The sequence below is a fragment of the Aotus nancymaae genome, unplaced genomic scaffold (assembly GCF_030222135.1).
Source record: "Aotus nancymaae isolate 86718 unplaced genomic scaffold, 86718_ANA_hifiasm-v0.15.2.pri h1tg000022l_1, whole genome shotgun sequence".
Classification (NCBI taxonomy): Eukaryota; Metazoa; Chordata; class Mammalia; order Primates; family Aotidae; genus Aotus; species Aotus nancymaae.
In genome coordinates, this window is record NW_026988435.1 from 14,881,608 (window position 1) to 14,953,696 (window position 72,089).

Sequence of the window (72,089 nt, forward strand, 5' to 3'; positions counted from 1 at the left end):
ATATATTTTACAAAAATATACATAATCTTATTTAAATACAAATCTTATTTAAATACATATATATCATTTTCTTAAGGATTAGTTTGTGTGAGACTATACACACCAAAAATATCATCTTGCAATTCTGTATCTCATTTTAGCCATTTTGCAAGTAAAATATCTATTTATTTATATAAAACAACATTATTTAATTTTTGGAAGGCAAATAGCATATAATATATAAACAGACAATTAAAGGAACATAGTAAGTTGTTCAACAAGTGTTTATTAAATGAATAAATGAATGCATTCAGTATATATTAGTAAATGTGTAGCCCATGAAGATCAATTAATACATTAGTTCTGCTTATGGTTGCTATGATTTTATATGAATACTTTTAGGTAATGATACATGTCAAAAACGGTTTTCTAACTGTTATTCCTTTGCTATAGATAAAGATGTCAAAGTGTTTCAGATCTGATCACAAAATGTATTACATCTATTAATTTACATAGCTAACATAAGAATTTGATACTATATTTTTAATAATTTATCAGCCTAAGGCATTTTTTTTCACTGAAATTTTGTTCCTCCTTTTATGTTGCAATTTTCCAAACTATCTCTGGGATAGTTTTATGGTTTATAGTCATTAAATAAACAATGTATCAGTGAAGTCTCTCTCAGACTTTATTTTGAATATGTGGCAGGTAATGCATAATCCACAATCAGAATCTGAAAAAAATTACAGTAAATTATTCTCAAAAATTATGTCATTATCTAAAATACCCTACAATCAAGAAATTATGGCTGATGGATCTGACTCAGACATTAAAAATTTATATTTTGTTATACCTATATATTTTCTTGTACATATATTGTGCATACGTAGATCATGAAAAATTTAATTTACTTGTTAAAGAGCTTTAAAGGAAAAAGCATATTCTAGTGAGAAATGAAGAATACACTTTATTGAGTGTTTTGTCCACAGAGGTTGCTAGTTAAATCAATACAGCCTCCTTTAAATGCATTTTTTTCTGACAAACTCATAAAGATTTATTTCTTTGTTTATTTGTTTTTCGTTTTCTATAGGAAAACAATCCTACCCTTGATTTTGGTTAAGTATAATTGTTGTTACCTAATATCGCTGCAGTTATTTTATGAATTAGACCTGTTTATGTTTTTAATTATGCAATTTATTCTGTTACTTTGTGCTTTCCAGTCTCAATTATTCTATTTTTACAGCAAGTGTAGTTAATGGTCACATTTAATGAGTGTTGCCTGGTGTTTAACTAACCCCTAAGATAGTGAAAAGCTAAAATTAAATATGTTTATCACTTATAAGGGAAGAGATTGCCTTTCAAGCTATTGCCCCAAAGTTTATTGGCTCTAAATCACCATTACCTACATGTCATAAACAAGCCTTTGTCTGCAGTAGGATGAGTTGAGACTTTTCATTCAAAATAGGAATAGCAGATGGGTGGCGAGCTAAGAATTATTGAGCATTACTGAGTGCTCAGCACTCTGGCATGTGTTTACCATATATTATCTATTTTGTCCTTGAAACAACTACATAAGAGAGATATTTTATGCATGAAAAATCTTTAGTGAATAACTCATGCAAGCCACTAGCAATTTGAAAACAGACACAGGCAAAGCCAATGGTAAGTTATTGCAAGAAAAAATGTAAAAAGAATTTATAATTATGAAACCTAAGGTAAATTCTAGATAAGAAAATAATTTATGGAGGGGTTTTAGTAGATAAAAGTGTTGGGGTGACTGTAAATATCATTAGCAAAAGATATAAACTAAAATAAATGAATAAACATAAATATGTATTTACATAGGCATTTCATTTTGTAAATACTTGTGGAGTGCTAGGAACTGTTTGAACACTAATGACTATTAACTCCTCTAATCTTCAGAACAACCCTATATAGTAGGCACTTTTGTAATCATTGTCCATGTTATAGAAAAAAAAAAAAACCGTAGACACACATGGGATAATTAAGTAAATAGTCCAAGCTCATATAGATAGTCAGTGGTTCACATTCTGTTAGTTTGGTTACAGGGTCCAAACTTTCAAGCAGTAGAGTATAAGCAGCAGAATTTTATTTTTAATTCAACTGGAGATTATAGGACACAATGTAGAATAGAGAAAGCATATTTACATTCCAGTGTTCAAACTGATTGAGATTTAGGGGTAGGATAATCATTCTATGGAGGAATTAGGTAGCAAAAGAAGATTTGAGCAATAGGGTGAGATAGTACAAAAATGCAAGGGCTTAACTCCCTTTTTGAAAAAAATTTATTTATCATACTTTAAGTTCTAGGGTACATGTACAGATCCTGCAGGTTTGTTACATAGGTATACACGTGCCATAGTGGTGGTTTGCTGCATCCGTCGCCCTGTAATCTACATTAGGTATTTCTCCCTAAAGAACCATGGTAAAACATCATGAACCTCAGAATGAAATCCTCATACACCAAGGGAAGAGAAGAATCAGTAGTAGTTCTGGCTCAGAAATGAACTTAGGAGTCTACTTTAAAGGACATGCAACAAAAGAAAAAACTGTCCAGAAATCAGTGAAGTCTTTGCCAGCAGACCATGACAAAGGACGACCACCTAACAGACCATAGTAAATCGAGCCCAGTGATTTTCCAGTTTTTTCTAATACAATAATCTTAACAACTTCTTACATATTTGACCTTTCTTTAGAAAAATCAATTGAATATCATACAATTTTATATTTATGACAAAATTTTCTAGACATAGAAAATAGATATATCCTTCATTTGAATGTGTGTGGAATTTGTGATCACTATATTACAAAAGGAGCAAATCCCAAGAAAATTCTCATGGGATTTTAACATATGTGTTCCGTGTGAAATCATCCAGTTGTAGATCCCTGGATAAGACTGAATCAGAGGCTACTGCACAAATTGTATGTCATTAGATTATCAAAATGGTTTCATTATTTTCCAGCATGCATGTGACTTCATACAAATATTGCCAAGAATATGAATCAAAATGTCAAGGAAGTGCAGGTGAAGCCAAATAAACAAGTTGTAGATTCAGTTCATACATCATTGATCAATGAATGTTATCAATTTTCACACAGCCCAGGATCCTGATAACTTTCCTGTTGAGTGAGTAGCATAAATTTTAAATGACCTGGAGCTCACCATGAGGAGAATTGCTAAAAAGCATCATCAATGCTCTAAAAATATTCTGAATCACTAGTCCACATAAAGGAAAACAACTTATACTGCAGTTCTCAAGAGTCATCTTAAATAAATAGCAATATGTTTCTTTATGGTTGAATTTCCTAAAGATTAATTTTCAAATAATAGTTTTGATAATATAGGTAAATGGAAATATTTTTTCCTTGTTGATTAACTCTGCAGTTCGAAACTATTAAATGCTGACTAAATTAAGATTATAATTGAAAATTCCAATTATCCCAAATAATATTTTTTATGTATTGTTCATTTAGAAGTTAAAGTTCATTCATAAAATATAAAGTTATAAAAATAGGCTGACCGGTTTCATTTCATCCATTCAAGACTATTTGGAGTTCAGAACTGGTACGCACAACATTCAACTGAACTGTCCTGTTGAAATCATTGGCACCATGCTATTGGGAACCTAACTTTCTGGGTCTTCCTCCAGCTCCACTTATTTACCATGAGATGGATACTTGCTTGCTTCTTATGAGTCATTCATGCATTACTTAGAGCTTTAACACCTTAGGAACTGAAAGAAACATTCAAACTCATACAACCGTAGAGAATCCTTTTCAAGGCAGCAAGACAATCTGTATCTTCCTGGAATTTGTGGATGTAAAATTTTCTGTGTCTTAACCTGTTTTTTTCCTGTACCTTCCTGAGAAGAGTAGAATCCTCTTTCTGCATCTGTTCAAAGTAGAAGGATCTTTTACTTGCCATCGTACATTTAACCTCTTTGTTCTTTTAAAACCTCTTTCTCTCCCTTGTATCCCAACTCCTTAGACTGAGCACTCTGGAACTATTAGTCTTAGTCAATAACCTCCCATATATACATGAAGTCTTCTTTAGTGGTGATTTTCCTTATTCTCTTACCCCATGATCCCCAGGGTTAGAAATGTGATTATTATCCTCATTGTTCTTGGACACTAGTTTCTGAATAAAGAAAAAAGTAATGTTTTCCTTTAGAAACTACTTTTTCAAGGTTCAAAAAACTCAAATACATGACTGTTTCCTTTTATTTCAGTCAACATCTGAGCTCCTAAGTACATCCCTTCATTTATTTAAGATATTAGTGCCTGTCATACACTCTTAATTTTCCTGATTGTTCTTTATGTCTCTCAATATGATTCTGTTATCCTCACAAATTACTCATCCAAAACGTGGATCTTTCAGTTCTCTTTAACCTCTTCGACTACTTTTTCTGCCATTTGCAAGTAAAAAGATCCATGTTTATAAATTTGAACTTACAGAAGCCAAGATGCAATCATTTCTGAAATTAATATTTTAAATAATATTCACTAGAACAGGATAATCCTCTTTTCCCAGCTACTCCAAAACAATTTTGACTTTATCAGAAATTATAACATGATTTATTTTCTTATTCATTATTTGTACATATTTACCCACCAATTACTATCTTTTGTTTCTCTTTTAAGTCAACACATATTCCACAATCTGCTATTTACTTTATTATCCTCCTAATAAACAATTATCTCATAAGCTCTGTGCCAGTAAAAAGCACCACCATCTACTCAGTTCTTTAGGCCAGGTGCTTGTGAGTAATTCTAGATGCTACATTCTCTTTGTTCCTCATATACTGTGACTCATCAAGTCCTAAATATTCTATTTTGTGAAAGTTCTATGATTTAGTATATTTTTCTCCCTTAGTACTCTCATCAAAGTGTTTTATACCCTTGCCACTTTCCACCTGAGTAGCATGAACCACAAACTAAGGCATAATATAGGAAATAAATAAAACATAGTTCTATATTCATGGGTCTGGTAAAAGTCTGTTGTTGCTTTAATTGTACCATTTGATTCACATGCTTATTTTGTATTTGTCTCTTTTTTATTTTTACTAACGTAGCAATCAAGGGAACACAACTTTTGTGTCATGAACCATAGATTCATGATAATGGACTCATGATTATGCAGTACTGATTTGATGTTGAAAATAATTGCAAAGTAAAATTAGTTTCTTCACTACATTTGTTTTTTTATTCTACTCTTTCTTTCTTTCTTTCTTTTTTTTTTTACATTGCTATAAGAGTGATATTTTTCTTTTTAAATATTGGACTTTCTTTCCTGGAGTAGATTTAGGTTTACGGAATAATTGAACAGAATAAGTAGATTCCCTACATAACCTACTCTCAGTCACTACAGTTCTGTATATTATTAATATCTTGCATTAGTGTGATACATTTGTTGCAATTGATCAGCCAATATTTACACATTCTTATTAATTAAAACTTATAGTTTACCATTAGAGTTTACTCTGTGCTATATATCTGTTTGGTTTTGAAAAAGTATAACAACATAATTCCACCATTACAATATCATACAAAATAGTTTCAGTTGCTTAAAAATCCTCCCTTCCATGTCTTTCTCCCTCTATTCCTTTCCCCTAATCCTTGGAAATCGTGTGTCTTTTTTACTCTCTTCCCAGTTTTATCCTTACTTAAATGTCATGTAGTTACAGTCAGATATTATGTAGTGTTTTCATATCATCTTCTTTGACTCAGCAATATGAATGTAAGGTTACTCTGCATTGCTTTTGCAGAGCAATCTTATAAAAGTAAAAATCACATCTGTCACTATCCTGCTTAGAATTCCTTGATACCTTCCCATTGTTATACTAGTAAAATTGGGTCATCACTGACATACTATCAAGATCCCAAGATGACTTGGATGCACACAGAAGTTCAAACGCAGTGGTTTGAAGTTCTTCCATGATCTTTGCTCCATATCTTTCCTCTACCCATACTGTGGACCACCTTCCCATCCAGTAGCCACTTCATAATAAAGAATACAATTGTGCTAAAAAAAAAGGGGTATTTATTATATTTAGATGAATAAAAATTACAAAAGATCACTCATTTAAATAATAATTATGAAAATAATAACACTAGTAATAAGAATAATTTCTATTTTTGGGGTAGTACGGATTTTCTCAGTGGCAACTTACTTTGAATTTTATCTTTTAAGGTACCTAAATATTTTCACCTATTTTTCCATAATAAAAATCAATGCAAATAAATGTTTTTAATGAAAAATTTCACTTTCCTTTCTATTTTTCTTCTAAAAATAACTAAATTATTTGAATCTGTACATTCAGTCCTAGAGTGAAAAAAACTATAAAGAAAAGACTAAAAAAGACTATAAAGAAACACATTTATTTTTCTTTATACATACTTTGTATTTCCCTGTTGAAGAACAAAGCTATTTAAGCTAGTAAAACAGAAAGCTATTTGTGTGTCAATAAGACTATAAGGAATAATAATGCAGTGTCATCACACCTCCCCTAGCTAACTTTTGTCCACCTATCAGATAAAGGCTTGAATATAATTTCCTTGGGGAAATCTACTTTGGATGATTGGCCAAGGTTAGATCCTTCTATTGTCTCCTGCCCTGAACCATAATATCCTTTATAATGTAACACTGGATACGTTTTTGTGTATATGCCAATGTCCTGGTACATTGTAATTCTATTAAGAACTTAGAACAGAGACCATAGCTATCTTACTTATTTTGCAGTATGCTTAAGAACTAGGACACTGCTTAAATCGTGAATGATATAATCGATTAACATTTTCTCAGTAAATGAAAATATGACTGCTGAGTGATGTAATAAAAATTCATACCTAAATCTTAAACCTTTAACATTTATGTCCACTGCCTTATACAGAGATAATTGATGTCCAAAACAAATACCATCAACTGCTTCTAAAGAAAGAGCCAAAACTACAAATGTCTTCCTTAAAGGATTCTGTAATTTAATACCTCTTTTGCACATAGCATAAAATCTAAATATCCTTTCATTTACTCAAGTTAAATATAGTCTACAAATTATTTTTAGTTGAATTTATAAATCAGACATGTACTTAGAAAATATATTGATCATGTTTAGTTTGTTCCTTAAGATACAATCTCTTTTGAGACAAAAACCAAGAAATTCTGTTGTTTATTTTGCTTTTATGTTTGCCATTATTTACCAAGCATGGAGAAGTTGCTCAATAAAAATTAGTTTCCTTTCTCCTAAATATTTCAAAACTCCTTTTAGAATTTATTTTATAAGCTTTATAACATCTCCTCCTTCTAGAGAATTTTTTTTTTCCTTGTATATAAAACTGCTGGAATAAAATGGAAAATTCAATATCACACAATAAAACAAAGGTGAAACAAAATGTAGCTCTCCTTTATCCCAGCTCACTACTCGCATCACAGTACCAAATTTCTTCATGGAATAATAACGGAAAACTGTATTTGAACTTGCAGGCCAGCAATAACCAAGATCATAATAGGATATAGATCCAAAGAAAAATACCTAGTGCATCAGCAATAAACATAGGGTAGATCCCTGAAATACTGCTTTCCTTAGGATTCAGACTTTATACACGAAACACTGCAGTTGCTGTGAGGCACCATAATAACAATTCTACAGCACAGTTTCAAAGGTCTAATAAATTAGATTCTTCCTTGGCTCAGTCAAAAATACTGTGTTCAGCAGTTTCAACAATGGAAGCCTCATCTAATTAAATTAAGTGCTGTAAAGGCTCACGCCAGCAACACTACCTCGAGCTGATAGACTCAGGTTTGCAATATTGCTAATCTGGCATGCAGCCACTGGGATGATCATAGATACTGAGCCAACAATTTAATCTTAAGTAACTAAAAGACAAGAAAGGAGCAATTTTCTTCTTAATGGTGCAGCCGTCCTAACATGTATATTTATATCTTACCCCTCTCATATATCTAGAATATTTTTGGAAAGCTCACTTATTACTAAATTGACATTTAATTTTTAAAAAGACTGTGAGCTCATCACTATTTTAATATGCCAGCTAATTTTCTTCTAGAAGCATCTGCACTGAAAATGGCAAATTCTTTTTGAAAACAGTATTTTCTAATACTGATAGTTCTCGTAGTATAAGGAAGATTTAGTATTCTTTCACTTACTTTTGGCTTGCTAGTATGTTTGTTGTGATAGTTTAAGTAATTAAATGCAAAGTAAAGCTTGCTACTGTGAACATTTCTAATTAGAAAAGTGAATTAATTACTATATTTGCTGGTGCTATTTTAAAATCCGGAGTAAGATATTTTTATGATTTTAGAGCACCAATTTTTTTTTCAGTGAGCATATATTTATACAGTTTTAGTTATTGAAACTCATAATATACAAGGCTGTACCTAGGTATTATGTGACTATTGATTTGATTAATAATTTAAGATTTTTTAGATAATAATTTTGCAATAAAAAGTATATCATCATGTTTATTCATTTCGGTCAGGCAGGTCTGCATCGAACTGCTAGAGTTTATAAATGAAAGTAAGCAAAAGGTAGTGTGCAGAATTATTTGGTTAAGAAACTAAGAATATTAAACTGCAAATACATTAATAAAAGAAAATGAATAATATATAATTATCATTGCAGAAAAATGTGGCATAATATATTACTCTGGCTTTTGAAATATACAAAAGAATTCAGGGTTTCAGGTGGAATCAAGAGGGACCACACAGTCTGAAAAAAGTAGTCATGGAAGAATATGTGAAATGCACGGAGGACTTTAAGTGTCAGGGCAAAAGATTAAAACTTTCCACCAAGGGCTGGCTCTCATTGAAACCCTGAGATTCAAGGGAATAGAGAAAAGCTTTTGATGCTGCTATGTAATAACAACTCTAAGAAAAAAGTGAACAACTTAATACAACACTATAATGAGTAAACAACAGCAGATCAGGCTGAAACTGTCAAGTATCAATGAATTTCGAAGACGAAACCAGAAAGCATGGAACAATCTTAAAAATTCTTAATGTGAGGTGCATTTTAGCAAGGTCTATAGGTAATTGACATTAAAGTTAAACTTGGGAAAGCAGAGGATTAAGTAATGCTTCTGTTGATTTAGTAGACTGTGAAGTCCATCTAGATAACACACCCAGCGTAGTTACTCTCATAGCTATATTTAATTAATTGATTATCTCAACAAATCACCTGAAAATAGTATTATGCCTAATAGGTGTTTCATGAGGATTCGGGGCACAAGTTTGAGAGAAAAAAAAAAGGATATGGGAGTGTGTGTAACAATAATGAATGCAGTGAACATTCTTTTTCTAATTGTCATTGTTATTTATTTTTATTAAGACAGGTTATATAAATGTGTAATTTATATGGCTTCTCCACATTAAACTGAGTTATTAGAATGATTTTTGCTCTAGTATTCATAGTATACTTTGATTTTTTTTCGGATATTAAATCAGGATTATAATGAAAATTTTCAATTCTATGCTGTTGGGTGGCTATATCAAAAATTAAAGAGATTGCACAAAGACTTTCACGGTATTTAAAATGCATTTGAAAAAATAGTTAGAAATTAGTAATGTTTATTAACAAAATATATACATTAGAGCCAAAAAGAAAAGAACTCTTGACCCCTGCCTTTTTCATTACCCTTCTTTCAGATTCCTCACCAAATAGCTTGGACAAGTAACAATAGAATATGGAGATTTTTAGAAAGTCTTTCTTTAGAAATAGTATAATTCACAGGTGCTATAGTCTGAAAGTTTTGAGTGTCCCCAAAATATTCACATATCGAAAACTAATCTAGTGCCACCATCAAATTGGTGGTACTAGAATATAGGGCTGTGGGAGTTTATTAGGTTATGAAGACAGAGAAATGAAAGGCAGTAGTGCCCTTATAAAAGAGAGCCCAGAGAGAGAGGGCCTTTGTACCTTCTACCATATGAAGATGCAGCCAGAATATGCCAAAAAATGTGACTTCAACTGTGACATTTTTCTTATCTTCTTCATTTTGTTATATGTTTTTGTGCTATGTGGTCTCTCCATCGTGGCATCTTATTTTTGCTAATATATGTGTCATGGAATCCCAGGATCAAGAAAGACCTCAAAAGTTTCCTGCTGTATGCTACGTAACCACCTATACGCTACATTTACCACTTGGCACAGCATTACTCTCTAGCTCTCGCCAATACCGTGCACGTTCTTACTGCTTTACGTCCCAAGGCAAGCATTTCTATACTTAAAAATATAAAACTTAAAAAGTTTTGGAATGTTGAGAGGGATATTGTATCTCTGAAATATCCCACCAGCCACTCTAATCTTAGGTATAAATCTCAATTCTAAACTTTTTTCAAAACAATTATATCTTCTTGGTAAAGGTTAAGAATAGCCAGTCTCTTTACCAATTCCTCATAAAATATAGCTTATAGTCCCATTATCATTTGGATACTTATTCTAGAACATATGTTGATGTAAAATAAACCCCAGTCTCTCCCTGACTACCTCTTTCTCTCTCAAGTTGCAGACCCATTCAAGCAATTCAAAATTCAGTGGTATCAACTAACTCTTTCTAGGTCATGAACTTATAATATACATATCGTATGTGTGTGTATATATATATATTTATTGTCATATATATGTCATACATATGTATGCACACACATAATATGCATATGTGCCATATATATTTATTGTCATATATACATATATGTAAACACATATATACACGTATGTATGTATGACAACAAACTTCTATTGATAACTTTAATCACCCGATCTCTTAACATTTTTAACAAGTATAAATTATTATTATTATTTTTTGAGATGGAGTTTTGCTCTGTTGCCAGGCTGGAGTGCAGTGGTGCAATCTCCTCTCTCTGCAACCTCTGCCTCCTGGGTTCAAGAGATTCTCCTGCCTCAGCCTCCTGAGTAGCTGGGACTACAGTCATGCCACAAGCCTCAGTTAATGTTTTTTTTGTTTGTTGGTTTTGGTTTTTGTTGGTTTTTTTTTTTTGTTTCTGTATTTTTAGTAGTGATGGAGTTTCATCATGTTGGCCAGGATGGTCTTGATCTCTTGACCTCATGATCTGCCCACCTCAGCCTCCCAGAGTGCTGGGGTTACAGGTGTGAGCCACTGCGCCTAGCCTTATTTAATTTTTTGTTGGAATATTATTATGCTTTTTTTCACTTTAATGATGCAGACACCGGTACAAAAGAGGTTAACATAATCACTCCAAAGTTAGGAAGCTGTATAAGAGAGTTTACTTGAGCTACCATTTTCAAAATCTGCCTAGTCATTACATGATCCTGCTACTGTTCATTCATTCTGATATTAACATCAACACAATCCAATAGCAAGCTTTGTTATTAGACTTCATCTAATATAACATTTATCCTTGTAATCTTTGAAAATCTTATCATTAAGTATTTTATTCTGTAAGCCACTGACTATCATATTTTAGTCATTAAACACATTTATTTATTCCTTCTCAATAATTCACAATTGCACATATGGAATTCCATCTTTCACATTTCATCTAGTAAATGCTTCATAATTACATTCAAATCATTCTCTTTCTTCTTATTTTCGATTTGTACTTCCAATGTGATAGTGAATAATTGCTGTAAAAATTCATTAAAACTTAGTAGGTTTGCTCTAGTAGCATGCAAGCCCATAAATGTAGGATGTCAAGTGATCACATAAAAATACACATATTAACTGCAAAATGTTAACACTAGTTGGTGACAGAAATGATATTTTGTTTGTAGTATATATAGATCCATTTGTTTCTATATCAAATCTTTAAAACTTTAAGAAATTCAAGAAGTGGTAAGCCAGACACAGAAAGACAAACATCTTATATTCTTACTTATTTGTGGATCTAAAAGTCAAAAGCAATTGAACTCCTGGGCATAGATACTAGAAGGATGGTTACCAGAGGCTGGGAAGGATTGTGGGGTGGAGTGGGGTTGGTTAATGGGTACAGAAAAAATAGAAAGGATGAATAAGACCGACTATTAGGTAGCACAATAAGATGATTATAGTCAATAATAATTGTACATTTTAAAATAACTTAAGGAGTGTAATTGTGTTCTTTGTAACTGTAAGGATAAATGCTTGAGTGTATGGATGCCACATTCTCCATGACGTGCTTATTTCACGTTGCATGCTTGTATCAAAACATCTCATGTACTCCATAAATTTATATATGTGTCTGCAACATTTTTAAAGTATATAAAAATAGAATTAAATAAAAATAAAATACAACTTAATATTTAAAAAGATATAAAAGAAATCTAAGGACAGAAATGCAAGAATCTGAGACATACTCAACAAATACTAAGGAAACAAGAAAATCAAATAAAGAATGAAAATAATAATCAAGAGACTATGACTAAATTGAAATTAGAGTGAAAAAAAGAGCAAAAAGAACTATTAAGAACAAAGATCAAGTGGAAGAAGTTTAATAAAGATAACATTGCAATTGTGAACATTGCACAAAATTTAGCTGCAGTTTTCAGCTCATGTTTAGATCTCATTTCATGCTATAAATTATCTTTCTTACATTCATAAGAAATAATCTTTTCTGAAGGTTAGAACTTTCCAAAACACTCTAACAAGTCTTTGTATTAAGGAAGCCTTTACACAGCATTTGTTTTTACCCTTCAAAGCTTGTATTTAGACTCATAAAAATCTACTCTTTTTTTTTTTTTTTTTTTTTTTTTAAGATAGAGTCTCACTCTGTCACCCAGGCGGGAATGCAGTGGTGCAATCTCGCCTCACTGCAACCTCTGCCTCGTATGTTCAAGCAATTCTCTTGCCTCGGCCTCCCGAGGAGCCGAGATTACAGGCATACACCATCATGCCTGGCTAATTATTTTTTTGTGTGTGTATTTTTAGTAGAGACAGGGTTTCACCATGTTGGCCAGGCTGGTCTCCAACTCCTGACCTCGTGATCCTCCTGCCTCAGCCTCCCAAAGTGCTGGGATTACAGGCATGAGCCACCATTCCTCACCAAAAATCTATTATTTCATTGGACTCTCTGAGTGCTCTATTGGTGAAGAAGAAAATTGGTCAATGTGTTTGCAATGGTCAAAGAAGACACAACTAGGCTGGGTGTGGTGGCTCACGTTTGTAATCCCATCACTTTGGGAGGTTGAGGCAGGAGGATCACTTGAGGTCAGGAGTTCAAGACCAGTCTGGCCAACATTATGAAACACTGTTTGTACTAATAATACAAAGGCAGCTGGGCCTGGTGACATGTGTCTGTAATCCTAGCTACTCAGGAGGCTGAGGAATGAGAACCTGGTGGCAGAGGTTGCAGTGAGATAAGATTATGTCACTGCACTCCAGTCTGGGCAACAAGAGTGAAACTCCATCTCAGGAAAAAAAAAAAAAAAAAAAAAAAAGAAGAAAACACACTTAAACTGTTAATATGTTATCAGTTATTATTAATAATTGCTAGAAGACAATATATTATCAAAATTTTCTAAATATTCCATCAAGATTTATGTCTTGGAAGCAGGAAGTAAGGCCAAAATTACCATTTAGTTAATCTCAGATACTCAAAAAAAAAAAATTCATGCACTAATACTTTTCTAAATGTAAAATATTACTAGGTTAGTTCTGTTAAGTATTAGTTTATGATATAGTGATTTATTAAGGGTCTATATATTAAATATTTTTTAAAAATTCAGATCACCTACAGATTATAATGTATAATGAGGATCCTTCAAATAAACAAGATCAAATATTGATAATGACAACAATAAGGTATGTATTTAATTTTACAATAGAAAAATCAATCAGCTACACAAGGTTGCTTATAAAGGCCTCTTGGCCCTACTCTTTCTCAGGCCACTGTTGCAGCAAAGAGGTGCCAATGAAGCTTTGAACAGTTTAGCAAAGGGTCATCTCTGGTCTTTTTCAGAACAAATATTCATTCCTGTTCCAAGACTTTTATGACCCTGCAATGTGGGGCACCCAGGGAACCAGCTCAGTGCTCTTTTATAGACACTTTAAAAGGCAGGAAAATAAAGTTCAATATCCCATCTTTATTTAATGGAGGAATTTAAATCAAGAACTAAATGCTTTTCACTTTTGCCTCCCAGGTCAACTATTCTGAAATACATTTCAAAAGTCTCCTCAGACCACCCAATCACATCAAGCACCAGTCACAGGTAGCACCTGCAAAATGGATCACACATCCTCCTGCCTTGTCTTCCTCTTTTCTCTTTCCACTTCTTTATGTATGTCACTCATGACTCCCTGGATCACTTTTTAAATACATTATCCATATGAAACCCTTTGTTTTGGAGTTTGCTTTCAGTGAATATGGAAAGCATATATAGTCATGAGCCACATAACAACATTTCAGTCAATGACAGACTTTGTATACAACAGTTGTCCCATAAGCTTATAACATATTTTTACTGAACATTTTCTATGTTTAGATATGTTTAGATGCACAAATAATCATTGTGTTATAGCTGCCTATAGTGTTCAGTACAGCAACATGTTTTATAGGTCTGTAGCCTAGGAACAATAGGCTGTGCCATATAACTTAGGTGTGTAGTAGGCTACGCTATATAGGTTTGTGTAAGTGCACTTTAGAATATTTGCACAATGACAAAATGACTTATGTATTTCCCAGAACACACTCCTGTCATTAAGCAACATATAACTGTTTTTGTGTGTGTGTATGTAAAGCATGTTCATGTTCAACTATTCACTTATTGCAAGCCTTTTCTCTCTCAAATATTTACTTTTATATAAAAGAAATGAAAATACCATCACAAACAATCTTTCAGTTCCCCATTAGAGATCATGAAATTCCTAAAGCTATAGCACTGGAGTTTATGGGCTGGGTCGTTTTCTTTCATAGGTGTTGAGTTTTCTGGATATGCCCTCTTTTGACAGACCATCAGATAAACCATCAAAGAAATCATGTGTGTGTCATGCAATAGCCTTCTCTTTCATTACCAAATTTAAACCTTCTCGGTTTTAGACTTATTTATATACAGTAGAGAGCAGTATCTGAAATCAATAAACCCCTCAATCAAGCTATGAAATAATACCACATCATCAGACAAATGTAATAGAGTTGAGAAGGGTCAGAAAGGGGCAGCCAGAATGACGAACGGGATGAAGTGGCTTTCATATGAGTTTAAGCTAAATCATCTGATCATAATGTGGCTTAGACTTAACTTTTTCAAGAGTCCAAAGGCTATTTAAAGTCAAGAAGAGTGTTGAAGAAGACGGTACGTTCTCAAAGTTGTATAATAGAAATTCAATGCATGCTTTCACTATTAAAATGCATCTTCAAGGCACATTATTAAAAGTGTCTTTATGAGTTGTGCAGCTATCATTATCCCAAGTGGAGTTATCTATAGAAAGTATTGGTAAGATCATATAAAATCATTGCTGGCATTTTCCTCATTAGAGATATACATATATATATATATATATATATATGTATCTGTTATGTTAAAGAACTTATCATTGATCTGCTAAGGTCATTTTTATGGTGGAAAATACATATATAAAATATATATTTGCTTCCCTGTCAAAGGAGTAAATTTGAGAATACTGTGTTGAATTGAAAGATCAAACTCTAACAGAGAATACAATATATTTAAATGTCTATTTTATGTCTTCATTGAGGCAAAGTCAAAACCATTATGTTATTCTTAAAATTCTGTTTATATTTCATTTATCCTTTTGTACTTCCAGAATTAGTACTATTGCTAAATTTTGTCTGGAGAAAATTGGAATGGTCCAAAAAGAAGGAATCCTACCCTTGCATGTTAAATCCCACAGAACTTTGGAAACTTTAATTCATGAAGCATATGAGCTATCATGAAAGAAAGAAAAGAGCAAAGTTTAATTGTTATGTAATGCTTTACTTATTGACTCTGGAGTATTTGATAAATTGAATTACCACTTGCTGAGATCAGCTATATAAATCAGATACTGTTTGTCTCTATATTTATACTTCATTGACATTTTCAAGACCATTTTAGGAAGGAAAGACATACATACTTAAGGAGGTGCTCCAATAATAATTGCAAATGATTTTTAAAATGGAAAGTGCACATCTATACAAAATGCTTGTTTTTATTGAAATCAGCTATAACATTTCATAAATTTATTTATTATTCATGGCTTGTGCATATATTACATTCACATGTTCCTATATCTGGAGACAATCAATGTTAAAATTTTATTGTGTATTTTCCATATACATTCTATACATCCACAAGAAACTAACTTTGCTTTGTAGATTTTTTATAATATAATTTGAAAGACATGCTTTATCTAACAAATTTTAAAAATGTAATTATGTAAAAGTTTTCTATATTAATATATTTTACTCCTTACCCTGAGTAGCAAGGGAAAAGAAGTATATATCCTTTTGTCCTGTTGCTTTTTACCATCAAATTTTATTGATTTGTTTATGGTTTGTAATGTTGACATTTGGTATTAAAGTAATTTGTTGGTTACTTAAAGAAAAATATCAGCTGCTTAATGCAACACAGGTTCATTTCCCACACACATACAGATTAATGGGGGTTGGGAAGCCTCCTTCCATCTGGAAGTGACACCATCTGGAATATGTGGCCTCCAAGGGCACCATGGCAGCAGGCAAGAAAGACTCAACAAGACACTAGGTCTTAAAAGCCTCAGCCCAGAAGTGGCTCCTACTCATCTGCTCACTGTCTACTCTGCTCACAAGTCTCAAAAGTAACTGCAAGGCAGGCTGGGAAAAGTAGACAAAAGCAGGAAGTATTTAGTGAGCAAAATAGTCTTTGCAGTATGTTTATTATGCTACATATACTTAAAACCTTATTTTTTAACATATATTTAAAGAGCATCATTTGATGCCAAGGTAAAATGCACCAAACATGTATGCACTGATGAATGAATCATCACATCAACCATAGCTATAACCAATAGACAAAAATTAGTACATTACTGGCACCCTAGAGCTGCCTTTGTGCCTACTATCAATCACTACTCATTCTCCCCTTCTGGAGGCAGTAATGTCTTGATGTCAAATCCTATAATTTAGCTTTATTTGTTTTAGAATTTATGTAAACAGAGTAATTCCGCTTGTATATTTTTCTGAGTGGCTTCTTTTGCTTAACATTATGTAGATAAGTTCTCTCCAAGTTGTTAGGGCAGGCAAGTGCATCACAGCCACAAAACTCCAATCACATATAGTGTAGATAGACCGTAGGATATATTGGGGGGAGACGTACATCCAGAGAAGTGGGAAAGCACAGGCCCTTTCATGAATGCTTATTTTTTCAGGAGCATAAGCAGGGGCTATATGTTGTGTGCATTGTGGCCAAAATGTAAGCAGAAAGGGTTCAGGGTTGGCCAGCAGGCCGGGCATGCAACAAAAACACTGCAAGAGAGGACACAAATGGTTCCCCATCACCTCCTTGCATTTTTAGTTATTTTTTTATTTTATTTTTTTAGGTACAGAGTCTTGCTATGTTGCCCTGGCTGAAGCACAGTCTCTATTCAAAGATGCAGTCATGATGAACTACAGCCTTGAATTCCTGGGCACAAGTGATCTTCCTGCCTTGGCCTTTCCAGTAGCTGGGACTACAGGCATGCATTACCATGCTGGCTCACTTAGCTTTTTTATAGGATAGCTGAAAGTAGAGTAGAGAATATTGGCCTTCTATAAGTAACAAGAACTATAGTGAGGGATTCTAAGCCCAGAACAATACCAGGAACTAAGCAGTTTGTGTGGCAAGGTCCTCACAACAAGGGCCCATTTAAGGGAATGGTCTTAAATGGCTGGTATATTGAAATTAACTTCCTGGTATCTTCTGATTTCTCAGTCTAGGTAAGCCAACTCTCTGCTAATTCACCAAAAGTGTGAAGTAAGTGAGACTTCAGAGTGCCCAGGTTTACCTGCCATTGTGTTGCTTTTAGTTTAATTATCACGTAGTATTCTATTGTATCAATAGTCCAGACTTCATTTATCAATTCTACTCCTAATGGAAACTTAGGTGGTTTCCAGGCTTTGGCTATGAAGAATATAGCTTCTCTCTGAGTATTCCCATACATGTCTCTTGGTAGAAATGTGAACATTTCTTTTGGGTCTAAATCTCCTATAGGGTTCCCTCGGTCAAAAATGTGTACACACATCTTTAGTAGACATAATGCACAAAATTTGATATGAAAATGGAATGGGAGAAAGATGATAGATACTAATTTCCTTATATATATTAAGTTCTGTATTACTCAAGGTAAGAAACAAAAATAAATTAACATAGAAAAAATATTTGATTATATTTTATAAGTTGTTGCTGAATCAAAACTATATTTTAGCATTTTACACTTGTACTTTCAGAGTATCAGTGTTGCAATTGTGCTGCATTTTCACAGGCACTGCTTTCAGATTTCTTTGTTAGTTATTCAGGTAGGCACATAGTGTTATCTTGTGGAGATTTTAATTTTTATTTCTCTGATTAGCAATGAGGGTGAGTACTCTGTCATCTATTTCTCATTGTGGATAACTCTTCTTGTTAATAGTTTATTCATGTACCTTGACCAATTTTTTTGGATTGTCAGGTTTTTGCTCTTGTTTTATAGTAGTTACTTATACATTTATGATAAGAGTCTTTGTTGAGTGTATCTGTCACAAATATCTTTTTTCGACTCTGGCTTGACTTTTTACCATCTTAATTGGAGATTTTGTTGCTGTGGTTGTTGTTGTTGTTGCATGCAAATTTAAAATTGTTGCAGCTTCCAGGTGAGCCAAACCTTTATTATTGTAAAAGCTTCATTACCTCTCTTGTAGCCTTTTCCATAAAAGTCAACCTCCCTCCGACATTACGATAGTTACACCTGCTTTTTTGACTAGTGTTTGCATAGTAATATTTTCCTCCTGTTTATTTTAAATCTTAGAATACCTTTATATTTTAGATGTAGTTCATGTAAGGAGCATGTAGGAGATTAAATGAATAATCATACTTGATAACATTTATCTTTTATTGGGAGCAATTAGTCCATTTACAGACATATTTTGTCTTAAATCTACCATTTTGCAATTTGCTTTCCATGTTTATCTTGTCTGTTCTATGTTCTTTTTAATTCTCCGTTTTCTTAACCTTCTTTGGTTTTGACCAAATAATATTGATAATGGAATAGTTTCCTTCCATTAGCATATTTATGCATTATTTTACTATTTACTGTGTATGCTAGAATATATATATCTCAATAATTAATTATATTTACTTTTTTCCTAATAATACAAGTACTGTACTGTAGAAAACTTAAAAATCATTGTGGACCAGGTGCAGTGGCTCATGCCTGTAATCCCAGTACTTTAGGAGGCTGGGGCGGGTGGATCACCTGAGTTCAAGCATTCGAGACCAGCCTGGCCAACATGGCAAAACCCTGTCTCTACTAAAAATGCAAAAATTAGCTGGACATGGTGGCATGTGCCTGTAAACACAGCTATGCAGGAGGCAGAGGCAGGAGAATTGCTTGAACCCGGGAGGTGGAGATTGCAGTGAGCCAAGATGGTGCCACTGCACTCCAGCCTGGGTGAAAGAGCGAGAGTCCATCTCAAAAAAAAAAAAAAAAAAAAAAAGTCAATATTTATTTTAATAAGCCATCAATGAATGAACAATACAATGTTATCTATGACAATCAATAGTAATTTATATTTACCTATATATTTAAAATTTGTATTGTCCTTAATTTCTTGCCATTAGCGGAACTACTTCTTAGGATTAGATATATTCTTCAGAAAAAATAATTTGGTATTTTCCTTGAAACACAACCATAGATGACAAGTTGGGTTTTTGAAAACATCATTATTTTGCATTTACTCTTGATGAATATTTTCACTGGATATAAATAGAAGTCTAGGTTTGTAGTAATTAATTTTCTGCTCAAAAAACACTCTGTAATTGCTCTGTGGCTTCCATTGTTTTTGTTGTTGAAAAATTGGCTGTCACTCTATTGCCTCTGTGAGTGTCCTGTGTCCCTTTTTTCCAAAATTTTTAGCATTGTTATTTCTTCATCTCTGATTTTCAATTCTTTGTCTACATGTTCCGAATATATCTAGGTGTTTCTTTTAACTTCTCTTGATTAGAGTTGGAGGGCTTTTTGAATGCATTGCTTAAAATCTTACATTAGTTTTTGAAATTTTCTCAAAAATTACATTTTAATGTATGTGCTCTATCATGTGGTCTCTCCTCTTCTTTTGGACCTTCTCACTTTATGTCTCAGATCTCCTGCATTGATTTCGGAACTCCTCATCCTTTTTTTTTTCAATGTACAACCTTCTGCATATTTTGTCCTGACATAATTTTTAGTTCACACATTCTCTTCCACCTACCTGATCTACTATTTAATTACTCTAGTTTAACTCTTGTTTTTTGTTTTTTTGAGATGGAGTCTTGTTCTGTCACCCAGGTAATGGTAGAGTGCCTCAACCTCAGCTCACTGCAACCTCTGCCTCCCAGGTTCATGTAGCTGGGATTACAGGTGCCTGCCACCAAGCCCAGCTAATTTTTTTTTTTTTTTTTTTTGTATTTTTAGTAGAGACGGGGCTTCACCATGTTAGCCAGGCTGGTTTTGAACTCCTGACCTCAAGTGATTTGCCCACCCCAACCATACTGAATTCCTAAACTAGAAATTTCTATTTATTATCAATCTATCTAATGAAACTATAGAATAAAGAGCCCCAAGTATTTGCCATATTTCTCTGTATTTCTTTATGGTTTCTTCTCTTTGAGGTTGATCTCATAAATCCTTATTGCCTTGATAGCTCTCAGATATATTACAGCATATATATACGTGTGTGTATATATGCTATATCTACAGATATATACACATGTATGTGTATTTATGTTACACATATAAATATGTTTATATATAAAATATATATGTATATATATATATTCCAAATTTTTCAAAATATTTCTAAAATAGTGTATATTATTTTCTAAGTTATCTACTATTTTAAGCAGGAGATTGGTCTCAGTTATTTAGGCTCTGAATGCTCCAAAACATAGTCTATGTTCTAAGTGATGTAGTCTTGATATTTATACCCTCCAAATCTCATGTGAAATGTGATCCCCAATATTGGAGGCCTGGCCTAGTGGGAGGAGTCTGGGTCCTGGGGGCAGATTCCTCATTAATGGCCAAGTTGCCTGCTGCCATCAATGTAAGATGTGACTTGCTTCTCCTTCCTTCCACCATGATTGCGAGGCTTCCCCAGTCATGTGGAACTGTGAGTCTGTTAAATCTTTTCTCTACATAAATCACTCATTCTCAGGTATGTCTTTTTTAGCAGTGATAAAACAATCTAATACAGTGAATAAATCTGTAAAGGAGAATGGCTTTTGTATGTGATTGAACCTGTTTAGTATTAATTCAAACTTGATTATCGTAATGGTAAAACATTAATTACCACAGGATTACAAAGCCAATAAAAGATATTTGCTATCTTTTAAATTTAACTTTGTATTTACCATGATTTTTTTTATATTTCTTCATCTGGCTTCAAGTTATTGTTGAGTGTCCCTTCATTGCTATCTGAAGAAATATCTTTAGTTTGTTAAAGTGAACTAAATATGACCCAAGAAAGAATCCATAATTCTATATTTGAGTCCTTGTGGACAAACTGCAACCTAACTTAATAGGTAGAGAAGTTTGAAAACTTAACTTGGGGGAATACATCTGCAACAACAGCTGAGTCTAGCCAATCCCAGAAACCATATTTGAACCACTCATACATTACTGAGCGTTCACACTGTGTTCAAATATAGCAAACACCAGCTTGTAATCAATTCAGCTTGTTCTGTACCTCACTTCTGATTTCTGTATGTCGCTTTCTCTCTCTCTCTTTTTTTTTTTTTTGTCTACAAATTTGTTCTGATCAAAATGCATACCCAGAGTCCCTCTGAATCTGCTGTGATTCTGGAGGCTGCCTGAATATTTTTTCTTAATTAAATTTTATTAAGTTTAATTTGTGTGAAGTTTTCTTTAACAAGTACTTGTTAAAAGAAACAATAAAACATTCAAGATGAAAAGTCTTATTTATTCTTTATCTGGGAATAACTTAATTTCTCCTTCATTTTTGATTTTTAGTTTTGCCAGATATAAGAATTCTCAGCTGATAGTTGTTGTTTTTTTTTTTATTTTCAGCATTTATACATGTTATTTCACTTATTTTTGGCCTTAATATTTTCTTTGAGAAATTAGCCATTAATCTTTTTGAGGATCCATTGTATATTAAGAGTCAATTCTCTCCTGGTACTTCAAGATTCTCTTTGGCTTTTGACAATTCTGACTGTAATGTTTCTTGATGTGGGTATCTTTGAGTTTACACTGCTTGGAGTTTGCTGAGTCTCTTGGATGTATAGTTTTTGTCTTTCATTAAATTTTGGAATTTTTTGAACACTGCTTTTTAAATATGTTTTAATCCTTTATTTCCCTTCTCTCTTTCTGGGACTTTCATTACACATATACCATTATGCCTGACAGTATTCCACAGCCCTCTAAATCTCCATTTATTGTCCTTTTTGGTTGTTGTGGTTGTTGTTTTTAACCTTTGTTCTCAGACTCGATGATCTCAAATAGCTTACCATCAAGTTTGCTCATTTTTTCTGGTTGTCTACATCTTTTATTGAATCTCTCTAGTGAATGCTTTTATTTTAGTTGTTGGACTTTCTAGCTTCAGAATTTTTGGTTCATTTTTATAATTTGTTTCTTTAGTTAATATTTTCTATTTGATAAGCCATAGATTTCTAGTTTCATTTAGTCCTTTGTTTACAGTTCTGTTAGTTCTTTAAAGGTATTTAGGACATTTGATATAGTTTGTCTTAGTCTATTCAGGGTGCTATAACAAAATATCAAAACTGGGTGGCTTATAAACAACAGAAATTTTTATCTTATGGTTCTAGAGGCTAGGAGGTCCAAGAGGAAGGTGCTGACAGATTCAGTGTCTGGGTCTACTTCCTACTTCATAGAATAGTAACTATTTTGTCCTCACGTGGTGGAAGAGACAAGACATCTCGCTGGGCCTCTTTTATAAGCTCACTAATCCCATTTGTAAAGGCTCCAGCCCCATGACTTAATCACCTACAGTTACTTTAATACCATCACATTGGGGATTAGATTTCAACTTGTGAATATTCGGAGGGCACAAATATTTACACCATATGAGATGTCTTTGTCTAATAAGTCTAATGCCTGCACTTCCCTGACTGTTTTATTAGTTTCTTTTATTCCCAGGGAATGCACCATACTGTGTTGGAATTTTTTTTGACTATAACAATGGACTTTTTGAATATTCTAATGTGAACTTTATACACTACTGAGTACTCACACTGTGTTCTGTGGACCTTTTGAATATTGTAATATGAAGACTCTTTTAAAATCAGATGTGGGTATCTTTGCATCTTCAACCCCAAGAAGTTTGCAGCTTGCTGTGGCTGGTGGTTGGTTTTGCTGCTTATTGTGCATGGTGGCTGTTTTTTCTTGTTATTTAGTGTTCTACTTAGCTATCTGGCAAAGTCTGTATTTTGTCAAATGTGACCACTGAAGTCTGTTCTTTAGCTTATCAATACCTATTGTTTTGATAGTTTCCTTTTTTTTTATTATTCAATAAAAGAAAACAAAGGAAAACAGAAATACAGTACCTCTTAATCTTTGGATATTGGATCTGTGTCTGAGCATACATTTACTGCTTATCAGGCCATTGACAACTCTGCATTAACCTTTACTTAAGTTTGCATAGAGCCTGAAGGTTCACAGAGGTGAACATTTAAGGTCTTATCAAACCTTTTATGAGCATGTGTCCAGCCTTGGGCAGGCATGTGGCCTTCAGATATTTCCTGATTTACCTGGGAACTTTATAAGTCCTTTATTTCTAGTGATTCTCCTTTTCTAACCTCTTCTCAATATTTTTGGTCTGTTATTGTTTGTCCTGTTCTCTTACTCCCTAGCCCCAGGCTACTATGGCAATACTTTATTTAGCCTCTGAATGTTTTCAGCAAAAAGTCCCCAGAAAGCCACCCCAGCCCTATGAGTGTTTTAAATTGGGTGAAACAATGGTAATACCTTGCGTCGTCATTTCTTTTTTTTTTTAACTTACTTTTTTTTTTTTATTTGAACTTATTTTTTTAATTTAGTAAAGTTGCAGGATACAAAATCAGCATACAAAAGTCAGTAGCATTTCTTTTTTTTTTAATTGCATTTTAGGTTTTGGGGTACATGTGAAAAACATGCAAGATTGTTGCATAGGTGCACACGTGTCAGTGTGATTTGCTGCCTTCCTCCCCTTCACCTATATCTGGCATTTCTCCCCATGCTCTCTCTCCCCAACTCCCCACCCCCTGCTGTCCCGCCCACTCCCTCCCAACAGACCCCAGTGTATAGTGCTCCCCTCCCTGTGTCCATGTGTTCCTATTGTTCAATACCCGTCTATGAGTGAGAACATGTGATGTTTGATTTTGTGTTCTTATGTCAGTTTGCTGAGAATGATGGTTTCCAGGTTTATCCACATCCCTACAAAGGACGCGAACTCATCGTTTTTGATGGCTGCATAATATTCCATGGTGTATATGTGCCACATTTTTCCTGTCCAGTCTATCATCGATGGGCATTTGGGTTGGTTCCAGGTCTTTGCTATTGTAAACTGTGCTGCAATGAACATTCGTGTGCATGTGTCCTTACACTAGAACGATTTATAATCCTTTGGCTATATACCCAGTAATGGGATTGCTGGGTCAAATGGAATTTCTATTTTTAAGTCCTTGAGTAATCGCCACACTGTCTTCCACAATGGTTGAACTAATTTACACTCCCACCAACAGTGTAAAACTGTTCCTATTTCTCCACATCTTCTCCAGCATCTGTTGTCTCCAGATTTTTTAATGATCGCCATTCTAACTGGCGTGAGATGGTATCTCAATGTAGTTTTGATTTGTCATTTCTTAAGGGAGACTCCAGAAGACAGGCAGAAGCACACAGCCACAATTCTTTAAGAAGATGATCGGTTTTGCTAACTCTGATACTCAAAACCTGCACCAAGAGTATAGGCTGCTGTTTTCATAGCTTCTGCCCATCTAAGAAGGGTGAAATAGCAGGCAATCATTTTTAAGAGCAACGGAGCTCTTACTACAATGCAAAAGCTTCTTTTTTTCCTTAAGTTTGGTATTGGCTGTGTCATTTTCTGACTGGATTCCAGAGTCTGCAGAAGCAAATTTAGAGAATTTTCCCTCATTTATCACTTGCAAATGTGCAGAGACAGAGCCCTAGAGTTCCCTGTTCTGCCATTTTTAGTGATATGCACCTACTGCTCACTTTTATATCCTTATTTCTTCATAGTACAGTGAGTATCCTGATCCTCAGAAGAAACTGCTACTGTTGTTTTACCCAATTATCATAATAATACATTTTTTTCCAATTATAATTCATGCATTCACTGTGACTTTCCACTCTGGGAAGTGAAATAGAAGATAATTACAATGGAAAATCATATTTTTGCCTCAGCTGGCAAGAAATAATGGTAATAGGCATCATATAAGCAGAATCCATAAATCAAAATAAGATAAAATGAAACTACAATTATCACAGTGACTTCATCAGCAAAACATAATTCAAAGATTACATTATTACTGTGTATTACAATTACTGTGTGTAAATTCAGGCATTTTCTGTACGTGGTTCTTGAATATTTTTGGCAACTGACATTATGTTTCCCTGAGGAAACTTCATATTAAAAGTATATTAAGAATTAGTGACAATTTTTTCTGTGGAGTGTTACTTTTCTGTGTGAAGAAATTACATGACTCACAAAACCTATTTCATTTCCAATATTGGTACCTTTGATAGAATAAGGAAATAGAATAAAATTGACATAAAGGCAGCTCCTTTAACATTTATTTATTTGGCCTTCCAATAATCCTTATTGTTAATTGTTTTTGCAACATTAGCTCTTATATGAATGACAAATATTTATGAAATTAGAGAGTATGAAAGTTGTTTCAATCCAGTATTTTGTAAAATGTAAAGGTATACAATAACTGCCATAATTATAGGTCAAAATCAAAATTTACTTTATTAGTCTTCTTTTGTTTTTCGATAAAAGGGATGCATATTATCAGTGTTAGCAGGGGAAAATATTTTTTACTAGTTTAAATTGCTACTGATAGTAGAATACTAATATAAAGTTAAAATGTCTCATTGTCTTGGCAACTTCAATTAAAAATTAATGCATACATTTTTACTAGTTCAACATATATGAAAATAGAATAGTTATTCATAGCAAATTTGGCTAATAATTTTGTTGCTGAAATGATACATTTCTTTCGTGACATAACATGGTATATCTTATTAATCTCATGATATTTCACTCTTCCAAATAAAGGAAAATAAATTATGATAATTGAACAGTGGACTAGTTAGTTAACTTTTCTCTTGTCTGACTTAAAAAAAAAAATCATCACCTCATACTCTTATCAAAATATAAAACATACTAATCTGACACATTTAAATTTTCTCTTTCTTTGAAGTGACATATTTATTTTTTTCCATAGAAGTTAACTTTCAAATATTTCAACATCACTAACAAATACTCAGGGTCTATTTCTTCCCTTCTTTTCTTCTCTGTTTTAATTTCTGTTTTCTACTTTTTTCACTTTCTATTTTTTTCTCTTGCATTGCTTTTTAAAAAGAAATTCAATGCTATAGATTTTAGGGACAGAATTTTGAGAAGTTATCCCCTTAAAATATCTCCATCCTATAAGATTGAGAGCCATTCATGATATTTTGGTACCCTATTTAATAAGAATTTACTTTCTGGCAAGATTATTTTCACATGCTTGCTAAAATCTATAGCTAATTACAAACTGTTGAGATTTATTTAAATTTCAATAATATTCATGTATTTATGCTTAAGCTTCATTCAGGGCTTTTGTCACACAAGAAGTTTGTTTAAAAAAATAGTTCAACCATTTGCAAATTGAGGAGAATTTGAAAATCAGAGAAGAAAAAAAGAAAAAGGAGATAATTAAATAATAAAGATCAAAATCTCAACTTGAGTAGAGAGAAGAGAAAAATATAACCCGAAGACCATTTGGGAATAGTAAATCTTGCTTTGTATATTACCATGAGGTTTTTCACTACTGGCTCACAAAATGCCCATTCTGATCAGTCTACTTTTAGCCAGCTGACTAGTGACATCAAGTAAAGGAGTTCTAGCTGTTATAAATTCTCTCAAGCCCTTGAACTTTTAGATGTGCAACAGTCAGTGTTTTCTAAATATTGCATGTTTTCTTCCATTAATACTTTTTCCTTACTTAGGAATGTTATGCACCCTCTCCTCTTTAAGACTATCTTCCCTCCCTGTTGGAGGGAAATAGGGGAGGGACAGCAGGGGGTGGGGAGTTGGGGAGAGATAGCATGGGGAGAAATGCCAGATATAGGTGAGGGGGAGGAAGGCAGCAAATCATACTGCTACGTATGCACCTATGCAACAATCTTGCATGTTCTTCATATGTACCCCCAAACCTAAAATGTAATAATTAAAAAAAAGAAAAAGACTATCTTTAGATAAAGTTTGATACTACTTACTGTTGTTCAGCAAATGATCACTATTATTCCCATTCCCCTATGGGTGAAGGATAGTTTAATATACCATCATGACAAAAAACCTCACTGTTTTTTAGAAGGAAAAAGTGACATTAATAGACAATATTCTCTCTGATACCCAAGCTTTGTTTCTTTTCATGAAGAGGAAGAAAATAAAAAGATTAAAATCATTAATTTGGAGTCAATTAGTACCTTAAGTTAGGGGTCCTAAAAAGCAGCCTGATCCAGGGACTTGGGTGCATGTCATTTGTTGAAGGAGTGCTCTCACAAAAAAGTGGTTGAGGAAAACAGGATAAGGAAAAAAAGAAAAATAAACAAAAATGTGATTCCAGCTAGACTCTGGGTTCAGATTTATCTTGCAGGGTGCTCTGAAGTGTAAGTTATACCGCAGAGTTAATTTCACATTAAAGCAAGGAGTTCAGGACATTTATACCTTTATGCCATTTAGTCTTTGGTTGAGGGTTTCCACCCCCATCACCATCACTCAGAATTACAGACCTTTTCCTGTGTATAACAGCAGACCTTTTTCTTTGTATAAAGACATCTCCAAGGATCACTGACATTTCAAAAACTATTTACAAGTTAAAAGTTTGATTATTCTTGGACCCAATTATTCTCCCTATCAATCGTTTAAAATTAATTTTAACATTGTGATAGGTTTTTTTTCCCTTTAACTGGGCTTATATTTAAAAGTTCCACAATTGAACATATATTAACTCTTAGGTATGTATTGCCTCCGTGATCTTTGTAAATGAAATGTATTCAAATCATACAATATCATAATCTAAATCATTTTACTTATAGTTATGTTATAGTACTCTGGATTTAAGTCTTACTTTTTATGGTTTACACATTACATTCTATAGAATAGCTAAGCATATTATTAGAAATGAGACTCATGTTCAATTTATAAACAAAGTGATATTCTTTTCACACAGCAAGAGAATTCAGCCTGGCATCTTTAGGAAATGGAAAACTGGTTGCCAGAAGGAAGAAATCTAAATATTTTCCATGTGATTATTATATATATTGTAGGCTATGCCTTTTTCCCAAGTGAGGAGAGGGGAGACATGTATATTTATTTGTATTTTTAATAAAAATTTGACTTAGTAAGTTCATGAATTTATTATAGTGACTCGGTATTAAAACGGGGTTTTAATTAATTGTTTTATTGAAGAACCACTTTTTTTTAGAAATAATAAAATGAAATATATCATCCTTTTAATATTTTCATGTTCATGCAAGAAACTACACCTTTGCAATATTAGCCTATATTGGTAGTGTACAGAATAAGATATTCTTACGTGTCAAACTGAATGATTAATGAGGTACATAAATTGACTAAGAAAACAACAAGATAAACTGCCAATAAATGTTTGAGAAGGAAAGTTTACTAATGCATTTCTCTATGCCATTTGACTGCAAATGAAATGATGGTTATCGTCATCACTGCTGATATAGTGGCCTTTTCTTTATTAGACTACATGATTTTATACTATAGTTACTTTCCCTTTTATCCTATCCCCTCACAAATGAAATCATTGCCTTAGGAAATAATTGCCTCCATATAACTGTATCTAGTATAGATAAAATTTCTCTTCATGCACGCAAAGATACATGGACAGACTTCTGTGTTATTCTTTTTCTGTATGCTTTTGTTCGTTCCAGCTCACAAACATCACAAAATCTCTTGAAATCAAATTGCAGGCATTCCTTTTTGACTCAGAGAAGTGAGTAATTATTTTCTAAATAAATAAAACAGGGAGGTATCAAGCTCTCAAGACCTGTTAAACATGTCATGTAGGAGTTAAGAGCATTCACATTAACTACATTTCTAGGCCACCTCTGATGACTCTAACTGCAAGTTTCCAGAGTCTTGTTGGAAATTACTATGTGATTCTATACATGTAACACAATTGTTGTTTCATACTTTACACTCAAGAAGGAATGATTTGGATTCCTCATTACTTGTTCTGGTATACCTAGCTGGGGGAGAATATGTAAATATATTGAAAGTGTATTATTCACATTTGTATTCTGTATATGTGTGTGTGTATACAATAGTATATTTATATTTATACATCAATATATTACATCAAGACATGTTTTGCAGACATGAGAATTTTCAGTAGAAAATACCAGAAAGATTTACAGGTCAATTGAGATGAACTATGTTACCAGTCTAAGACCTTTTTTCAATTATTTGAGTTAATTAGCATTTTCTATTTCCAAGATTATTTTCAATATTTGGTTTATTTTCATGTTATTTTCAAAGATTCATCACCTCACTTACATTTAGCTACGTACCCTTTACTGCTTTAGATCTGATTTAAAGGAAGTATTAATATTGTTCTTAAAAACCTTTAGCTAGTAATACTTCCCAATACATTTCCTTTAGAAATATTGCAATAAAAACTACACCATTTCTGAGTACTCCTCATGCAAAAAATGCAGTGTTAATTTCTGCAAGGTTCCTAAATATGAGTATATAAATCTTCGGCAAAATATTGTGACATGTGTATGCAGTATTATGATCATCCAATTTGATAAATGAATTTGTTTTGGAATCCAAAAACCAATAACTTTTCAGACTTAAAAATCCTTTCATGAAAAAAATTATAACTATTATTTTCAAATCATGGGCAACACATCCAAAAGAAGGATTAGTTGAATTACACAGTTTATTAATAAACATCATTCACTGTATGAATTATTTGTACTTTTTCTAGATATGACTTTTGTTCAAGTTTATACTTTGAGGTTCCACATATGCTCCAAACTCAGCAATGAGGGACACTATATAATAGTTTGATCTAAAAAATACACATTGAAAATTAAAACTAGGTAATCAAGTAGTTTATATAGAAAACACAGAGCAACTGGAACTCTCCTACACTGCTGGTGGGATTGCAGACTGGTGCAGCTGCTGTGAAAACTTGAAGGTTTTTATAAGTCTAACTTTATTTAAAAATATTTGGACGTAACTTAGATTGCCTCTGTCAAGTCAGAGGCTGAATGTTTAATTAAAACAAACATTACATCTAATATCTAAGACTAGAATTTTGAAAGTCACAGAGGCAAAATAAAAAGCAATGTAATCAGAAAACAAGGAACCGCGGCTGTATAAACAATATTCCACATACTGTGATGGGGCAGCCGTCATCAGCCTGGATCTGAACCATAGAAGAATGTCTGATAGAAGCAATCACAGAATCCTTAGACAGGAGGAGTGCTATTGAATAATAGACAGAAATAAATAAAACAAATCAGGCTGGGAAGTGTAGTTTTCTTTTAAAAAATTTATTTCCCTCAAGGCACATTTTATCAACACAAATCAGACTATTGCTATGTTTATCATCTGCATGAGCCTTATGATGGGCAGACGCTATTAGAGTTACTTTGTAAATACTAACTAACTCATTCAATTCTTTAATAAATTCTATGAGGTAGTCAATATAAATATGAACCCAAGTGAGGTTGATTTTCTTTTTGAACCTATCCATTCACTTAAAATTGTTCTTTGCTAATTTATGTAAAATAATTCAAACACTGGGACAAGTAAAAACAATATATACAAATCATAAGTATTTACCTTTTGATGTCTAGAACACAACATAAGGAATATAACTTACTTATTTTTGTTCAGAGTCCAGCAGTTTGCTGAACAAATGGACAGGAAAAATTTCCAAATCATTTGCATATGTTGGCTGGTAAAAGGGCTTTTTTTTGGATTGAGAAAAGAAATAAATAACATTTTAAAAAAAATTTAGTTGTTTAAGCTTTTATCTATTTGTGTGCCAGGAGTCATGTGTAAATATGGATGTGATTGCCCGTGTGTGTGTATGCAGGAGTCTGAAAAGAAGGATAATGGAGATAAAGATAGTAAAGAAAATGGTATTCTGCCAGTTTTTTCTGTGAGGCATCTTTTGAGCCTTATTACAGAGGTTTGAGATGTGGCAGCTGATTAAATGGGGGAATTTACTTACAAATGAGTATATTTCAAACATTGTTGATTTGAGTGCTCATGGCAGGAGTTGAAAACAGGGCTGTTCCTATTTTGACACACTGGGAGAACAGGTGGTGTCCAGGAAAAACGACAGTTCTTAGTAGGTGGAGGTGAGTAACTATAAACATCAGAGGACTGACATTTTTTCATAGGGGATTGGAAGCTGAGAAAGTAAAACAGTTCATTTGGGTAGGAAGCAAGTCCTCAATGAGAAGATTCAGGATAAATGACATGACATCTTCAAGTTGCACACAAAAATAATTGGGGAAAGTTTAGTAGAAAAGTTTCTAAGGTCCAGAATGCGACAAGAGCAATGTGTAAGCAGTATTTACTTATAAAGTTAAAGTTGCCTCTTATCTAGCAAACAGAAATAAGGGTCTATGAACATTTTAATTATAGTTTTAAGAATTTATATTGCATTAAGAAATAGTAACAATTTTACTATCCCGGACACTCGATTATATGATATCTTAAATTATTATTTATAATACAAACTTTAAAAATTGTTAGGTTGGCACAAAGGTAATTGTGGTTTTTACCATTACATTTAATGGCAAAAACTTAATATTTTATAGACAAATACTGGTCACATATTGCATTAAAAGTAATGACAAAAACCTCAGTGACATTTGTATCACCCTAATAGATTTGAACTAGTAAGAAAAAATAATGTAATAGTATTAAGGAATCAACACTAGTCTCCTCAGCATCAGAATGTTCTTCCTTCTGCCCATGAAATGATTTTCTATCATTTCTCACATAGATTGCAAAAAGTGTGTTTTGTCTTCAATTTTTAGAAGGAACTCTATGTAATACAGCTAATACTTAAATTGCATTTTCAACTTCACACTTAGTTTTATAAGGATTTGCACATTGATGTTTTGATCTTCAGTAAAGCTGAAGATTTTCTCTTTTTGATAAAGGTGGTGATAGCATTTACATAATTTGTTATATTATCATTCTTTAGAACTTATCAATTCATCACTTAACATAGTTTACCATAATTCAGTAATCAGTTTTTTACCACCTTAATTGTATATCAAAAAAAGGAAAGCAATTAGCTGACATGTTTAGGTAAACTATTGTAAAACTCACTGTTACTTTCCTCTTCTTCTTGTAACGTTCATAAAAAGGTAAGTCAATAAATATGGATGAGACAGAGGATTTGTAATATTTAGCAATTTCAACAGATTTATGTATTTGTATTCTTTTAGTTTAAACAAAATGTATTCTGTATACACATTTTAGGCCATAAATATCTAAATATATGTATGTGTGTGTGTGTGTGTGTGTGTATCCTCAATGTTTGTTTTTTGTGGGTAAGTTTTTATTTTTCCAAACTAAAATACACTGCAAACTAGAATGAACTTACCTGCAATTTTTCTCAGAAATACAATAGTAATGAAAGAAGACCCTTAAGGGATATTGACAATGCCACTGCATATTTTTAAAAATATCTTCCTCTATTCATCAAATGTTTATTGAAAACCTCTAAATGCAACATACGGTGAAAATCACATACAGGACACTAAGATAAATTAGTCATTATCCGAAACCTGAAATATTTCAGTTTAATAAGCAGTGTCAGATACAAAATCACCATAATAAAATATAATATGCAAAATGCTATGAAAACACAAAGGGAAGAGCAATTCATTATGCTATCAACAAGGAGAAAGGAGTTTACAGGAGAGCAACAATGAGGTGGAACTTAAGGATGAACAGGAGGTCATTGGAAGCAAATGACAAAAGGCATTCCTGGTACACAGAACTACAGGTGAAAGACTCAGGAATTGGGAGGTAACTCAGGATTTGGGAATATCAACTCAGCTAGTGCTCATGTATGTGGGATAAATGGAGGAAGTTAAGTTGGCCAAATCAAACTTCTTCAGAGATCATCAAAGACCTTGCATGCTAGGCTATTATCTTTGTAAATTTTACCTTTCAAAACACATTTACTCATGTTGATATCCCCTATCCTCATTGGATTTTTTTTTCTTTAAGCCTGTTAACTTTCAAGACCCCTCAAACCTTATATACTACTTGAAAATTGATCCTCTCAAATAGATAAAATAATTTGCTCCATTATATGAATTCTGTCACACCTAATTTTTATGTTATGGCTCTAATAACATAGTTGCTTGTTTTTATAATATCTGTAACATGTTCCATCATTACTCGAAACTGCTATATAGATTGAGGGAAAGTAACCAGTGCATTGAACATAATAGGCATTCAATATATATCTGAAAGGCAAAGTGATTCTCACTAATTCAGATGTCACAGTTGTCCAAGTGATTGTGCAGAGGAGAACAAATTAAAATGCTAAATCGTGATCCTCATACTCAGTATCTTTAAGAGCAGCCTTGTATATTTCAGCTTGTCTATTTTATCTGTTGCTTTTCCTTCCTTTTGCTTCAATGCATGGCTATGATCAGCTGCTGTTCAAAGGCATATGGATTAATGATAACCTACCAAGTCCCTCACTTACAAGGGTTCCTTTCTATGCCCAGAGAATCGTTACTGCAATATACTCTCATGGTCATATATTTTTGTAAAATTTGCAAAAGATATTAATTGTAGTCGTTTTAGACATCTTCTTCATACCTGAATTTTCCCTCTTCCACACTTTATCTAGCTCCATGTGGTATTAGAGAGACAATGGCTGACATGAGTTGGCTGCTTATTTAGTTTCAATTTTGTGTTGCATATTTATGTGATTCGTAGTCTCTTATATTTTAGCTAGATTATAGCTAAACATCCAACAATAGGAATAACTTTCAGGAATACTACTAGCAACCGTGCAACCTCTTTGATGTTGTGAAGGAAGGTGCCGGATGGGAGAGCGTACAGAACTATGAACAAGTCCTACAGCGCCCAGCACCAGAAGTATGCACTTAGTGGGCACTGTCAGTATGCATTTAAGGGGTACTATAAGTTATGTAAAGGTATTTAAGACCAACCACTTTGCAAGAAAACTTGAAAAACATTAAAACCTTCATATATATGTAAAACTTTGTCTAATAAGTGATTCTTTCACTGAGCAACAGTGACAACCATTTACAAATTACTGGATGACTTTTTGAGACACTTGTCTGTTCTTTATTATGATAATGAAGAATATCCTTTTCCAATACCAACTGCTCATCAGCATGTCTATACCTGTAATGCCCGCTTGCATTAATCACAAAATTCCTGTAACAATCACATTTAAGAACATGTGATTATAATGTATTCTACTTTGAGCCTCAGCTATGTGAGAGAAAATTAAGATAAATGGAATGTGCCCTGGGGCAGAAAATTTTGAAAAAAAAGTGTTCTATTTAATTAATCTTTTAAAAAATTTGAACCTCCCTGTTCACTAACCTAAAAAGAAAAAAAATACATATATAGTCTTTTTGAGTACAATTCACCCAAAACCCTAATAAAGTTACTATAGTCAACTAATACCCTTAGCTAATAGAGTGCTCATTAATGCCAGCTTCCTACACCTCCTATCTTAAGTCTCTTTTCTCTCTGCTGCAAAACCTTTAATACTTTTGAGAGAAAGTATCTTCCCTGTTATCATTTGAGACATGGTTTTATTAAATTATTTGTTCATTAATTTTAATATGATTGATTATAAATATATGAAATGATTGTAAAAGGTCCTGGCAAAATCAGAAAAAAAAATCTACATGCATAAATGAAGTGTGATTTTTACATATAAGCTGAAACATTAGAATAAAAGTTCAATGGGAAGTACCATCCAAGTAGAAACAAATTCATTTGAAAAAATGCAAGAAACAGTTTAAACAACATGGATTTTTTTTTTTTATTTTACAGATTTATCAATGAATATTTTAGTAAGGGATGTGAGCAAATATTTCTGTTAAGGAAATCCTGAATAAAATAACTGGATTATGAAATTGGAAAAGAAAGCAAAAATGAAGCTGGTAAGACATCTTATCAGGCCAATATCATGGAGGTTCCTGAGTATTATACTAAAATGAGTATCTGGTATTTTATTTTTGGCATAGTCATGCATCATTAAAAATGAATAGGTAAGGCTTGGTGGCTCACATCTGTAATCCCAGCACTTTAGGAGGCCGAGATTGGCAGATCATGAGGTCAAGAGATCAAGACTACCCTGGACAACATGGTGAAACTCTGTCTCTAATAAAAATACAAAAATTAGCTGGGCATGGTGGCATGTGCCTGTAGTACCAGCTACTCAGGAGTCTGAGGTAGGAGAATCTCTTGAACCCAAAAGGCAGAGGTTGCAACGAGCAGAGATCATGCCACTGCACTCCAGCTGGGCTGCAGAGTAAGACATCTCAAAAAAAAAAAAAAAAGAAGAAGAAGAAGAAGAAGAAATGCCTCCTTAAGCATATTCATTATTGTACAACAACATAAGAGTGTACCTTCACAAAGCTGGATGGTATAGCTAACTATACACCTATGCTATATGGTATAACTGATTGCTCTTAGGTTATAAACCTATTCATCATGTTACTGTACTGAACACTGTAGGGAATTATAACACAATGCTAAGTGTTGGTGCACAGAAACATTCAAATGCAGATAAGGTACAGCAAAAGAATAGCATAAAAGGTAAAACATTGTACTTGCCATAAATGGAGCTTGCAGGACTAGAAGTTGCTCTGGGTGGGTCAGTGAGTGAGTGGTGTGTGAATGTGAAGCCCTAGTACATTACTACACACAACTGAAGATTTTATAAATACTGTACCCTTAGGCTAAAATGAATTCATTAAAACATTTTTCTTTCTTCAATAATAAATTAACCTTAGCTGGTTTTAGCTATTTATTTTATAGACTTTTAATTTTTTTGTTTGTTTGTTTGCTTTTTGTTTGAGACAGAGTCTTGCTCTGTCACCAGGGTCCAGGCTGTAGTGCAGTGGTGCAATCTCGGCTCACTGCAACCTCCGCCTCCCGGGTTCAAGCAATTCTCCTGCCTCACTCTCCCAAGTAGCTGGCAATACAGGTACATGCCACAACACCCAGCTAATTTTTGTATTTTTAGTAGAGATGAGGTTTCACCATGTTGGCCAGGATGGTCTCCGTCTCTTGGCCTCGTGATCCTCCCGCCTCAGCTTCCCAAAGTGCTGGGATTACAGGCATGAGCCACTGTGCCAGGCTGACTTTTTAATTTTTTTAGCCTTTTGACACTTTTGCCACAAAACACTTTGAAACAAAAACACTTTATATAGCTGTACAAAATTATTTTTATGTCTTTATTCCATAAGCTATTTAGATATTTTTATTTCAATTTATTTATTACATTTTAAATTTTTGTTAAAAACTAAGACACAAACACACACATTAGCGTAGGCCTACACAGGGTCAGGATCATCAATATCACTGTCTTCCATCTCCACATCTTGTCCCACTGGAAGGTCTTCAGGGGCAATAATGCTCATGGAGCTGTCATCTCCTATAATAAAATGATGTCTAATATTTCTCGAAGGACATGCCTGAGGCTGTTTTGCAGTTAATTTTTTCATAAGTACAGAGTAAACTGTAAAATAAAAGTAAAAATTATAGTATAGTAAATTCACAAATCAGTAACATAGTTGTAAATTATTAACATAGTTGTTTAGTACGTACATAATTGTATATACTACAAATTTTTACAACTGGAAGTACAGTAGATTTGCTTACACCAGCATCACCACAAACATGTGAGTAATAGGTTGTTCTATGACATTGCAACAGCTAAAATAAAACTAGGAGATAGCAATTTTTCAACTCTATTACAGTCTTACAGGACCATAATCATACATGTATTCCGTTGTTGACCAAAACATTCTTAGGTGGCATATGACTATATATTTGTGTATATAGTATATGTATGTGAATACTTACATGTCAACATATGTAATATATATACATACATATGTATACAATTGTACATACAACTATATTTTTAATGTTGATTGTTGTTAGTCTACCAGGATTGCATTTTCCTACCTCTTTCTTTTCATTTTGATAAACATAAGATAACAATTGTATAGTTTTCTATTTCATTTTTGTCCTTGAACTGAGTTGCAATTTCTTCCTCACTCTTTTTTCTTAATTATGATTTGTAAAAATTTGGATTTAGTCACTGTTCTTATTTGCACACAGGAATGATGTATCTAAACCATTAAAGGTAAAAGCGTCTTACTACACTCCATCAGTAGTTTACATAATACTTTTCTTCTCTGGGATGATTGTTTTAATATCTGGAAAACAGGGAGCTCTTTAATGAGATTTTAAATTTTATAGTTCTGAATTGTTTTTCATTTTGAAGGTAATTCAGAATATCTCTTTGTCTTTTTAAACTTTTTATGCATCCTTATTCCACTTGTTTTACCAACTTACTGACCACCTAGTTTCAAACTCATGATACTTGAAGTTCATTGTATAGTTATTTTGAAATAATATTGTAGGTTTTATTCTAGATTTTAATGATTGCTTAGAAAAATAAAATGGCTTATAGAAGAGAAATGTGATTCATTTTTATACATGGTACACATGCATACACATTAATATCTTGAATTGTTATAGTGGTAAAATTAAAGTTAAATTATTTCCTAATCTTATGATTCCCTAAGACATGGATCCTCAATTAAAGAGATAAGTATATTTTTATTGTTACAGTTGATATAATTGTATTTATTATTTGGTGAGTAGATAGCAAATAAAATTGAGTTTGATAAAAGAATTAATACCTGTCATCAATTCCAGTTTCTCCTAGAAGTTCCACGACAGACAGGAAAAGGGACTTAAAACTTAATATGTAATGAAACAAAACAAAACAAAAATTTCTTAGCTTGGTATGTGGAGGCTTGAGACAACCCTTGAGAGATAAATAAATGAGCAATTAATTATGCATCCATTGCCCTAGGTTGCAATCACCTTACATAAAAAATCCAATAGAGATACACTACAAAGGAATTGTAAGTCATAGCCTAAATTCTTCCATTAATTACAATATCTAGTAACTTACTATTATTCTTACTTTATATTTTAAAAGGCAGTCTATTTTTCTTTTCTTTTTTTTTTTCTTTTTGAGACAGAGTCTTGTTCTGTCACCCAGGCTGGAGTACAGTGGCATGATCTCAGCTCACTGCAACCTCCGTCTCCTGGGTTCAAGCGATTCTCCTGCCTCAGTCTCACCAGTAGCTGGAACTACAGGCATGCACCACCATGCCTGGCTAATTTTTTTGTACTTTTAGTAGAGACGGGGTTTCACCATGTTTGTCAGGTTGGTCTCAAACTCCTGATGTCAAATGATCCGCCTACCTGGGTTTCCCAAAGTGCTGGGATTACAGGCGTGAGCCACTGCACCTGCCAAAAGGCAGTCTATTTCTAAAATTACTATTATAATACTTTTATGTGTTAAAAATTATTATTCCAGTAGAGAAGTAAACTACATAATCTATGAGCTAATGTAATTTTGTCATTTGTTTCTATGAAAAAAATTGTCTCAGTAATTAAGATTTTATATCAAAAATTTAAATAGTAAACACAACATTTTAAAAAGCTTTTGCACTGAAAACATCCATAAAATGCATATTCATTCTTCACTTCAGTTTATTAAAATGTTTAAGGTCTTCTAGAATAAGCAAATCACACACCAAAATACAACAAAACTCTTTTATCCGTAATACTTATAAAAGTTTTTGTCCCGTAGTCTAACTACGCTGTCTGTATGTTCTCTTTTTAAATGCAATCCTTACCTATTATTTTTGATACCTCCAAATTCTAGAGTCTTACTAAATCTTTTTTTTTTTTTTTTTTTTTTTTAAGACAGTCTGGCTGTGTTGCCTAGGCTAGAGTGCAGTGGCACCATCTCGACTAATTGAATGTCAGTCTCCCAGGTTCAAACAAGTATTGTGTATCAGCCTCCCAACTAGCAGGGATTAGAGGCATGCCACCATGCCCAGCTACTGTTTGTATTTGTAGTAGGGACAGGGTTTCACCATGTTGATCAGGCTGGTCTTGAACTCCTGAACTTAGGTGATCCACCTGCCTCGACCTCCCAAAGTGCTGAGATTACAGGCATGAGCTTTAGCTTTCTGAATTTTAAACTACCCTTTTAGCTGGACTCTGTTTTCATTCCCTAACTTTTTGGTTAAATTTTTCTCAGAACCGTCGTATTAATATCTTTAAAACATAATCAAGATCATTCACTTTGACTGCTCAAAATCTAGCCATAGAGTACAGTTTTCACTAGATAAAAGGAGCACAATATACATTTCTCTGAATTGTTCACTGATTTTTACTTAGGAAAACTGTATCTTGACATTTCTCACGTTAACATCATAGAAACAAATGGCATTATACTATTTTCAAAAACTATTTCATTTTCTAGACTAATTTTATACTCTTAGACAAACATCATATGTTCTCATCTATTTGTGGGAACTGAAAATTAAAACAGTTGAACTCATGGACATATAGAGTAGAAGAATGGTAACCTGAGGTTGAAAAGGGTAGCGGGGAATGTGGGGAGGAGGTGGGTATAAAAAATAACAGAATGAATGAATAAGACCCCACTATTTGATAGCACGATAGCGTGACTATAGTCAATGATAATTTAATTATAGATTTTAAAATCACTTATAAGAGTGTAATTTGTTTGTAACTCAAAAGAAAAATGCTTGTTGAGCAACTGAACCAATGTTATGTTAATTTTTAAGAATTAGAAAAAACATATTGACCCAGTTCTTGAAAAGCTCACCTTCAGTTATGGCAGTCAGATTTAACCATATAATTATACCACATGGTGATCCGTGCTATAATAGAATATACAAAAAGTGGGCCGGGCAGGGTGGCTCATGCCTGTAATCCCATCACTTTGGGAGGCCAAGGCAGGTGGATCATGAGGTCAGGAGTTCGTGATTAGCCTGGCCAACACAGTGAAACCCCGTCTCTCCTAAAACTACAAAACTTAGCCCGGCATTTTGATGGGAGGCTACTCGGGAGGCTGAGGCAGGAGAATTGCTCAAACCTGGAGGTGGAGGTTGCAGTGAGCCAAGATCAGGCCATTGCACTCCAGCCTGGGTAACAGGGCGAGACTCTGTCAAAATAGAAAATAAAATAAAATAAAAACAAAGCAAAGCAAAACAAAACAAACAAAAACGCCAGGCATGGTGGCTCACGCCTATAATCCTGACATCTTGGGAGGCTGAGGCTGGCGGATCACTTGAAATCGAGAGTTTGAGACCAGCCTGATCAACATAAAGAAATCCCGTGTCTACTAAAAATACAAAATTAGCCAGACATGGTGGCACAAGCCTGTAGTCCCAGCTGCTGGGGAGGCTGAAGCAGAAGAATCACTTGTACCCGGGAGGCAGAGGTTGAGGTGAGCTGAGATCGTGCCATTGCACTCCAGTCTGGGCAACAAGAGTGAAACTCCATCTCAAAAAAAAAAAAAAAAAGGAAAATAAAAGTGTTCTGTTCACATTAAATCAGACGGTATAAACTTTGTGGGAATTTTGGGCTTCATATATTTAGAAAAAAGCACAAAGAGCAGTATTAAAGAATGAAAGTGACTTCATACAGATAAAAGTAGAATAAAAAATGTAATGAAAAATGACTAAGATGAGCAACACATTGGGATAGAAAACTCCTCTCTATTAATATTTTCTTCAATAAATATAGATTATAAATTATTAATTCATGATTATAAATAAAACAAAGGGAGCCAAACTTCATTCATAAAATTTCTTGGTACATCTAAAATTATTTTTAAAGTGCTAATAGTTCAGTTATTTACAATAGATTCCCACTTGGCTAGAAACTGAGTGGTCAAGTCCCTTGGAGTCAGTATCTTCTCGCCTCAAAATGCACTGTGGTCAGAAATGACAAATTTCAGTGCTCCTCACTAATGCCAAAAATTGACAATGTAGCTTCTGTTCTTATATGCCTTCAACAAGCTGGTACAATAATATCCTTACATCTCACTTTTTACTCTAGAAGTTTTATACTAGCAAGCAACTGTTGCAGCTTTATAGCTTTGAAAAGCCATGTTGACAACCTCTGACTCGTCATCTTCTTTCTGCTGCGTGGGATTTTAATAATGAAAGGAGAGAGATATATAGTAGACGTATAGATAGTGAATAAGAGGGAAGAGGATAGATGAAATTGTATTCAACTGGAATATCACAGATTCCACATTACTATTTAAGTATTGAGTATTAAAATAAATAACTTTTGTTTACCTTTGTTTTAAAACATTCATGTAGGAAAGAGTGAAAATTATGTAAGTTAAAAAACAAACAAACAAAAAACAGAACCAAATAATATAGCATCTTCCTCTCCAAGACACACAGAAAGCATTGCCTTCACCCATTTTACTACCACTAATATATGCTCTGAGTCTGACAAGTTAATTTTTATCTTCAATTATCAATAGTTCTGATTCCATTTTCAGTATATGTTTTATCCCTTTTTGGCTTCAGTTACAATAGGGGTTTGAGACAATTGGGTCACATGTGGAGTACAACAGTCCTTGACTTGGATTCTTCTTATTACTCATCTGAAGATTGACCACTCTCCATCTTTGAACACTGCTGCCACCAAAAATGGAACAATATAGCTTTCCTTTTTAACTTTCAGATGGTGCTTAAATTTTTTGTTTTGTTATGTAAAGAATAGTTATTAAAATAATGTCTTTTAACTAGAAATATATATATATATTTTTAATGAAACCAATATTGCATTCAATTCCTTTATAGCAAATAATGACCATGGAAATATAAATGCTTTGGAGTGCTATGTATATGTTTCCTAATGAATAAACTAAAATAAATATGTATTATTTATAAGACAATGCTGAGAATATTTGTCAATGACATTGCATGTATCAATAAATCTTTTCCATGTAGTTAAATAGCCATACCATTAAATTAAATTCCTGCTAATAAAATATAAACTACAATGTGAATAATTATTACTATGTACTAGCATGAAGCATATATATATTTTTAAATAAATAGTTTAACATTGAGAAAATCCTCTGACTGGCAGTAAGAAACATACATGTGGGCAAGAGAACCACAGCAAAACTGGAGTGCATGAAAAGAGAGAGCTGAACACACAATTTACGAATGCACTTGATTGCTTATAAGTAAAGCCTCTTATAATATATTTTAAGTGTGATCCTATGAAATATGCCCAATTCATTCTTACTTAGCCTAAACAGATAATAGTATTCCCTAATAATACATATTCAGAAAAGCATCTCGTTTTTCAAACCATTTCTTTATATAAAAGAAAGGATTAATGGAAAAGCACACACTAATATAATAACCAAATATAATCAAGTCATGGATTATCACATATTTTGTCTAAATATGGTGTCCAAGTAACTTTGGAAATTATTTTTTAAATTCTTAGTCTCAAATGAATAAGTTTCTTCTTGAGGTAATACTGAATATTTTTACTATTATAATTGAAACTCAGGAATACGCATGGTGATGCCAACTTATATGACACATAAAAATGATTAAACACAGAAGAATATGTTTTCCCTAAAATCTATAGTATTTTCTAGGAAAAAAAAAACAAGTTCTGGGGAGCATTTATGTTTTTCCATACCATAGAAGCTGTTTATAACCTGTCTAATTTTTGGTTTAAAAGACTCAGAAAATTTAAGGACAAATCTACCAAAATTAGAGATTTTCAGAAGATTTTACAGTACTACAGATTGATTTAAAAACATTATAGTACAAAGAATTAAATAAATGAAGACATATTTCATTTTCATGTATAATAAGACAATATTTGTTAAAATATTAGTTCTTTCCAATTAGATCCATAGTATCAATATAATCCCAATAAAAATCCCAATGAGCTGTTTTTTGGATATTGACAAACTGATATTAAAGTTTACATCAAAAAGCAAAAGACCCAGAATAGCCAGCACAAGACTGAAAAATAACAAAATTGGTAGACTGACAATACCCAACTTTGACATATTTACTATACCGTATATTACAAAGCTGTAGTAATCAAGACAGTGTGGTTTTGGTGAAAGAATAGTCAGATCATCAATGGAACAGAATAGAAAGCCAAGAAATAAATGCATATAAATATACTCAAATGATCTTTCGCAAAGAAGCAAAGGCAATATAATAGAGCAAAGATACTTCCTTCAAACAATGGTGCTGAACAAGTAAAGATCCACATTTTAAAAAATAAAAATAAATAAATCCAGACACATACTCTAAAACCTGTCACAAAAAATAACTCAAAATGGATCACAGACCTAAATATAAAATGCAAAACTATACAACTCTAGAAGATAACACAGGAGAAAATTGAGAATGACTTTTGGTTTTGTGATGACGTTTTGGACATGATACCATAGGCAGAATCCATGCCAAAAAATAATTGGTAAGAGGGACCTCATTAAAACTAAAAACAAACTGCTCTGAGAAAGACACCATCAGGAGAATAAATAGACAAGTCACAGAATAAGGGAAATATTTTAAATACATATCTGATAAAGTCCTATTTTCCAAAATGTATAACATTCTCATGAGAATACAATTTAATTTTCATGCTCTGAAAAGAAACAATTTAATTAAAATTGGCCAAAGACCCACAGACATGTCATCAAAACAGATATATAGATGGCAAATAAACATATGAAAACATACTGTACATCATATGTCATCAGGGAAATGTAGATTGAAACAGTAAGATTTCAATATATGTCTATTAGAATAGCCAAAATCCAGAACAGTGATGACACCAAATGCTGGCAAGGATATGGAACAACAGTAGTTCTCATTTATTGCTGGTAGAATGGAAAATGGTAAAGCTATTTTTGAAGACAGTTTGGCTTCCTCTTATAGAACTAAACATGCCCTTACCACACAATCAGGCAATCATACTCCTTTATATTTACCCAAAGAGGTTGAAAACATATGTCCACTCAAAAAGTGCACATGGATGTTTATAGCAGCTTTGTTCATAATTGCCAAACATGGAAGCAATCAAGATGCTCTTCAGTAGGTACATAGATATATAAGCTGTGATATATTTAGGCAATAAAATATTAAGCAATGCAAAAATGAAATAAAGTAGCCATGAAAAGACATGGGAAAAACTTAAATGCTTACTATTAAGTGAAAGAAGTCAATCTGAGAAGGTCGCATATGGTATGATTCGAACTACAGCTGACCTTGGAACAACATGCGTTTAAATCTGTGGGTCCATTTAGACAAATAATTTATCTTCAAACAAATGCAGATTGAAAATGCAGCATTCAAGGGATGCTTTATTATGTACAGATTTTGGTAAACAAAGTGTGTCCTGGAACCAATCCCCCATGCAAACCAAGAGATGACTGTATATGACGTTCTGAACAAGGCAAAAGCCACAGAGACAGTAAAAAGGTCAGGGATTTCAGAGAGGAAGGAGTGAATAGGCAGAAGGAACATAGAGGATTTTCTACCGTTGTGAAAATACTCTGTAGAATACCAAAATGGTGGAAACATGTCAATATACATTTGTCCAATCGCTTAGGACATACAACACAAAGAATAAACTCTAAGGTGCTATGGACTCTGAGTGATAATGATGTGTTAATACAGATTGATCAGTTGTAACCTATGTTCCCCTCTGGCGGGGGATGTTGATAATGGCTGAGACTATGCATGTGTTGGGGCAAGAGGTTTATGGGAAATCTTTTTCCCTCCTCTCAGTTTTGCTGTAAATCTGAAACTGCTCTAAACAAATCGTTAAAAAGGTGTATTTATTTTAGGCTTTTTATTACTAATTGTACTTCTTAAGTGTAATTTTATATATATATATGTATTTAATTGATCCTATTTTGAGCCATTTAAAGAACAAAAGATAAGAATGACATGGCTTTTTTTAATGTCTGAGAAGTATTTTTTAATGTTTTACTTGTAACAAGTATCTTAGAGCATTTTCCAACAAATAAAACCTTATCTACCACAGGGACTTAGTAGCAATAACAAAATAACTTATCTTCATATGCCAGCCACCTACACAGCTCTCTGCCTGCAAGGTGGCTTGGGTCACAATGAAAAATTGGCCTTAGTTAATTGGTTTCTCTCTAATAATAAATTAGTGTATTGATAACATTGTAAAATTTATATATCTAGAATGTCAATGGGAAAGAAGCTCTTTCTAATCAAGTTTCAAAAGCAAGAATTTGTTTTAAAGACATGAGAAAATGTTGTAAAAATTGTCATTAGTTGTTAGCGTTCCTGGTTACCCAAACTTTATAGCACACATATCCTCTCTGGAAGCCATTTTATTATCTTGATCTTGTTTAAGTTCTTGATTTTGTGTGTGTGTGTGTGTATGTGTCTGCACCTCACATTTCACCTCAGAGCAAGTAAATTGACATGAACACTGTCTTCTGTTGGAACAAATAAATACATGAAGATATAGATGACCTGGAGTAGACTGTTGTTAATATAGTACTATCATAGAGGCAAATGGTGTTGCAGAATCTATCTTTCAAATTTCTACTGATGGATCTTTTTGGTTGAGAAGATGAGTCAACACAGATAAACTGAGCAAGAAATTATATTAGTGCAATAATTGATGTTGTCATGTTGTTGTTTTGGTTATACAGTACTCAGAAACATTTGTAATGTGATTATAGAATTACAGAAGCTTAAGCCTGAGCCTCCTAAGCCTAAATTTGGCACCATTCTCAAAGGAAGAAGAAAGTTAGAAGAAACGACAGAGATAAAATCATGTTTGTATGCTTTCTCTTAAGAATATGAAGGTAGGCCAGGCATGGTGACTCACACCTGTAATTCCAGCGCTTTGGGAGGCTGAGGCGGGTGGCTGAGGTTGGGAGTTCGAGACCAGCTTGAACAACAATGAAGAAATCCCGTCTCTACTAAAAATACAAAATTAGCTGGGTGTGGTGGTCCATGGCTGTTATCCCAGCTACTTGGTAGGCTGAGGCAGGAGAATGGCTTGAACCCAAGAGGTAGAGGTTGCATTGAGCTGAGATCACGCCATTGCACTCCAGCCTGGGCAACAGGAGCAAAACTCCACCCCCAACTCCAAAAATAAAAAAAATAATATGAAGGTAAGGTACCATTGGAGATGGCTATCCTTCAGTGGTCAGTAGTCTAGTATGAGGACAGTAACCCAAGCCCAAGGAAATGTTTTATAGAGAAGACAGTGAATTTGAAATGAAGTCAGTAAACTGCCACAGAAACAGAGTGGACTAAATTTCTTTTTTTTTTTTTTTCATTTTTCATGCAAGTATCAGAGGAACTAAGGTGAGGGCTCAGAAGTTCATGGAAGGTAAAAATGAGAGACAATGAGTATCTTTTGAGAAGTTCAGCTATGAGGAATTGAGTGATATGAGCAAGACAGAAAGTGTGGAAAGGCAGATGTGTGCATACCTGTTTGTGTGTTTATGTAGACATGAAACACAGGAAAAATGAGTTCTCATTTGTGAGCTACTGGGTAACATCCAGTAAAGAAGAAAGGAAAATGTAAGCAAAAAAAAAAAAAAAAAAAGGAATACTAGAGTGGGCAAAGTCCAGAGAATGTGGAAAGGGAGCGAGTAATAAACAAAATGGGCACTTTAAAAATTGTATAAATTTAAGGCACACAAACGCAATTTTGTTATATGGATATATTTCATAGTGGAGAGGTCTGGTACTTTTAAGAGAGAATAAATATTTGAGTTAGGATAGGGCCAGACCTAAAACGATACGAGGCTGGGGAACCCAAACAGTACACTGGCCCAATTCTTTTTTTTCTTTTTTAATATATATTTTATTGCATTTTAGGTTTGGGAGTACATGTGAAGAACATGCAAGATTGCTTATAGGTACATACATGGCCCAACTGATTGCCCATAAACAGAGCCCTCACTTTTCATGTATTTTATATCTCTTGGGAGTAACTTTAAAGACAGAAATGCTAACTATTTTCTTACCATGAATGTTAAGAAAAAACAGATAGAGTGTCTTGAGAAAACTGGCTCAGAAAGATTGAGATGAGGGAATAATTTCAGTAGCAAAATGTGCAGGAGAAAGAAGTCCTCATAGACTTTCCCACAACAAGATTCATTTCCCATTGCAAACTATGTGTGAGATTTGAGGAAAGTATATTACAACACTTGAGAATATGATCATTAGAATACCCGTGTGAAGAATACAGAGCATGATCACATTGAACATGGCATCAATAATCTCAGTGAAATAAAAAGCACTGTCACCTTGTGCTGTGATGTGAACATCTGTGTCCACCCATAATTTATATGTTGAATTACCAATGTGCTGGTATTAGGAGGTGGGGCCTTTGGTGAGTGATAATATTATCAGGATGAAGCTCTTAGAAATAGGATTAGTGTCCTCCTGGTTGGGCATGGTAGCTCATGCTTATAATCCCAGCACTTTGGGAGGCCTAGGCAGGAGGATCTCTTGAGGCTAGGAGTTCGAGACCAGCCTGGCCATCACGGTGAAACCTCATCTTTACTAAAAATGCAAAAATTAGCTGGGGGTGATGGTACACATCTGTAATCCCAGCTATTCTGGAGGCTGAGGCATGAGCATCACTTGAATCCAGGAGGTGGAGCTTGCAGTGAGCCGAGATCACCCCACTGCCCTCCAGCCTGGGCGACAGAGTGAAAATCTGTCTCGAAAACAGAAAAAGGATTAGTGTCTTCCTAAAACAAGTCTCAGAAACCCATCCTTCCCCTTTTACCACATGAGGACACAGCTAGAATGAATCATTTCTCAACCAGAAATTGAGCCCTCACCAGACACCAAATCTGAGAGTACATTGATCTTGGATTTCCAAGCCTCCAAAACTGTGAGAAATAAATTTCTATTGTTTGTAAGCCACCCAGTTTATGGTATTTTGTTACAGCAGTCTGAATGAACTAAGATACCCTATAAAGACCATGGCTCTGCCTCCAGATATTGGCATTTGAAATGTGAGCCTTACGGTGCAGCCCTGGGAGTTCCAGGCTCCCCTCCTCATTGGCTCTGCTTATTTCTAGTAAGTTAGCCTGTTAACTTATTAAATGCTACATTTTTCTCTCAGCCTTCAGGGTGTTCCTCCAATGTAGTACATTGGGAATATTTAAGTTATCTTCATGGTGATCCTTATCTATCAAAAAGTTTTTTTAAAAAATACATGATAAATTTAATGATTTATTAACTAGAAATTGGTGTAAAGTTGAAAAATGTTGACAGAAATAGTAACATTTTATCTTTTATGATATTACTGAAATGATTGTGTATATCTCTGAAATTTCAGTGTTTTTACCCACCATGTAAAAGGAGACAAATGAGATGAATATTTATAATTGTTCCGTTTACAGTTTTACCTTTGGGCTGTAGTCAGTAAATTATATATTTATGCACACATGAGAACTATAGAAAAATGTTTGTAATAAGTCTTTAAGTTTTCAAAATTCTCATTTCTAGAGGTATAATCTCAACCTCAAATCTCACATACTATATTACAAAAACAATTATTTTCTCAAGACATTATATTCAGAAGAATCAAAATGACACCGTATCTCTTCTAGTTCTCCATTATCAAACTCATCTAGGCTATTGCAACAGGCTAGTTGTTTGCAAGATTATCAAAGATGGAAAGTCTATCATCTTTCTTGAAATTCTAATTTAAATGTCACTAGCTTCCACCTTAATCATCTCAATTTATTATAATCTTAGTGAAGACAGGAAAACAACAATCAACACCTTCAATGTAATTCAGAACCAGAAATTGTCTGTTCGTTGCCCCCATTTGTCCTCACCTTCCCTGCATACACCATGAATGTTGCATCTAACTCTTTGGTATTCCTGAAAACAATATGCCCTTTCACTCTCTGTCTTTCTAGAGAGTGCTTTCTCTTTCTTTCCACAAGTACAATGTTTGCTCAACATTAATGATTAAAACTAAAGGTCATCCCTGCAAAAACATTTCTGTCTTATCCTAAGAGTCTTTCTCTTGTTCTTGCTCATGCAACGGAGTAACATGTCTTGGATTTGTTTGTTTGGATGCCAATCTTCCCCATTAACGATGGGTTATTTTATGACAAGGACTCACTTTACCCAGAATCAAGCATGTATCCCTGAAGATTAGTGAGGACTTAATAAGTGAATTAATACACAGATCCATTCTCCGTAAACAATGATTTTTCAGCTCCAGCTAAATCTGTAACTATTTTTCCCTACCACATAAATACTGCACAAATTTTTAAAAAAGAGTATTCTTAACCTTGAATTGAAGTATGACAAGCTTAAAGAAGGGAGAAAACCCAGGGAAAAACAAAATCCTCACTTTAAGGGTTATCAAGTGGAGGAGGCAGACCAGAGAGAAGTAAAGAGTAATTTAAAAATGTGAAACATGTTACAAGGAACACACAATAAATTAAAATAAAAAAATTATGGGGTGAGACATATTTAGATTTAGTGTTTGGAGAAGGTCTCGCTAATCAGATTGCTTTAACACTGAGTGTCTCATGGTTCTGCACCAATGTGTTTACATTTTAAAAGCAGTTATACACACACATCACACACACACATGCACACATACACACTGATGTTATGTTTAAACTAGTGCACCTTTGCTAATAATCTCCTGAGGAATGACTCCTTACTACCTTTTAGTTCTGTTGATTTATTGCCTGTAATGAGAGATTATTTCTTTTACTTATTTTGATTCTTCTTCCGGAATCTACAAAATGATATTCAGTCACCTAAATAATATAAGTGGTTGTTTAAAAATGAATGAAGATGGTATAAGAAGGAAATTGAGGCCAAGGATATGAACATTCTTTCTGCTGTAACTACTTTGTTTGAAATAATAACAATATAGTGTGCCAGCAGGCCAAAATTATAGAAAGAAAGAGTTGAAATGATCCTAGCATGAAGAAAATAATACTTTCAGAGTCCGTGTTTATAAACCTAGGAATAAATTCTAGTAAAAAGCTCAAGAGAGGAAGGGAACAAAGATGTCTCAATGGAAAAATAAAATTTGTTTTCTGTTGAAAATAAATTAACAAGCTAAGGAATACCCAAGTCACAACTGCAAAACACATAAATGAAAATCTGTGCTTTTCGTCTGTATTTACACCTTCCATGTTCCAGAGTTCTTTGGTCTCTGAAGTTTTTATTACTGTTGTTTTCGCCACGAGGTGTTTCGGCCTCATTTAAATGATTTTCTGATTGACAGACTTAGCCATGGTTTGGAGAACAGCACACAGCCCAGAGCATTAGGGGATTCAGTGAGCAGGTGTTAAACCTATTGCAAGGAATATTTCTTTTTATCAACCTGTAATCTTCCGACTTCAGAATTTTTAAACAGATGTTTTAGACAGATTTTCTCTACTTTTCATGTTTCCATGGGGTTGTCTCTCACCTGCTTAATTGCTTCTTAGCCCAATAAAGAAAAACAAAAGGAAGGCAAAACACACATTCTAACTTCCCCTGTGAGAAGAGTTTCCATTTTGATTTCTCTACTTTCATTTACTTTTCTTTTAAGGGTGACATTGCAGTAATAGAGCTAAATTGAACTTGCCTACTGGATGTTAGGAGCCCTGAATTCATGGATTACCACCTGTGTCCACAAGTTCGGCGTTCCCTCAGTGTTCACAGTTTCTTGAGTGCTACAGCTCTTTAACCTGCCTTTCCTTTGTCCAGCCTGAGGACCACAACGTTTCTTTTTGATTCAAGTTTAGCAAAATACTAAAAACAAAAACAGGGACTATAAATATAGGGAAGTTGAAAACCTGCTTTAGGAAGTTGATAGGGTTCATTTGAAAGGAGCAAAAGAATGGAATACTTAGGACAAAGGAAACTATATGCCACATGTATTTGGGTTGTTCGTTTGAATTACATAGAAATCACATTTCTAAGTCACATTTCTATCAATGTCTGGTGCACGAGTAGAGTAGATTTGACAGAAGTTTATATATATATGTATATATCCATGTATGTGTGTATACATATATAAATACATAAAACATTTATATCCATAAAGTTTATTTGTATAAACTTTATATATAAAAATTATATAAGGTTTACAAAGCAATACATAAATAAACTTTATACTTACATAAAGGCAAGCTGGAATGCTAAATACTACCTTTCTAAATTTCTGTGTCCCTGAAGTTGTAGTTTATATATCTAAACTTTACAATATGATATATTATTTAAATAAAGTGTATATCATACTTTTATACTTTAACACTATAAATAGACTAAGTGTATATTTAGATGTTATTTTTATATTATTGATGCTCCAGGGTTCTTTATACGTTTATAAGTATTTATATAAAGTGTATACCTGTATTGAGTAAGTATAGATACAAATTCCCTGTGTATAAATTTACATATATAAGTACTCTGCCTATTTATAAACAAATATAAGTATATAGGTGTAAGAATATGTGTATGTATACACATACATTCACACACACACACACACACACACTGTAATGTGACTGCTGGAGCAGCCATTCAAAGGCAAGAAGTAGCCTAGTATAATGAGCTTTAAGTCAGCAGAAATGCCTTAGACCTAAGGTGTTAAGTACATTATAGTACCATCATCAATTTTTATCTCTGGCCTAACCACATGAAACAGACTGTTATGTTTCTATGTTGGATCCTACAAAAAGATGTCTGAAAAATTCTTTTCAGGGACCCCCAAAATAAGAGCAATCGTATTTCTTTGAACTTTCTTTACTGTAAAGCTTTGTTACCATAAAGACTTTTATACATAAGTATGTGTCACCATCAAGTTGGAAAGACGCAGCAATCGGAAACAGAATTTGGACTACCTAAGTGGAAACAGAAGTGCCAGATGAATTTCTGGTAGAAATGCTTGTTGAGAATTTTGTATAATGTGATAGAATCTAAAGTAGTGATTGAAGGTGAGGGTTATTGAAATTTAAATTATATCATATATTTGTTCCAGATCCATGTCAATTTCCTTCTAAAATATTACCTCTTTTGGAGAGGTTGGAATACTAAATATTACCCTTTCTGGTTTGCTTTTTGTTTGTTTGTTTTTGAGTTGGAGTCTAGCTCTGTTTCCTATGCTGGGGTGCAGTGGCGTGATCTTGGCTCACTACAACCACTGCCTCCCAGGTTCAAGTGATTCTCCTGCCTCAGCCTCCCAAGTAGCTGGGATTACAGGCACCTGCCACCATGCCGGCTACTTTTTGTATTTTGAATAGAGACTGGGATTCTCCATGTTGGCTAGGGTGATCTTGAACTCCTGACCTCAGGTGATCCATCCAACAGCCTCCCAAAGTGCTAGGATTGCAGGTCTGAGCCACTGTGAATGGACACTCTTCCTGGATTTTTGTGTCTCTGAATTTGTAAGTTTAATTTTGATCCTGCAGTTAAATACAGTGAAATAAGAAGTGAAACGTGAGACAGAATTGGCCTAAGCTGAAGATTTAAGATTGTTACAGGAACAACAGTGACATTTCTGTCCAATTTCATGATGTGGTGTTGGTAGGATGCTTTCTGTGAGTTCATCCATGAATCTGTATCTTAGTCCTTCTCACGAGTCTGTAATCCAATTAATACCCTGAGGAATTACTCTACGCTTACATTTTTTATAGAGGCACCCATATTTTGAAACTGAAACCTAACTAATATATAAGTAAATATATTTCCATCACTACCTACAAGCTGCCAAGGGATAGGAAAATTAGATTACATATTGCATAGGGAAAACAAAGTGGTTCGAGCTATCACAACAAGGACAATATACAAATAAAAAAGGGAAATCAAATTAAACATGGGTACATGCCACAAAGGAAACTTGCATACACACTAAATATATCAGTTTTCTACATGGAGTTTTGTTTGTGGCTTCTGTAGCCTACAAACATTTCTTCCAGCCTCACTGGGAAGGAATTAGAATTGCCACCATTCACCCTTGGTATGTTACTAGGCACAGTATAGTCTCCCCAATATGCAAAATTCCTCATTCTCCTTAGCATCAATGACTCCTCCCTACTCTGTCAGCCAATTATACGTAAGCCACAGCAAGCTCTCAAAACCCAGCAGAAACACTTCAATTTAAAACTTAAAATCATGATTTTCCTCTTCTCATAATGCTCCCTCAGGTTTCTTGAGCGTTATCTTTGACAACAATGTTTTTTGTTGTTGTTTTGCTTTTGTTTTTTTTGACTTCTCCTCCCTAGACTCACAGGCTACCATTCCTCCCTGCCCTTAACTTGTCTTACTTTTTGGTGCATATCAGATAATCAGCTATTTTCACTGTTCTCTTTCCTATAAGAAGGGCATATTTAGTTTGTTCAGGACAAATTGGCCTATGAAATGTGAAATGAGCATTTATTGCAACATTACAATAGTGTTATGAATACACTTCAAGGGTCTAGCTGGTCTGTTACAAGTCAACAAAAATCCACTACTCTTTTCTTCAATCCTGAGAGAACATAGGTCTTTCTGTCTCCTTAAAAAGATCAAGAATATCTCATGTGAGCTTTTCCCCTACCTTTCTGTGTAGAAGTCGATATGATCATACATTCTGCCCTGCTTTTAAAGCTAATTTTTCATCAGAGCACATGATCCTTTCTCCTTCCTTTTCCTCAGGGATCTTCTTTTATCATTTTCTTTGCCTTTCTCATTTATATTATCAGTTGTTTAAATTCTATTGGCTTTTACCTCTTAAAGTGTGTAACAAATTACAAGACTTCATATTCCTGAAAAACGAGTAAAAAAAAAAATGAGAAAAAAAAAAAGAATATTTGCCACTCTCAATTCTGTATTAGGAATGTGACAATAAGATAGCAAGTATGTTAGATAAAGAAACTGGAAAGCTATCTGGGACTCAAGTAAACAGTAACTGGAATAGGGGCAGAGACAGGAGTTTATGGGCCCATGTGAATAGGACAAAAAGAGAAAATGAAAGAACAGGGAACACAGGACAGTAGAGTTGGAGCGTGCAGAGTGAAGGATTTGATGCTATGCGGCACAGCACTTTGGAGGGAAAGAGAGTTATGGAGGGTTGTTTGGAAATTTTGCTTTTGTTTTTTGAAATAATTATCTATATATGTATTTTCTACTGGACAAGATACACATTTCAGACTGGGTAAATGTTCTGCTATATTAGAATTCCAAACCAATTATATTTAATACCAATGCAGTTATTCTTCTATAACAATGACTTTGAGAGACTAAACCCATGATATCTTAGAAATTAGCCTAATTCTAACATAATTAAATGCAATTACTGCTCTGATTAAATAAATAACACATTTCTACAAAAAAAACAAAAAGACATTTAAAAAGTAGAAGTGTCACCATTTGGTGAGAATAGAGATATGGATGATAGATACTTCTTGCCTGTGTTACTTCGTTATAAGACAGTAAGCTTTTATATTATCATAAGATCAATTAGAAAAAAGCTGCTGCATCAGAATGGCTGCTGTTCATCCTAATTTTTCAGTTATATGATTGAGAAGAAAATCCATGAAACTTCAGTAATAAAGCAAAGCTGATGCTTAATAAAATTTAATGACTCAAAAAAATAGAATAATTTAGGTCATGAAATTGTGGCTATATTAAATGATTTTAATTACAGACAGAATTTGCATAGGCAAATAGTTATTATGCAAGTTGAAATTTAGTCAAGCCACTAAAGTCATCTGAAAGTGCTGACCCTAATATATATGAACCAAAGTGGCAAGTGACTATTTTGTTTTTTCTGAATACCCAAAATAGCATGTGCAAATTTACATTTTGTTTTATCAACAAGGCATGATAGAATGAGAATCACATAAACTATATTTCTTACAAAGTCTTCCATTTTAAACATTATATACAAACATTTCCTTGAGAACAGCACTGTTAATGAGAAAAAGTAAATCTTAGTAAAAGGAATTGCTAGGTCACTTTGATGACAACAGATATTGTGAAATAAAGAAGAGATAGGTAGCAAAACATTTTTTAAAAAATTGCTTGTTTTTGCTTCACTGCATCTAGTAATGAAAAGTATTTTTTCTTTGTAAGAAAGGAATAGATACAGCATCTTAAAACCACTGCTGCCATTCGACATCTTTGAAGCCCTAAAATTATTTTGTTTACATATTTCCCTTTTATAGAACAAGTTTCGGTTAGTTTTAAATGATTTAATATGCCAATATTAGGTAAGTTAAAGATTGGGTTAATGGAGGTTAGAATGCAAAACTCAGATATAATTTTATTTAAGTAAATGACGATTTTCTTTATCAAAAGACTTTTTAACCTAGAATAATGAGCACAGCAGTCAAAATAGGTTATGAATGAAAATGTAATCAGCTGGCAGCTGAGTTCAGGATATAATTATGTTACTTGTATAAACATGTTAAGGTGGCTCAAGGTAAACCAGACTGTGACAGGACAGGTACTTTATCCAAAAGGGAATTTGAGATTAAAATGTCATAATAATTGTAAAAATCATTTTAAGTGAACCGACACTTTTCTAAATTGCAAAAAAAAGAAAAAAATCTAGAATACTATTTGAACTTATAATTGTTTTTCAACATAAGACTTTATTAAATTATTGATTAAATTGCATGTTTTATCTAGATGGACTAGCTGTACCAATATGGATAGTAAAATAGAGTTATAATAGTATTAATAAGATAGATATCTTCCAGCTTGCCCCTGTCACAAGCAGCATTTGTTTCTAGGCCAGAGACAGAAAGGTTAACCATCTTTTCTGTAGCACTTTAAGCACACATGAAAGAAGTTTCTAGAAATAATAAAGTTGAAAAATGATTATCAATTATATATTAAGAATGTCTTTCCATTTCAGAAATTATTTAAAAATATATTTATATCATTCAGTGAGCTAATAGAAAGAAAAATGTCTTTAGGTAGAAGTTTTCAGAGTTAATCTCAAGGAAGAAATATAGCATGGTTTAGATAAATCACAAATGAAAAATGCTGACCTGAGTTAGCAATATCTGTATTATTTACCTGACTATTCTCAAATATGATCCTTTATTTTGATCACCTTCATGCTCAACTGACATGGCTGCTGAATATATGTAATAAAATTTTTACTTATTAAAAAAATTATAATTTACGTAATTTTGTGTATTTATGAGGTACAATATTATGCTTTAATGCATGTATACATCATATAATAATCAAATCAGAATAATTACCACATCAATCATGAAATATTTATTATTTCTTTCTCATGATAACATTTGAAGTCTTTTCTTCTAGCTATCTGGAACAGTACATCACACTATTAGCTATAATCGCCATACTATGTAATAGAAAGCAATAATTATTCTCTATGTTTTACTGTAATTTTGTGCCCTTTTATCAATCTCTCCCAGTACACCCCCTTCTGCCCCCATCCCCCATCTTTGGTAACCACTATTCTACTCTCTACTTTTACAAAATCAACTTGTTTAGATTTCATGAATTAATGAGATAAAATAGTGTTTGTCTTTCTGTGCCTGGCTTATTTCATTTAACATTGTCTTCCAGATTCATCTATGTTGCTGTGAATGACAGTATTCCATTCTGTTTTGTGACCCAAATAGTATTCCTTCTTATATGTAATACTGTACTATATACTATGAAACAGAATTCCATTGAATAAATACAGACATATATACATACATATATATACGCACATACACATACAATGAAATGAATAAACAGAATGTGATATATATACAGACACACATACATATATACACACACACACAATGGAATATTATACATATATATATATTTACACATTACATTTTCATTATTCATATGTAGATGGGCATTAAGGTTGATTCTATTCTTGTCTATTGTGAATTGAACTGCAATAAACTTAAGAGTACAGATAATTCTTAAACAAACAGATTCTACTTCCTTTGGATAGTTCAATTTTTAATTTTTTAAGAAATTACCACACTGTTTTCTATAATGGTTGTGCTAATCTACATTTCCAGCAACAGTACATAAGTGTTCCTTTTTTTCCACATCTTCGTGAAGGTTTGCTATAGTTTGTCTTTTTGGTAATATTCATTTTAGCTAGTGTAAGGTAATATCTCACTGTGATTTCTATTTTCATTTTACCAATGATTAGTTACATTGAACAGTCTTTCATATATCTGCAGAACATTTGTATGTCTTCTTTAGAGAAATGTGTACTCAGATCCTTTGACCTTCTTTAAACTGAGTTATTTGTGGATTGATATTTTGTTTTCCATTGAGTTGTTTGAGATCCTTATATATATTCTGGATATTAACCTTTGTCAATTACATAGTTTGCAAATGCTTTCTCCCGTTCTGTAGGCTGTCTCTTCATTATCATGACTGTTTTCTTTGCTATGCAGAAGCTTTTTAGTTTGACAGAATGCTATTTGTCTACTTTTTGCTTTGGTTGCCTGTGCTTTTGAGGTCCTGTGGAAAAAATTACCTCCCAGCCCAATGTTCTGAAGTGTTTCTCCTATGTTTTCTTTCAGATGGAGATCATATATTTATGTTTTTAATCTATTTATTGTTGATTTTTGAACATAGTAAGTAATAAAGGCCTTGTTTAATTCTTCTACAAGTAAAAATGTTCAGTTTTCCTTGTGCCATTTTTTAAAGAAATTATTCATTTTCCAATGTATGTTTTTGGCACCTTTGTTGAAAAGCAGTTGGCTATAAATGTATGGCTTTGTTTCTGAACTCTCTATTCTGTTTTATTAGTCTATAAGCCTATTTTTGTGGTAATATCATGCTGTTCTGGTTACTATAGCTTTGTAGTAGATTTTGTAGTCAGGTAATGTGATACCTCCAGCTTTACTTTTTCCCTTGATTGGTTTGGCTATCCAGGATCTTTTGCATTTTCAAATGAATTTTAAGAAGGGAAGGGAAGGGAGAAGGGAAGGGAATAAATGAAATAAATGAATAAATAAATGAAGCAAAGACTAAAATTAACAAAAGATCAATGAAACAAAGAGCTAATTGTTTTGAAAAGATAAACAAAAAAAAAAACTTGAGCTACAGGAAAAAAGAAAACAAGTAAATGTAATAAAATGTAAATTATTGATACTTTTTATTATTACATACTATTTTTACTTATTTTGTTTTTCCATTAGTTGCTTCACTTGAGAAATTTGGACTCAGTTAATGGGGTACACCTTGGCATAGCAATAGCTTAGTTGCATACTAATTTTTAGTTTACAACATATTTTTAAAATGTAACATTTTGTTAAATCAACAAAACTTATAAAGATAGTATTTATAATTTTGATAAAAGAGCTAAAGATCTGGCAACTATTAACACTAAGCCATTAAGCATCAATGTATAGAATTTCTTAACTGTAAATCAGATATTTGACCAAAGTTTACTTTTTGTAATTATTATTATTATTTTTTCTTTTCCCCAGTGTTTCTTCTTCTCTAGAATACTGCTCATTTGGCAAAATATCAATAAATCTTGTTAGATTCCCACACTAGTTTCAAAATAAAATAATGACACTTAAAACATAATAATGTACTGACCAAGGTTTAGAAGCAGTTTAATCACTGAGGTTCACACCAATGTTAAAAAGGGCATAGACCTGGGGCACTGCTTTTTTATTTCATTCTAATGAGACAAAGGCTAACTGAAACAGCTGTTTGATGAGAACATATTTGAGAGCTTTTTGTAATGAAAGTATTGATATCAGAAAAAAATAGTTGTGGGTGAAAAGGTGGCTGGAATCAAAAGTTTATAAATTTCTGCTACAGCCAAAAATAAAAACCATTTTATAGTTTTAATATTTACCTCTAAATGTTACACTAAGTCTTTAAGATCTAATGACATTAATTAAGAGGAATTCATTCTACGGTTATAGAGTCACTTCTTTCCTTTACCAAGTCAGTGCCTAATAGATTTTATTTTATTTACTTCTTAACTGTAATCTTACCCAAAAGTTCTTGTTTTTCCATTCATAGAATTAACTAAATCTAATATTTTACAAAATTGTACAGTTTTCTAGGGATTATGAGGGAACAAAAGTTTTCATTAAGAAGTAATATGAATGTTTCTGCTCTATCTTTAAATATTTCAAAAATATTTTCACATTTTTTTTTTATAAGGACATAACAGCAATGTAAAGAGACTAGACTTGGTATAAAACTGAAAGTCAATTTCCAACTCACATGCTTTTATTTGTGTAAATGCACAAACTACCCAAGTATTTCAGAAGAATACAATTATTCATGTTATGAATCAAATTATGATGGGGTTAAGTAAAATTAAAATTCATGTCCCTGGTAAACATATTAATTCAAATCTTGCCATGTAATTAGAATGCTGAATTATTAGATGGAGATTAGATGAGTTTTTCTTGGGTGAATGAATATTCACTATACATCCCAAGACACATTCCAATTTCATCAACATTCTAAATGTACTCTTATCACTGTGCTCTCCTGATTTATAGTATTTTCCTTAACCACACTTCCTATATTTTGACAGACTCTATAGCTATCATTTAGTATTTTGAAAGTCATGAATTAAGCTCAATTTTTTTCTAGTTAATTTTATTCCACATAATACCCCTTGCTTTAACAATCGGGAAGGGAGATGTTATCCAAACATTTTAAATATATGAATATGCTGGAATGCAACTAACATCACTATGCAGTTACTTCTTTTCAAAATGGTTCAGAAGATTTCACACAAACTGTTCAGAATATTTAAACAGAATAACTGAATGATTTAACTTAAAATTCATTAAACAATACTGTGAAATAGTGAAGAGAATACATATTTGGCAAATTTATAAACAGACATGCTAGTCATACTTGCTTAAAATCAAATAGTTCGTACAATGTGCTAATTTTATTCTGAGTGATAATATTTATACGTTTTTATTTATGGATATCAAGTACCTTATGCAACTTCTACACTACTATATTAGGAGAACATGTGGTGTTTGGTTTTCTGTTCTTGTGTCAGTTTGCTGAGAATGATGGTATCCAGATTCAGCCATGTCCCATATTAGTGACTTTTTGACAGATAAATTGAAAAATAAAATTGTTGGAATACATGATTATCAAGAAGATACCATATTGTACAGACTGTGGAATCTGGAAGTCTAGGTTCAAACACACATTCTCACACCCGTAGAGTAAGAACTTTGTCAAGTTTATGTCATAATTTTGTATCAGTTTTCTTGCATGTAGAACAAAGACAATACTGGCTTCCTCTTCTGAGAGATCTTGTAGAGAGATTGAATAAGTTTTCGTGAGTAAAGCACTTAAAACACCACTTCATACATTGGTACCCTTTAAATAGAAGCTATTCTTACACATTTTATGATTTTCAAATCAGCCACTTGAAATTTTTCAATGTATATGTTGGGTTGAGAAAGAGTTTTTTTCATTGTCCTTATACTGTGAAAGGATAAATATTGGAAATATTTCCAAGATCATAAATAATTTTAGTCTCAGAAAGGACATTACTGGTACTTTTAGAAGAGTTTTATTGCAAAGGCATTTCATTTCTAAACATGAGTTCTAATTCTTCTTGTGTCACAGTGTTATAGAGCAAGCAAATACATTTAAGTCTAATATAATTTTAAAGGTAAGGTAAACATTAATGGTATATATGACTAAAAATAAAAAACAACACATGTTTATATAAACTGGCATCTGTATTTTTACTATTTAGTATACTAAAATACAGTAAGTTGGTTGGAGAATATTTTATAAATTGCATTTTGTCACTAAATCTGAATTGAGTATTTCAATATAAATTGAATTAGATACCACTTGACTAACAGATGGATGTTCTGGGGAAAATTGGCAAATTTCCATACTAATATAACTTTGTAAAAATGTAAATAGATATGCCTTTCAAGAGAAAACCTTGGCAAAATATATGCTTTTGAAAATCTATCAAGAGAAAATAAAGAGAATCAAAGGTGTATTTGGGAAGAGCACAAATACTGAAGTGTATGACAAAATTTTAATTCAAACAGTATTCACTTTTTACAGTCCCAATACACATGGATTTTCATTATTAAGTTCTGGTAGTTTAAGTAAATAACACAAGTGCACCAACAAGAAGGTACAAATTCCAGCTACCACAGTATGTTAACTGAGTAATACCATGAAGTACAAACTTTGCTGCCAGCTTTCCAGTTCAAAATTCATTAAGTGAAATCAGATGTATGTAATTACCAAATATATCACTTATCTCAAAGTCTGCATATCTGTAATTCAGTTTTTGCACAAATAGTAAAACATACGGTTCTGTTGTTTTCTTGTTCTCAGTAATAAACACAGGCGATATTTTATTGAATAAATGATCAAGAGAAGAAAATTGGCCAACAAAAATAAATGTGCACAAACAAGCAAAGAGTACTACTCTGGTAGTAAAATTCTAATCAAATGTAAGTGAAGCTATAGAAGAAACAGACTGACCATTGATTCTGGGAATATTGACATTGCTGCTGTTCAAGGGATTTTTCTTCTTTTTTTATTTGTTTTTTTTTTTTCTTTTTTGTTTTCTTTGGGATTCTAAATATGGAGGCAGAAATAGTTGATGAAGGCAAAAGTATTGACATAAATGAGAGGGAAAGGTGCAATAAAAAAGATGGTGTCCCAAAGAAAGTGACTCAAGAAGATTTTAGAGTAAGAGCAATCTTGAAGATAATGCACAACATTGAAACAAAAAAATCAAATGTTGGAAATTGATCCAAATTTAGAAAGACTATGATAACTGCCCTAGTTATAGAAAAGATTCTCATTGATATTGTGCATTATAAAATGAGAAAGCCAACATTGTTCACATTACTCTAGATAAGATTTTTTCAAAGAAGGAAAACAATTTAATTCTCAATGTTTCTAATGTTGTAAATAACTGCAAAATGAAGATTAGATTTTTTTTAATAATTCCAATATATTTATTACCAGCAATAAAAGAATTTTAAAGTTATGACAAAATTGTTTAAAGGTAATAAAATAATTCTATATTTTTTCATTGGTAATTAGGGTTATTTTGCATGAATTCAGCCTGCTTCATCAATTTTTAGTCTTGTAATGTCATGTAAATTGAGAACTGCCTATACTTAATGTTAATTATTTATAAGTGAAGAATTGATATGATATTTATTGCTTATAATAAACATACATTATTTTTGGTAAATATATGCATATCAATAAAATAACATATAGTATATGTATTCATAGACATATATTGTATTAGTCTGTTCTCATGCTGCTAATAAAGACATACCCAAGACTGAGTAATTTTTAAAGGAAATAGGTTTAACTGACTCACAGTTCCCCATGGCTTTGGAGGCCCCACATTCATAGTGGAAGGTTAATGAGGTGTACAATCATATCTTATATGGTGGCAGGCAAGAGAGTGTTTGCAGGAGAACTGCCTTTTTATCAAACCATCAGATATCATGGGACCTATTTACTATCATGAGAACAGCACAGGAAAACCTGCCCCCATGATTTGATTACCTCCCACTGGGTCCCTCCCATGACACATGGAAATTATGATAGCCACAATTCAAGATGTAATTTGAATGCAGACACAGCCAATCCTTATCATTCCTCCCTTGGCCCCTCCAAAATCTCATGTCCTCACATTTCAAAACCAATTATGCCTTTCCAACAGTCTCACCTATGACCCTGTAAAATCAAAAGAAAGTTACTTCCTAGATACAACAGGGGTACAGGCAGTGGTAATACACCCATTCCAAATGGGAGAAATTGGCAAGAACAAAGAGACTACAGATCCTATGCAAGTCCAAAATTCAATGCAGCAGTAAGCAAATCTTAAAGCTCTAAACTAATCTCCTTTGACTTCATGTCTCACATCCAGGTAACACTGATACAAGATGTAGCCTCCCATGGCCTTAGACAACTTTACCCCTGTGGCTTTGCAGGATACAGGCCTCCATCCAGCTGCTTTCACGGGCTGGAGTTGAGTGTCTGCAACTTTTCCAGGTACATGGTGCAAGCTGTTAGTGGGTCTACCAATCTAGAGTCTGGAGGACAGTGGCCCTCTTATCGTAGCTCCACTAGGCAGTGCCCCATGGGGACTCTGTGTGGGGGCTCCAACCCCATATTTCCCTACCACATGCCATAGCAGAGGTTATCCATGAGGGCTCTGTCCTGCAGCAGACTTCTGCCTGGACATCCAGGCCTTTCCACCCATCCTCTGAAATCTATGTGGAGGGTCCCAAACCTCAATTCTTGACTTCTGTGCAACTGCAGGCACAATACCACATGGAAGCCGCCAAGATTTGGAGCTTATGCCCTCTGAAGCCACAGCCTGATCTATACCTTGGTGCCTTTTTGCTATGGTTGGAGCAGCTGAAATGCAGGGCACCAAGTCCATAGGCTGCACAGAGCTGGGGTGTAGGGGTGGGGACTTTGGGCTTAGACCAGAAAACCAATTTTTCCTCCTAGACCCCAGGGCCTGTGATGGGAAGGGCTGCTGTGATGGTCTCCAACATGCCCTGGAGACATTGTTCACATTGTCTTGGTGACTAATATTTGGTACCTTGTTTCTTATGCAAAATTCTGCAGCAAGTTTGAATTTCTTCTCAGAAAATGGGTTTTTCCTTTCTATTGCAACATTGGGCTGCAAATTTTCCAAACTTTTATGCTCTGCCTCCCTTTTAAACATAAATGCCAAATCCAAAACATATCTTTGTGAGTACATAAAACTGAATGCTCTTAACAGCACGCTAGTCACATCGTGAATATTTTGATGCTAGAAATTTCTTCCACCAGATGCCCTAAATCATCTCTCTCAAGTTCAAAGTTTCACAAATTTCTAGCATGGAGCAAAGTGCTGTCGGTCTCTTTGCTAAAGCATACAGACAACTTTGCTCCAATTCCCAACAAGTGTCTCATTTTCATCTGAGACCACCTCAACCTGGACTGAATTTCCATATCGCTCTCAGCATTTTGATTGAAGTCATTCAACAAGACTCTAAGAATTTTCAAACTTTCCCACATCTTCCTGTCTTCTGAGCCCTCCAAGTCTCTGGAAAGTACCAAAGTTTCTCACGTTTTCCTGTCTTCTTCTAATTCCCTCCAAATTGTTTCAACCTCTGCCTGTTACTCAGTTCCAAAGTCATTTTCACATTTTCGGATGTCTTTACAGCAGCACCCTACTCTCTGCAATACCAGTGTAATTTATTAGTCTGTTCTCATTGCTGCTAATACTTACCAGAGACTGGATAATTTATAAATGGAAAGATGATTAATTGACTCACAGTTCCATGTGGCTAGAGAGGTCTCACAATCATGGCAGAAGGCAAATGAGTAGCAAATCACATTGTATGTGGTGCTGGCAAGAGAGCATATGCAGGGGAACTGCCCTTTTATCAAACAATCAGATCTCATGGGGCTTATTCACTATCACAAGAAAAGCAGGGAAAAACCTCACCCCGTGATTCAATTACCTCCCACTGGGTCCATCCCACTACACTTGCAAATTATGGGAGCTACAATTCCAGATGAGATTTGTTTGGGAACACAGCTAAACCATATCATATATGGATTGAGTGGATTTTTTAACAGTTACATTAGATAGAAGGTGCCTTCTTGTTTTTTAAGATCCTAATGACAAAACTGTTGAAATAATCTGAACTATTTGCGTTTTCATCATTAATACAAAGAAAATGAGGCAATTTCAATAGCAAAAACAACATAGCCATTTTTTTTTTCCAGATGGATTCTCGTTTTGTCACTTAGGCTGCAGTGCAATGGCATTATCTCGGCTCACCGCAACCTCTGCCTCCCAGGCTCAAGTGGTTCTCCTGCCTCAGCCTCCTGAGTAGCTAGGAATACAGGCACGTGCCAACACACTTGGTTATTTTTTTGTATTTTTAGTAGAGACGGGGTTTCACTACCATGTTAGCCAGTATAATCTTGATCTCCTGACCTTGTAATCTGCTTACCTTGGCCTCACAAAGTACTGGGATTGCAGGTGTGAGCCACCATGACCGGCCAACAATACTAACATTTTAAAACTAAATAGATATTCAGAGAAAAGATTTAACTATATCAGTGACTCCCAAGAAAGTCAGATTGAAAACATCACAATGATAACATGACACAATTTGCTCCAAATTAAACGTAAAATATTCTTACATTTATATAATGATTTTCATACAAGGTAGTTTACAATGAATCATTAAGGTTATAACAAAGGACAAGAGACATGTTTTATATGTTTATATCATTAAACAAATAATCTCCAAAATAAGAGAGTCATAACATCTAAGAAATAAAGAGGAGCAAACATTAGTATTACTACTACCTGGACTTTTTGAAACTAAAAATACCCATAATAACAGTATGTATAACATGTCTACAAGCTAGAAAAATAGTTGAAAAACAAGCATGTTGAAAGCAAAAGCTCCCGAAACTACACATGATTAAGTAAAAAATTATTATGAGAGCATCTCTATGCTGAACTAGGCATAAGACCAGGGGCATATATTTTAGCATCTCTAAATTTCAGTTTTCTTAACTATAAAATGATTTTAAATTTGCGGACATCAGGTGTTTATAATAGGGTATAAATAAAATGCAACTATGAAATCACTTGCAACCTTAAACATGTTGTACAAAAATTGATCATTATTACTTACCTATTCCCTTAGTTTAGCTAAGTAAGACATTGGCTACTGTCTTTATTAATATAACCTCTAAAATATACTGAATAGACACTTTTCAAAGGGTTTTTCCAAATATGTGGTTTGAGGAAAGTACATCAGCATTTCTTTCCAGTTTAATCTTCCTTTGCTATTTTCAGCATTAGCTTAGATGTAAAACAATGGATCACAGGTTACGCAGAATGAACAAAAGCCTATTCTAATATGAGCCAAATGTATTAACTCCAATCTTGGTATTATTGAGATGTACTGGAGTGGAGGGCAATAAAGAAGAGTTTCAGCTGCAGCTTACTACACACTCAACTGACCTAACTGACTGCAATACATTTTTATTCACAAATGATGACAAAGGGCTGTTTGTATGCACATGCCACAAAATCATTTCAGAGTTCATGTCATTTTTTGAAAGAAGTACTTGTTTTATAATTTATGAAGCATTACAATGCATTATTTTCTGATAAGATGTGTGAAGGAACCAAATCCCCTGAATCCGTTCCACTGTTAGAACAAAAATTTTATTGTCTGGTGGATATCCTGACCTGCTAATTGCTTCAAAACCTGAATCCATATTTATAATCACATTTTCTAAGGTTATGTACATGCTATGAACCTTTCTTTCTTGTGTCTTTCATTATATGAAGTAATATATGAGGCACTCTCAAGAAATCAAAGTTTTGGCAAGATATTGTTCAATAGAATACATCTGTATACATTATTCATTTTTGAAAAGACATTAGTAAAAGAATAAGAGGATTATTCTTTGCGCTATAAAGTTCTATAGATTTTCACAAACGTTTAATGTTTTGTATATACAGAGTAGTTTCCCTGCCCTACACAATCCCAGGATGGAAATCAGAATGTGATACAAGAATTTAAACTTATCCTAAGTGTCTGTAACACCCGCACTGAAGGGAGTGGAGGAATAATGTGCTGAGATTAGTGTGTTTGAAAATGAATGGAGTCTGTTAAGAATAAAAGGGGAAGAAAACTATTTAAAAAAAGAAGAGAAAAGGGAAGATGATATTTTAAATGCATAATTCAAATATAAGGAGGGAAAAAATAGTAAATTGAAAGCTTAAAGTCCTATTTTTTGTATTTAATGTTAAACATTTTCAGATAGCACAGTGATTAGGTACACTCCACCACAACTATTTAACCTTAATATAGAGGTTAAAATCTCCATTCTTAGTTTTCTGATATGTAAAATGATGATGAAAATGGTACTTACCTTAGTTAGAAGTATGAAATATTTTTAAAAGATCACAGTATATAAAGTAAATGCTATGTCAGATTTTACAGTTATTATTACAGCCTACAAGACAGCATGGGCAGAGGTTACTAAATAATCATGATAAAGGAAGTCCTCAAGAGAATAAAAACAGACTATGACTTTTCCTGATAGGTGGAAATGTGAACAGTTTGTATTAGAGCAAGGAATATTCAGATTTGGTGAGCACAGGATTTTGTTTTTTTTTTGCATTCTTTCTTTATGAAAATGAATATAACGTTTAAAATAACAATTATATAAGGGCATGCTTAATTTAGAATGAGAAATAAGTCACCACAAATTATATTTGAAATATTTAACAAAACCATGAAACTCTATCAAGTTTAGAAAACTATTTTTACTGGTCACATGAAATTTCCATAATAATCTCAAGACTGACTTCTGGCTCCGGACAATTCAAGCTTTTCTTCTCCTCTCCTATGTACATACTTCTGATCCAGGCTGACCACTTTGCTATGGCTGTGAGACTCCTGACCTGTGACTTTGTCTCACAGTGCAAAGAAGGTTTTTTTTTTTTTTTCAGTAGAGATGGGGTTTCACCATGTTGGTCAGGCCGGTCTCGAACTCCTGACCTCAGGTGATCCTCCTGCCTCAGCCTCCCTAAGTGCTAGGATTACAGGCATAAGCTACGGTGCCCAGCCAGGTTCTTTTTAACAGGCATCTCTCTCTGGAGCTAATACAGTGAGATCTCACTCACTACCCTGAGAATGGCACCCAAGCCATTCATGAAGGATCTTCCTCCATGACCCACATACCTCTCACTGGATCCCAATTCCAATAATGAGGATCAAATTCCAACCTGCTGTTGGAGAGACCAATATAGCTGTTGTACACTATACATATATGCAATTTTCACTTATAAATTATGTTTTAACTAAATAGTAGACTGGGATAAAAAATACATTTTCAAAAGTTAGGCGGGAAATATAATTGGAAATATAATTTAAGTGTAGATACAATTCTGCACTTTCTTGTGCAGCAATTGGTAGTTGTTGAGTATTTTTTTTTTTTTTTTTAGATGGGAGTAAATGGTTGCATGTATATGTTGTGAAGATAACTATCATTTTGGGGGGGGAATAATGTAAACAAATATTATCAAGAAAGGATAACTGATGAGAAATGTACCCTAGAAATTTAATTCAGAGATCTAAGAACCTGAACTTCAGTGGCACAGTGAAAGACAAAAAAGACAAACAAATTGGAGATATTTCAGAGACAGAATAGAGATGTTTATTATTGAATAAAACAAAGAAGAGTTATAGTCCAGAATGTAAATTTTGAAAATAAACATGCCTTCACTTAAATGAAGTCATCTATGAAATGTGCCTGGGTCTAACTGAAGTTATTTCTCAAGTGTCAAGAAAATAAATCAAAATAATTACAAATAGGACAGGTTGCAAGAGCAAATGAATTAAAGGAAAGAGTGACATGATTGTTAATGGCTCCCAGTAAGTCCTTGCTATTGGTGTAGTTGATAAAGTTATAGAAAAAATACATTTAACCTTGCTTTTATTTAATAAGCTTAGCACCATGTTATTAATTCTTTATATTAAGTAGGTGAAATATGTCTCTTGAAATCTATGTCAGCTTTAAATCTTGGAGATACATTGATATATAACTAAACCAAATTAAATAGATGTCACCTAGAGAGGACTTGGGGTGTGTGTGATATGGAAACATCTTACATGGGAGGAAAAGTATTGTTGAAACTTTTTCAGTTGATTTGGTAAGTCTATTTGGCAATCTGTATGAAAATATAACTTTCTTTGTATACCTTATATTGTTATAAAATTGGCTTCAAAACAATTTTTTAAATTTTTTTAAATAAAAAAATAAAATAATCAGAAGCATTTGATTAATTTATGATAATGTATTAAATATGAGTTCAATGTATAACTGAAGATCTGGAGTAAGAAATAATTTCATTTGATACAATAGAGCCTGTAGAAAGGAATATATACTCTTCTTAACAGATATTTTTATTTCAAAGAACAGGATTTTTAAATCTTTCCAATTTTTCTCTTTAATTCAAATGGACACTTCTACAAAAACAAACTTCTACCAGTTAGTTTTACTTGTTTATTTGATTTTATTTTGCTGACAGTGTAATGCATACTTTCAATTTTTCTATACCTTCTCAAGTAATGTCATCTGCAATCTATACAGGTCAAGGTCTGTGCATACAGGGTCTTTCTAGGAAAGCACAGCTCATTCTCGCTTACATTTTATAACAAGTTCACAAAATTTTGCAAACAATAGGAAAAGTTATGTTTTAAAAAATATTGTTTATTTGTGTTTTAAAATATCTAGAAAATCACTTAGGAATCATAAGTAAATTATTTGGTCTTTTAAAGTTTTAATTGAAAAATTGAACATTATTTAATTTTTAAACAATATTTATGAAGAGAAAAAAGATTCTGCATTTATCTGGAAGACAGCTTTTAACCAGTTTAATGAGTTTCAACTATGAGATGATTAAAATGAGTTATATGCATCTCACTTACTGGGTTTGTAAAGAAATGATGATAGGCTATTAAGTATAATGGCCATTGAAGCAAGTTCAAAATATAATGTTGCTTTTTAAACATATAATGTATTTTGCCATGTAGTAATTTGTGATAACACGCAGAATCTTCGATGTCATAATTGGATCATCATTTTTATGATTTTATTACTAATATTTGAAGAGCCTTCTCTCTAAATATTGTACTTAGTAATTAAAAGCTTAATGATGTTTAAAAGAATAAAATGGAAAAGGATAAAGTTGGATGTTCTAAAAACATGGTATTGATATCTGATTCTCAATTAGAAATATAATAAAGAATTCATTCTCAGTAATACTACTGAATTTATCTTTATTGGTGCTGAATAAGTATGAATGAGATTTTTTTTTCTTTTTTTAATTATACTTTAAGTTCTGGGGTACATATGCCGATTGTGCAGGATTGTTACATAGGTATACACATGAACGGGAATTTTTAAAACAACCTCTCATGGTTTCAGTATAAGTAATGTAACTCGCTGTAATAAGGAGAGACAAATCTTGAGTGAGATGTTTGAATGCATATTTGCTATATAAGTTTGAAAAGTTTCCAGCTTGAGTTCAAAGAGAAAGTTAATTACCTCCTTTATAATAATTATTTTTCTGAGGAAGTAAATAGTCTTTTCAGGCATCCACAAAGTAAGCATTCATATGTATTAATTACTAGAATCAAGGATTAATACAAAATCATTTTTTTATTACTAACTATGAATATAAGTATAAATACCAGAAAGTAGAATTAGAGTCCTAGGAGCCTTCTAGTGCAAACTCCCTCACTTTACAGGGCAGAAGAATATAGCCCAGAAATGAAGAGTGATTTTTTTCTTTTTCTTTTTTTTTGAGACAACGTCTTGCTCTGTCCTCAGTCTAGAGTACAGTGGTGCGACCTCTGCTCACTGCAATCTATACCTGCCAAGTTCAAGTGACTCTCCCACCTCAGCCTCCCAAGTAGCTGGGACTACAGTCACGCACCACCACGTCCAGCCAATTTTTGTATTTTTAGTAGAGACAGGTCTTCAGCATGTTGGCCAGGATGGTCTCAATCTCTTGACCTCACGATCAGCCTGCCTTGGACTCCGAAAGTACTGGGATTACAGGCATGACTCACTGATCAGGTCAAGAGTAATAGTTAAAAGCCGTAAAACCAGTATACTTTCCATTGTATTTCCCTATTGGGAAAAACAGCAAAAGAGAAAGAACTTAGAGTGCCTACAAGAATTGGTGATAGGTAACATATAAACAAAAAACAACAAACTGCAAAAGACAGCAGGAGGCCTCTGAAGAAAAAAAGCCTCTCCATGCCTCATGTTCTGCTGCAAAGTGACCTAGACTCTGTTACCGTAAACACTGTGCTCAAAGATGTAAAACCCCTTCGTGACACTATGGCATAGCCAGACTTGTAAGCTCCTTGTGAGGCCCAAGTTCCACCAAATACACATAAATAATAAGTTAAAAATAACCACATATTCTTGTTTTGTGAAACTCCCAAACCGCCGCTGTTAGTCCTTAAAATGACACACCAGTTCAGGTTCACGAATTCACTCCACCATCACGTCACCCACTCCCCACCATCACTCCACCCCTAGCCTATAAATCAAAGTGGTTGTAATCAATTAATAGTGTAAATGATAAAAACTCAAGGCCTTCACTGCCTCCAGTAGTAAGTGGTGGCCCCTGGTCCCATTGTCTCTCTTAATCTATCTTTTTCTCATTCCTTTTTCTCCACCAAACTCAAAGTATCCACAAGAAATATAAGACTGACTCCCTACATTCTAGTGCCCAAAGTAAGGCTCATAGATTCCCTACGTTCTCACACCCAGTGTGTGGGGTTCAAAGATCCCTACATTTCCCTGAAGCTGCAGAGCAAAGAATGAAGAAAACACCAAGAGCTCCCTATATTATGTAACTTTATGTATCCCTGTAAAGTAAGCTGATACAGTATCAAGTTTACGAGCATTCATTTTATTTCAGACATAGAAAAATCCTTGTATTTTTT